General features: G+C 37.1%; 5 protein-coding genes across 11 annotated transcripts in view; 2 read left to right on the forward strand and 3 right to left on the reverse strand.

The window, feature by feature from the left end:
- Window positions 1–7304: 7304 nt before the first annotated feature.
- LOC126705411 (uncharacterized) lies at window positions 7305–11559 on the reverse strand. Of its 5 annotated transcripts, none has more exons than XM_050404409.1 (5): window positions 11269–11559; window positions 10081–10230; window positions 9569–9697; window positions 8451–8722; window positions 7305–8313 (listed from the first exon to the last, which is right to left on the reverse strand). In XM_050404409.1, exons 1-5 carry the CDS (start codon window positions 11327–11329, stop codon window positions 7462–7464), a joined length of 1464 nt encoding a protein of 487 aa, XP_050260366.1. In that variant the 5' UTR covers window positions 11330–11559; the 3' UTR covers window positions 7305–7461. The 5 variants fall into 5 exon arrangements, with proteins under 5 accessions (XP_050260366.1, XP_050260368.1, XP_050260369.1 ...); XM_050404411.1 differs by having other exon boundaries at window positions 11137–11270; XM_050404412.1 differs by lacking the exon at window positions 11269–11559 and adding an exon at window positions 11076–11237.
- A 39796-nt stretch (window positions 11560–51355) lies between these two features.
- Window positions 51356–54705, forward strand: LOC126707301 (transcription factor ABORTED MICROSPORES). The gene is made up of 8 exons (XM_050406895.1): window positions 51356–51461; window positions 51558–51737; window positions 51824–51905; window positions 52092–52160; window positions 52353–53081; window positions 53507–53815; window positions 53908–54084; window positions 54317–54705. The coding sequence occupies exons 1-8, from the start codon at window positions 51361–51363 to the stop codon at window positions 54515–54517; spliced, it is 1848 nt and encodes a 615-aa protein (XP_050262852.1). The 5' UTR covers window positions 51356–51360; the 3' UTR covers window positions 54518–54705.
- A 1512-nt stretch (window positions 54706–56217) lies between these two features.
- LOC126706942 (mavicyanin-like) lies at window positions 56218–57465 on the reverse strand. The gene is made up of 2 exons (XM_050406533.1): window positions 57167–57465; window positions 56218–56669 (listed from the first exon to the last, which is right to left on the reverse strand). The coding sequence occupies exons 1-2, from the start codon at window positions 57444–57446 to the stop codon at window positions 56332–56334; spliced, it is 618 nt and encodes a 205-aa protein (XP_050262490.1). The 5' UTR covers window positions 57447–57465; the 3' UTR covers window positions 56218–56331.
- Window positions 57466–60344: 2879 nt separating this feature from the next.
- Window positions 60345–61233, forward strand: LOC126706696 (uncharacterized). Its single transcript, XM_050406231.1, has one exon. The coding sequence runs from the start codon at window positions 60453–60455 to the stop codon at window positions 60900–60902; it is 450 nt and encodes a 149-aa protein (XP_050262188.1). The 5' UTR covers window positions 60345–60452; the 3' UTR covers window positions 60903–61233.
- Window positions 61234–66632: 5399 nt separating this feature from the next.
- Window positions 66633–71758, reverse strand: part of LOC126707252 (probable ubiquitin-conjugating enzyme E2 23) — an 8897-nt gene continuing 3771 nt past the window's right edge. Inside the window, exons 2-9 of one of the 3 annotated variants that reach the window (XM_050406840.1) lie at window positions 71312–71758; window positions 70533–70673; window positions 69795–70283; window positions 68896–68965; window positions 68651–68790; window positions 68186–68497; window positions 67227–67525; window positions 66633–67082 (exon numbers count right to left, since the gene is read on the reverse strand). The exon at window positions 71312–71758 is cut by the window's right edge and continues 1611 nt beyond it. In XM_050406840.1, coding sequence (XP_050262797.1) covers window positions 67274–67525; window positions 68186–68497; window positions 68651–68790; window positions 68896–68965; window positions 69795–70283; window positions 70533–70673; window positions 71312–71758 — 1851 coding nt within the window. In that variant the 3' untranslated portion in view covers window positions 66633–67082; window positions 67227–67273. Of the gene's footprint in view, window positions 67526–68185; window positions 68498–68650; window positions 68791–68895; window positions 68966–69794; window positions 70284–70532; window positions 70674–71311 lie in introns of all 3 variants that reach the window. The other 2 variants (XM_050406842.1, XM_050406839.1) reach the window with 2 other exon arrangements.

Here is a 71758-nt window from a genome sequence, read left to right on the forward strand (position 1 = left end):
CGATTGGATGCAGGCTCTGGGTGGCATCCCCTCCATGTCTTTTGTTGATTTTGTTGATCCTCTACCCTTTTGAGTTGTATTCTTTTAGCAGGGCTAGTTCACACACTTTGTCTTTCCATCTTTTTTCTAATAAAGTTTTACTTAATTTAAAAAAAAAAAAAAAAAAAAAAAAAAAAAAAAAAAAAAACCTTATTACACTAGACTTTGATGAGTATCTCTAATTGACCCTGATTACATGTCAAAATTCTCACATAAAGACAATTCTCAAAACGACAATTATTTGGGCAGAATCATTTTCTTGAAATTATAACAAAGTAAGTTTAACCTGTATAGCACATTCATAGCTTAGAACCAACAATTCCACTGCAAAGAGACCTATTACTCAAAAGAAGAAGAAGCGACTCAAGAAGCAACAGCGCTGTTCCTTATATCATTTCCCTAAGGTACATGGATTAATGAACTGAAAGATGATTACAGAAGAGACGAAAGTCTCAAGGGCACTATCACAGCCCTCATGGCTGGAGACAAAAGTCACAAAGTGTCCTCTATTATCCATGCAAAATGTCTTCAAATTGCATGAATTTCGAAGATACATAGTGAGTGACAAGGGATTCTACCTTCACTGGAGTTGTTCAAGCTACAGGTACTGTTCTTGCAATGTCTACTGCCTATCATCCACAAACAGATGGGCAAACTGAAATAATTAACAAGGGAGTGGTGCATTATCCAAGATGCTATGCTGGTGAACATTACTAGCAATGGTGAACAATGAACATGGCTGCCTTTTACAGAGTTTTGGTACAACACCAACTTCCACGCTTCAACTAAGACCAGTCCCTTTGAAGCTTAATATGGGTATCCTCCACCTAAGTTGACACAATATGTTCCTTTCAATTCAAACTTCAAAGCTTGAGGTTGTAGATGCTCACTTGAAAACCAGGGAGGCTAATCTCAATCATAATATTATAGCAGCATAGAGGGTGTGTTGCTGGTGATTGGGTGTTCCTTAGATTAGTGCCCTATAAGCAAAAATCACTAGCAACTAGAAGGAGAAGTGGCTTATAAGCTGTTCTTGCCATTTCACTCCAAAACTCATCCGGTATCTTCCTTAAAACCTAAGCTAGGTAGTCATGTTGTTCCACTACCTACTCTGCCTCTGGTGGAAAAGGATGATGAAATTTGGCCCAAGCCTAAAACTATTTTACAAAGGAGAATGAAGAAGTGCATGATTAACTACTTAATAAGTAACTCGTTAGTTGATAAGCTGTTAACTGATGGTTAGCCTATGCACAAAATGTGATCCCAGCAAATGCAGAAGTAATCAGCGTATTGTTGGGAATAATACACAGCAATAAAAGAAGAACAAAAGACAAACAAAATAGAATTTTTAGATAATATTTGTCCCCACACTCTTGTTACTAAAGGGTTATCGTAAATTTGTCCCTAAGATACAACCAAGTTGTTGGGTTCTATAGATAACAATTGTAAAGAATAACCACAAGATTTTTTGTGTTTCTCTAACTTCCTAGGTTCAAAATTTTGACGGAGTAGAAATTATTTTGTAATAATGGTAAGTGAGTAAAAAGGATTTTTGTACTTGTTAATAATTTGGCATTACTTGCAAGATTCTTGACTATTATTAAGTTGAATTGAACACATACATACATACATACATACATACATATATATATATATATATATATATACACACGCAATTACCAAGTAGCCAAACAATTGCTAACAGTGACTTGTTGAAAGCATTTCAAATTGTGACAATATGAGCTTGTTAAACATCAAGCACCGCCTCTCTCACTTTCTCTAGTATTCGATTATAAATTTATCTAACTTAAAAATATTAGTTATAGTATTATGAGTTAGCAATGTGGGCAAGTCTCCAATTTTATTTTGTTAAATTTGTGTGACATTTTTATTATATTATGTTTTTGTTTTTGTCTCTTTATCTCTGTCACTTATCCACTGCCCCAAACAAATGTATTATAGATTTACAAATCACAAACATTATAAAACATATGGAGTGGAGAGAGAAAAATCATATCAAATAAATGTTAGGTTTTAAGTTGAAGGAGAGAAAAAATACGTGATGGAGGCTGGAGGCAGCAGCGGCCGGTGTCAAAGGCGTGTGTGAACTCTCTCTCTCCAATTTGGTTTAGGTTGTAACCGTGGGGTGGGTTAATTGGGTTTTAAATTTTTTTGGGTTGGGCTATTATGGAGGGGACTAAAGTTTTGGAAGGGAGGGCCCAATCCTAAAAAATGTAAAATATACTTAATAAAAACAAATTGGGCCTTCTTCTCAAAAAAAATTTTGGGCTAGGGGGCCCGGGCCCCTTCTGGGTCCGTGATGTCTCCATAGTTGTCAAAGATAATGCAACCAAGGCTTTCTTTTACATGATACTTTCCAACAGATGCATGAATTAGAAATTACAGTAGAATGCACTCAATAACAAACATTTACTATATGCATTGTGGTTCTCTGAAATGATCAAGCATTTCAAAAGTCACCAATAAAGGTCCTTGCTAGACAAGAACACAAGTATGGAACATGTTTTTGACCAAGTTGACTGGCTCAGTATATTATAATAACTTGGGAGTCTTAAGTAATAACAAGTTTAGTAATCAATTGAGGAAAAAATCATGCACTGATCAAACTCCATAATGTCAAAGGCAAAACAAGTACAAGAAGATATTAGAGCCCAAAATAGTCATGATTTAAGAAGCATTCATGGCTCCAGATCCTAAGAAGTATCAAGCTATTTGGAAATTTACCTTATAGGGCCACAAAACCAAGAAAATAATCTTCACTTAACAAGCTCAGTTCTTCGAATTGATTTTGCACCTGTTGAAGTATCCAAATTAGCACTTCACTCAACAAGCTATAATGATATGAGAATATTTATGAATGAGATAAAAAAAATTCACTAGGTATTGTAATCAATAAAACCATGATTGTACACCAACTTATTAAATTGGCAGCCAATCAAAATATCTTAAGCATAATATTATAAAAGCATAGAGAGTGTGTTGCTGGTGATTGGGTGTTCCTTAGATTAGTGCCCTATAAGCAAAAATCACTAGCAACTAGAAGGAGAAGTGGCTTATAAGCTGTTCTTGCCATTTCACTCCAAAACTCATCCGGTATCTTCCTTAAAACCTAAGCTAGGCAGTCATGTTGTTCCCCTACCTAATCTGCCTCTGGTGGAAAAGGATGATGAATATTGGCCCAAGCCTAAAACTATTTTGCAAAGGAGAATGAAGAAGTGCATGATTAACTACTTAATAAGTAACTCGTTAGTTGATAAGCTGTTAACTGATAGTTAGCCTATGCCCAAAATGTGATCCCTGTAGATGCAGAAGTAATCAGCATATTGTTGGGAATAATACAGAAAGTAATAAAAGAAATAACAAGGATAATATAGAAGATAAACAAAAATAGATAACTTGGAGGTACAAAATTATTATCTTTAGACAATATTTGCCCCCACATTCTTGTTGTTAAAAGGTTATCGCAAATTTTTCCTCATGATACAACCAAGTTGTTGGGTTCTACAGATAGCAATTGTGGAGAATAACCATAAGATTTCTTATATTTCTCTCTAACTTGCTATCTTGTGGTTCAAAATTTTGATGAAGTAGTAATTATTTTGTAATAATGGTAAGTGAGTAAAAAGGATTTTTGTACTTGATAATAATTTGGCATTACTCGCAAGATTATTCTTGAAGATTCTTGAATATTACCAAGTAGCCAAACAATTGCTAACAGTGACTTGTTGAAGGCATTTCAAATTGTGACAATATGACATTGGGAGCTTTGTTAAACATCAAGCACCGCCTCTCTCTCTTTCTCTAGAAATTTCTAGAATTTCTCATGCAATCTTTGTCTCTGGAACTAAGGGTCTGTTTGGATGAGAGGATGGAAAAGTGGAAGAATAGAAAAGATTTTAGTTTCTCTTATTAGTGTTTGGTTGAGAGGGTAGAAAAGTGAAGAGATGAAAAACTTTTTTGCTTGGTTGAAAATAAAGTTTATATAAATTTATCATCATATCCCTATTAAATAAAACAAAAAGTAACACATTATATTTTAAAAAAATTGTGTATAGATGGATACTTCAGGAAAAAAAATAAAAATAAAAATAAAAACATAAGAAATTAACCCAAAACTGTTTTCTAAAAAAAAAAAAGAACAAAAACAAAAACCAACCAAAATTAATAAGAAAATAAACATATGAGCACCAAAAAAAGAAAAAGAAAAAGAAAGCTACACGTCCAGAAGAAAAATCAAAGAAAAGAAAAGAAGAAGAAAAGAAGCCAACATGTCCAAACAAAAGCAAGCAAGCAAAAAAAAAAAAAAAACTAACACATCGGGGACTTGGAGGTGAATTTCAAGAATATTTTTGGAAGCTCATTTCATGAGCTTTTTTCTTTCAGTTTTCTCTCTATTTTGGAATGAAAACTTTTTGATAGGTCCGAAAAAAAAACACTTAGGTTTCACTATATATTTTCCTTCATTCCCACCTAATCAAACACACTCTAAAAAAATTTTCATTCTCATTTTTCTCCAAAATTTTCCATCTACTTTATTTTACCTCCAAACAAATACAGAGATTCCTTTGCATAAGTTAATTTCAGCCAATAATTTATAAGATGTCTAAAAGGTAGAAAAATGCATTAATTTAATGCCAATAAAAAGGAAGAAGCTGGAAGCTTCAAACAAAGATTTCTTTGCATAAGTTAATTTCAGCCACTAATTTATAAGATGTCTAAAAGGTAGAAAAATGCATTAATTTAATGCCAATAAAAAGGAAGAAGCTGGAAGCTTCAAACAAAGATTCCTTTGCATAAGTTAATTTCAGCCACTAATTTATAAGAGGTCTAAAAGGTAGAAAAATGCATTAATTTAATGCCAATAAAAAGGAAGAAGCTGGAAGCTTCAAGTCGGTTTCTTTACCAACATACATCTAGTATAAATAGATGTAATGAGGTGTGTGAGAGACGTGTGAAATAAGGTGAAGTGTCAGTGAAGAGAAATACTTGTGTGAAGTGAGGTGGAGCCATGTGAAGTGAAGTGTGTGCCATAAAGCTCGGACCGTTGTAGAGTGTGAAGTAAATCAAAGTCAAAAAAAGTGTGCGAGTGTCAGTAGTGTCATAAAGTTGTGCGTGTCCTGTTGGGATTGTAAGAAGCCTTGCCGTGTGGTGTAATTTGAGTCTAGCATTTGTGTCATGCGTGGGAGCCCAAACAAGGCTTTCTATTAGTCAAATGCTTTCCATTAGTCAAAGTCTTGTAATTCAAAGAGGAAAGTTTTAAATAAAAACTCTTTCTTTAGTTTTTTGTTCAGGGTGTTTGATACACCCACTTAACCATATCTTTTTAGTTTTTAAATAACATTACATATATTTTTATACACTTTTTTATTAATATGTATTTTTATACATATTTTCAAACATCAAAATATATATTTTCAAACACATGTACCAATCACCCTCTAAGAATCAGAGCTTCCGCTAATTCAATATAACTTACTCCACAATGAATTAAAAGGGTAGGATTATTATTATTAAAGTAAAAGGTTGAGAGACCTAATTCATTGTGACGATCTTACCTAGACATTATCATAGAGTTATCCACTAAAAACCCAATACTTGAGGAGCCTAAATAGGTGCATATGTTTCTCTAAGTGAATTAAGATGTATGTTATAAACTATAACTTCAACCCCACCCAAGACATTAGTGATTTCAGGCAATGGTAGTGTCACGCCATTATCCTTAAAATATTCGAACACAACACTTATCACATACCAAGAACCCTATAACTACTTAACAACGACCCTTGAGTGGTAAAAGAGTAGCATTTTAGAAGGAACTCTTACTCATAAAGGCCCTGAAAAATCCTCCAATGTACAAAATACCTATAAATAAATAAATAGATAACAATGCTCTCAAACTGTCCAAGTGAGGAAGGAAGAAAGTACCATAAATAAATAAGGGGGGCATAATATTTTTCATGGAAGCATCCGTTGTGGTTGGTGTATAATAAAAATGGTATTAAGGGTAGATCTAACCCATGCTAATAGTTGTGTGTGTTCCAAACATTACTCAAATAATATAATAGAGAGAAAAATAAGAGATGAGTTCAATTTTCATCTGGTGTAATTTGTCAAGAGTTACACTTTTTTTAGATTGTGAATTTCTATAAAATTTAACGGTTAAAAAATGTCAATTATTTATGTTATCATCAAACATTTATTGTTTGCCACACTAGCTAACTAAATTGATTTTAGAGAATATTATATATTTTTTTTACTTTCTCTCTCTCTAATTAATGAATTTGTTTTGAGAGAGAGAGATGAGTTCAAGTTTATACTGATGTAACTAGAAAAATTTTTACACCCGCGGCCTCTAGTGAAACTGTGGCACCACCAATGACAGATGGAAAGCACTGGCCATGGAAGGCATTACCACATGAAAGAAAGCAACTTCTAATTATAAAATTGTTAAATTGTATATCCAACTAAGATCTAAGGGCAAATCGCTAGCTGTACAACAAGAAACACACAGTTGTCAGGCTAACCCCAAAGTTCAATGGATTTGTTTTATTTAGTAAATCAATCATCATGCCAACGATAAAGCTAAGACTATATATGCTACCTTTAAGAGCTTTTATCTAATTAAAATCAAATTTCAGATTTGTGATTCAAGGTCGAGATATGTTATATTAAATATTTTATAAGAACTGAAACCGAACAAGAGTCTTGTATCTATAAGAAAGGGGAGGAGGAAGGGAAGAACATATATAATATACTGATCAGCAAAAAATTTTGTCCCACTCCGTCATTGGTAGTGCAACATGGAAGCCAGGGTCCCATGAAAGAGCAGCTTCACTGTTGGCAGCAAATGAGCAAAACAATCAAACACTCCCACAATTTAAAAAAAAAAAAAAAAAAAAAATTCATTTGTTCTTGTACTCGGCCCATAATTTCTATTTTTGAAGGAGAAAGTACATAGAACATGAGACCATGTGAAAGGGGGAGAGAGGATGAAAGATGATGATGGAGAGTAGAAAGTTAACGCTATTTTTTTATTTTTTTATTTTTAATAAGAAGAGTTAATGACTTAATTACTAATTTTTAAGGAACAATTATGTCACTCTATTAAATGTTTTTTTCACACTTAAATCTTAATATAAATCAATAGTCCAAAAGAAATGTGACTCTTATGAAGTTACAACAGGTGTAACTTGAATCTTAAAAATAAATAAAGATGGATTGTTGAAAAATAAATAAGGATGGACTGCATTATGAGACTAAATTTTATTGAGCAAATAAAGTACAGCCTCAAATCCTATTATTTCACATTGCTTGTTCAACAAGCTAAAATATAATCACCTATTTTTTGGTGTTCTATTGCTTCACTTGTACACCATGAGAAAATAAAATGACTATAGAATGCTACAATTCACTTAACAAGGATCTGCCCTGAAAATTTTCAGTCTTGGACTTGATAGACAACATAGTCTCATTTAATTGTGAAGATTTGAGCTCAAGCTCACTCAATCGAGCTCTGGTATCAGCTACTTGTTCCAGTAGCGATTCTAGTTCTTCTCTTGTTGATTTTATATCATGATCACAGTCGGCCTTTGCCACCTCAATGGATCGATGATGATTAATGAGCTCAACATCTACTGTAATATCATTGATTATGCCTTGCAGCCAACTGATATCAATTTGAGAAGTTTCTACATCCTTAAGAATAGCTGATAGTTCTTTCACTTTGGACTTTGTCAGCTGCATAACTGAAATGGATTGTAACTCCTTAACCACAGTGCACACACACTCTAGATAATAAGAGCGTATGGCATTTGATTCTAAGTGACAACTTGCTGCTATGTCTCCATACTTGTCAAAGATAGACTGCAGAATGGAAGCAAGGCTTTCTTTTACATGATACTTTCCAACAGACACGCAAGAATCAGAAATTACAGAGTGGGCCTCTTCATCGTCGCTGCCTTCTAAAGCATCAGCAATACCAGAGAAACTAAAGCTTACGGACAGAGAAGCAGGACCGGTATCTGAAGCAGCACCACATTCTCCCACATTACTGATAATAGGATTAGGAACACTGTAAGATGGAGCATGGAGCTTTTCGTCATCATCTTCATCTCCCACATTACTGATAATAGGATTAGGAACACTGTGAGGTGGAGCATGGAGCTTTTCATCATCATCTTCATCGTTTGGTGTTTCTTTTGAAATGCGGGTACCATTTTCCTTTGAAGGGTCTTTGAATTTGAAAAGGTCCGGCTATCAATGCAAGAGAGTAGACAAATAGCTATAAGAACTGAAAATTGATAATATGTGCGCTACAAGAAATAAGAAACATTAGTGTATACGTGTGTGCATATATATATATATATATGTGAGAGAGAGAGAGTCTGCACCACTGAGAGATATCCAGATGCAGGCACTGACTGAATGGATTGGACTTGCTCCTTGTTGAAAGAAGGATCTTGGGCTTGAGTTGCTTTAGCATGTCGTTGAGAATGAGGAACATCCTTTCCATTTTCTGCTTCCACCTTTTTCTTAGAAGCATATTTATAAGGGTCGACTGTGTTTCGAAGAATTAAATTGTCAGGCACCTGAGGGGAATTTGGCCGGGAAACTTCCTTCTTTTTCCTGCCAAAACTTTTGGACACATCAAGGATGAGGGAGTCTGCAATTAAAAATAAATATAATTAGGAACCTATCATCATCACATGTGGATGTGGATGCGCCATGTGCAAGATGGGATGAATGAATCAGTTAATAACATACATTCTCAGGCCAATGGAATAATGAAATAGGCAATAGCAAGGCAGATTCCTAATTGCAATTCTACAGTTTAGTAGGGTTTAAGTGAAGAAGGAAATGTTTAATTGACTTGATCACTAGGTATATCAAAAGAGTTCAGTATCATGCCTCATCATGCTTCCAAACATACAGCATTGAATTCCTAACACATCAAAGTTGAAAGGGGGGGTAAATTTGGTGCCAACTAAATTAGATATACTAGATCAATTGAATTTTTAAGATCTTTAGAGGCAATTATTAGCGTTTCTCTTAGATCCAAGACATACCAGAGGAAGAAGAAAACTTTAGAAAAATAAATGGTGTTTCATCTGTAATTTAACGAACCTAAGAGAGCAAAGAAAGCAAGACCAAAGAAGAAAAAGTGAGGGAGAGGAAAGAGAGAGAGAACTGCTGATGGCTGAATGGTGGTGAGTGGCAGTCCAGTGAGTTCTGTGACAAGTTCAGAGAGCAATCTCTCCCTTTATCCACAGGCTGAGATACTTGCATTTTGGGTGTGTGGTGCGTGTGTATTCCCATCTCAACTGTATTTTCCAATGACCACGCAATTTTTATCCTCCAACCAGCAAACATTCTCTCTAATTAAAGGCAAAAGTACTTTCTTTTCTCTCCCCTGTTCTAATTTATTAGATTTGATTGACTTTTGTAATTCGTTCTTATTAATTTACTGAAGAGTTCATCAGAAAATACCATACAAGAAAAGGGGAACAACCTGATTCGTTCTTATCCCTCCGCACCTCAGCTCCAGCAACTCTTTTGGGGCATAATTCACCACATTCATGGTAAGGATTGGATGCCTTAGGGCAAGCTGGGTGTGTTCTTATTACTCCATTGCCATCATCTTAAAAAAAAAAAAAAAAAAAAAAAAATCCAAAATTTCCACCTATGTTCAAAAAGTTATCAAGGAAACCCTTATAAAATTAGAACACTCCCTTACTAAGTTTACTTATATTAATATTAACCTCATATCACAACACAATTCATGAATTTAACATTATAAAATGATTGCAATTGCTCAAAAGATAAAAAAAATGACAACTGTATATATTTCAATTTGTTAAGTACTTCACAAACAAAATTACTCTGCCAAATTCAAATTTAATAAATTATCAAGGGCAATTAAAACCCAAAGTGTAGCATCGGGAAAGCTTGCTAAAGCTGCAGGTGCAAAATTACAGTTGCTAAATTTGCATAGCTCAAAGCATATTTGGTATAAACAATTACTTGATTTCTTTTTCTCCTTGCGTGTCTGGCCTTCGGCAATCTTTTTGAGGCAAGATTGACTACATTCGTGGAAGGGATTATCTGCATGAACGCAATTCGGGAGTACTTTTACTTGCTCAGCCATCTCTTTGTTTAGCTCTGGCTGTACCCCTGAACATCCAATGAAAATAACATGTTAAAATTCAATAAATTTTCCTGCTCAATGAAACAGTAAGCTCTTAACTTAGCTTTCTTGTTTTCTTCCATTTGCAACTAAAAACAGATACAAGAAACCAAGGATTCAATTTTCCCTTTCGATTTCAATTCCTTTTAGATTGTGAAACAAAATTTTACCTTAAGAAGCCAATATAATTATACTTTGAAATATATTACTATACATAGGTTGATACAATTATTCAAAACGAAACAGTAACTAATTACAAAAACATGAGGGGTCAATTTTTCAGTCTCAATTAAATAAAATTTTCAAACAAACTCAAGCACACCCCAACACAAGTCAAGGTACTTGATTTTCGTAAAAGACTCTCCAAAACCAATCAGCAAAACTCCCACAATTGAATTAAAAACTGTTTCAGATATTTAAGCAGTTTGATTATAAAAACAATCATTAAAAATAAAAAAAATTAACACCCCCTTAAATATCTGTTTTGTTGCTGAGAACTTGTAGGCAAACTCTAGTTTTCATCTAGACTAAACATAACTCAATCACTTGGCATGGTTGAGGTTGAGTTCTTAATTTAATAGTAAAAAGAAAAACACAAAAAAGGATTTAAAACAAAATATTTCAGGAAAAATAAATTTTCATTTCTCTTCCCACCTTTTCAGACCAACCATACAAGAGTAACAGAAGACACAAATAATACACACCCACATATCAAGAACCAAACTTTTTTTCAGAGTAAAATCCACCCAGCATTAGTCAAGCTCAAAAAGCCAAAAGGACAAAAAAATTAGGTAAAGATCACAAAGTAAAGCAAACAAACTGTAGAGCATACCTTCAGCCTAACAACATAGAAAGAGAAAAGAGAGAGAGAGAGAGAGAGAGAGTTTATGTACCCATCAAATTATAGCTAAAACTGAACCTCAAAAGCCCAGAGAAGATAAAAAAAGAAAGAGTACTACATGGAATCAAAAGCCCAAACCCAAACCCAACAAAAGCTTTATAGTCTGAAACAAAGAAAGACAAACCTTTCAAGTTCAATGCTTTGTTGTTAAACTCCTGTTTGTTTGCGGGAAATTTCCTGTACATACGCGTGCAGATTGCAGAAGTCAAATTTTTTCCATTTCTTTTTATGCTATATTTTTGTTTGCTTCTTACAAACAAAAAGAAAAAGAAAAAAAAAAACACATAAAGTGAGCTTCGAAATTGTTCACGTTGCTGTTTCTTATTGACCACTTTTATTTTTATTTTTTTGAGAAAATTCTTATTGACCACTTTAAGGTGTGAGTTTGTGACTATTCTAGAAAAAACAGAAAGCAAAAAAAGCGGTTTGAAGTTTTGGTCCTTGACACCTGACAGCATTTGTCAAACGGTTTGATTTTCCAAAGCTTTGAAAACAAAATTAAAGAAGCCAGCTTTGGTTTTAAGAGTGGCAGCTTTGCGGTTGATGATGAAGTCTACGGCAGAAAATTTACGTTAATGGGACCAGACTTTGTGCAATAAATTTCCTCAAGACTTTGAGGTATTCCTTTCTCATTGTTTGGGTTGGGCCTAGAATTTGTGGAGGTTGTTGGGGATCTCTAAGTCTATCACAACTAGATCTCCAATCGAAGTAGAGGACACACCATGCTTTCATCATCATCTACGTCACATGTTATGAATTGAGTACATGTGCAGTGTTACCGGTATTTTTATGTGAAAATGATCGTGCTTCCATTTGGTTTTCGGCTATTTAATTGCGTCAGTTTAGTTTATGAAATGTCAATTATTTCAAATCACGTACGTTTCAAATTTAAATGGAGAGAAAACCAAAGGATGACATTGACTAAATTGATGCAAGTAATAGTCGAGGGACCAAATTAAAAATTGAACAACCAAAAAAATATCTTCCTAATAAATTATAAATTATTATATTAGTTTTTGCTTTGAAATGATTAAATGTTTAGTTTAATAAACTTATAAGTAACGCGTTAAAGGTTTTGTAGTTGAATTGGTACATTCACATGCACAAAGTGCTTAGAGGTCTAGGGGGGAAAAGATTCAAACTGCGGGGTTAGCAGCATGTTGTAATTTTTTCTCAAAAAAAAAAAAAAAAAAACTTATAAATAACGCAACCATAAATCTCATGGAGAGTTTGATCAAGATAAACACTACCGACATGCTTAACACTGAAAAATTAGAGGAAAAGTGGTATATCCAATCCCCATTTGCAATTGAAGTAATTGTTGAAATCATATATTTATCAAACTATTTTGTAATGAATTAATTAATATTAATTGCACTTTTTTTTTATACTTCAATAGTTGAGGGAGAGAGGTTTGAACCTTAAACATCTCTGTTAAAAACACTAAAGATTTTAAGTTGAGTTACAAGTTGAAACACTTAATTTGTAAAAGTAATTTCATAAAAATCACTTGATTGTTAAATAGGGATGACAAAAATTCCTTACCTCGTTTTTCCCATCCTACTCTGTTTTGTCTTTATGTTGGTTTTCCTTGCCCTAAAGGAGTGATGGGACAGGAATAGGTTTTGCTCACGTCGCCCCATATTGGTTTTCCTTGCCCTGAAGGAGTGATGGGACGGGAATAGGTTTTGCTCACCCCACCCAATCTTGCGCCGAATGTGTGTGTGTGTGTGTATTACACCAAGAGTTACACTCTTTTTAAACCATTAATTCTTATTAAATTTAACTATTATGTAACTCATGCTTACGCATGGGAATTGTCAATTGTAACACGTGCTTCGCATGTGTGAAGATGCTCTTTTTTTTGTTAATGTAATTTTTTAATTTGAATTTTTCTATTGTTAGTGAGGTACACGTGAAAGGATTTTAAAAAAGATAAAATTTAGGATTTTGAAAAAGAGTAAATTGTAGGGTTTAGTGTGTACTAGTTTTTAAGAAAAAGTTTATCTAGTATTTTTTTTTTTGTTGTTAAATTACAATTTAACCCTTTTTTTTTAGGAATAAGGATTATCTTATTAGATTATGGGTATTGTTGACATTTTTCGAAACCATAACTAACTTTCTGAATTCTCTTAATATATAGAGATTAAATCTAGCTAGTATGTAACTCGTGCTTACGCATAGGAATGATCAATTATAATGATGCTATTAATGTTAATCTTGGGTTATTAAACAATTTTATTTTCATGATATTGTTTATGTCAAGATTCTCATTATTATACATATTTCCCTCTGTAGCCATATTCCTTTTCTCATTTTATCACATGGAATGGGCAAGCCATGTTTTTTTTTTTTTTTTTTTTTTTTTTTTTTTTTTTTTTTTTTTATGGGCAAGCCATGTTACTGGTCACATATGTAGTTGGTTAATATTGTGCTTTTTACAAATTAATAAATTTGATATAGTATTATTTTAGCAATTCAAATATTTTTTTTGACACATAAGTGTTAGGTTCTAAATGTTTAGAACAATTGGCAAATCGTGAAAACAAACTTGTCTAGATATAGATCTTAGAGTCTATAGGTATTATTAGACAATGCTCAAGATGATTCAAGTCAAGATTCAAGAACATACAAGCTGCAGGAAGAAGATTTCATAATCTGTCTGGTTCGATCGATCGAAAGACAGGCTCGATCGATCGAAAGTCGTATCTGCAGAATTTTAATTAAGCCCAAACAGCAGTTCAAGCCCATTTAGGATTAGAGTTTCTAATCTATTTCTCCCAGTATATAAAGGAAACCTTAAGCAGAGAGAAAAGAGTGTGCCTCTTTTGTATTTAGGGTTTTGTTCCTAAAAAGCTCTCTTATATCTTCTACCGGTGCTATTCTTTGAAGAATCCCAAGATCCGGTATTGTAGAAGTTGTTGCCTTCTCTAGTCATCAAAGGTGTTGATGATTTAAACTTTCAAGGGTGGTCTTGGAGTCACAAACAGGAGAGTTTGTGTTGCTAAACCTTTGAGTGGGATCTCAAAGTCACAAACGGGGGTGTTTGTGTTTTGCAAAGGTCAAAGAAAGAAGGAGTCCGTGGATTTGGAGCTTACACGTGGTCGTGTCAGTAAGTTCTACTGGTGGGTAGCAATAAGAAGTCAAGCATGGGGGCTTGTAAGTCTTATTGTATGAATTTCGATTCTTTCTAGTGGATTTGCTTTTTACCTTGAGGATAGCTAGGTTAAATCCTCCTCAAGTTTTTTACCGGTTTGGTTTTCCTGGGTTATCATATCGTATTGTTATTTATTTTCCGCTGCTTTGCATGATATGATTGTTTGATTGTGATAACCTAGATTTGGAATTTGGACTAAGTAACAACTTGGCTAATTACCTAGGTTAATCCAATTGTGTTTTAAGGGGTCTAAAAACTATCAATAAGCATTATAGAGTTTTTTTGTCAATAATGTATTGGATTGCATCTATAATTCATTGTAGCTATGTGTGTTTTTCTTAATATTTGTGGGTAATTTGATTTTTTTTTCAAATAATTTATAAAAACTCAATTATTAAATACACCTTAACTTATACCTTTTTAACACATGTTAACAAAAAAACATAATTTAAAATATGCTAGTGTAGAAATTCAACCTATCTAAACTCGCCATAATACCATTGTTAAGAGGTTGAACATATAGATTTGAACGACTAAAGAAAGGCGCTCATAGGTTAATATGTAGCTTATTTAACAGATTAATTATTAAAAAGGTTTTGAGGATTAAACATTATAAAAGAATGCAATGGTAATCATTAAAATATTTAGTAAAACTATTAAACTTTTGAAAACCAGGTAAGATGCTTGAGTGAGTTTATAATTTATCTATATTTTTTAGGAATAAATGAATACTTCTGTGACAATCTCAATTCTTAAATCTTTCAAATTTCCTGCAGTTAATATAGTAGAACCATGATGAATGACATCAGCAGATTTATGTGTCATTATATACGAATAAAAAAATTAATTGTAAATTTGTTTGGCTATTTAAGGATAATAACTTTGAGAAACTATATGTATAATCCATTTTCATCGAAAAGCAAAATGGAAGCTGATAAATTTGGCTTTCTCCACATAATTATGCATCGTTTTGGTTGGTTGACAATATTATGAGATGCAACTACATTTGGAAAAAAAATAAAAAAAAAATCAACATTTGATGTACAACTTAAAGGTTAGGGACTATAATTGTAATTTACTTTATATATTTTCACTTTTGAAAAATTAAAATTGATATAGATAAGATTAATCACCTTTGACTTACAAGGAAACAATGAATTTTATGGAATCCCCACCAAGTTAAATTGACACGATAGAGGATATTCTAAATTAGTGAAAGACTACTAATGGGGATTTAATTAGGGTCACTTTCTCTTTTCTATTGTTGGCGAGGAAGAAATTTGAACCCTCATTAAATATCAAGAGGTGACAATTAAACTACAATGCCCTCGGCAGTGAATTATCATTTCTTGGTGAGCTTGAGAGATTAAATAATGCTACTTCCATGAAATTGTGCAAAACTTTATGACTTTATGTACCTCAACTAGAAGTAGCACTCCTTTGTACTTCAAACTTATACTATAAACCCATCTCACTACCTCCTTCAATGTTAATCGCACCATTAAAAGCATAACATTACTTAGTTATGAATCTTGTGACCCTTCTAGCTAGGACCATGCCCTTAAAACAAAGCACATGGTTATTCATTTCTTCGTATAGTAATTGGTTGGAGGTTTTCTAGGCTATGGGAAAAGTCTATTCGTTTTTTGCACAAATTAATAAAAGTTAAATTGGATAGGTGGCATAAAATTAGACATCTAATTTAGAAAGGATAATTATCGTGTGATCATCTCATAAATTTAGACATATGACACAAATTTAGACTCTAATTTGAAATTCTAATTGAACTTTTTTAGAAACATTTTTTTGGGAGAATGATAAAACAATAAATGTTGTTGACAGCTTTTTATATTTCCCATAAAAGTAGTGTCAAAACTTTTCTATTATGGTTTATTAACAATTACCTTAAGGGCATCCATTAACATGACCCATTATTATATACTAGCATATAATCCATGCAAATGCATAGATGCATTTAAAATTAAACATAATTTTTTTTATAAAAACATAAATAATTAGTCAATTTATATAAAACAAAAATAGTATGTAACATATGCATACATATGAATAAAATTAAAATTAAACACAATTTCTATCATAAAAATATAAATAATTAGTCAATTATTTTTTTTTTAAGTAAATGTAATTAGTTATGTGGGTACCTGCCCCACATTAATCGGTGTTTGTCCGCTTTGGGGAGCCAGTCCCTCACGGTTTTGTCACGAAGGGGTGGGAGCTAAGGATTTTTGCCATGAAGTGATTGACACCTAGGCTCACCCCAGTCCCACATCGCCTAAGTAACCCTCCCACTCATGGTCGCTCCAGAAGCTTATAAACCATGAGTGGGAGGGTTACTTAGGCGATGTGGGACTGGGGTGAGCCTAGGTGTCAATCACTTCATGGAAAAAATCCTTAGCTCCCACCCCTTCGTGACAAAACCGTGAGGGACTGGCTCCCCAAAGCGGACAAACACCGATTAATGTGGGGCAGGTACCCACAAGTTACATACATAAATTCTTATCCAAATTTAAAACTACTAATGATCATTTTTTTTTCTAAATTTTGAAAAGATAGAATTTGTGGTGATTTTTATTGAGTATATGTGATTAATTTTTATTTTTAAATAATTTTATAGTTCATTAATATTAGATTCTTAATATTTTGCACTCATTAACTCACTTAGCACAAAGATTAAAAAATTTAAATGGACACATGGCACAAACTTAAGTGGATAATTATGGTGTGGTCCCTACATAAATTTAGACACATTATGGTGTAAAAAATTGGATTTTAATTGAATTTTCTCTGAGATTTGTCTATTAATATGTACTAACTTGTAACCCCATGCATATGCATGAATATACTTAAAAGATATACATTAAAATGCATAGTATAATTCTTATATATATATATATATATATAATTTAAATATTATTGATAGTCATTTTTTTTAATATTAAAAAGTCTTGTAAGAATATTATTAGGTAGAAAATGTAAATTGTCCATTTTTTTATGTTCAGTAATTTTAGGCTCTTTGGTTTTTGTACGTAATAACTCACTTGAATGGATATTTATGATGTAGTCCTACATTTGACTCCAAAATTAAGAAATAAAACTCTCTCTAAAAATAAATAATTTAAGACACATGGAGCAAATCTAAAGGAATGGGTAATTGTCCCACATTGATTAAGAGAGTGTGTTGTGTGTAGTATAACTTGCCCCATCTTCCCTTAAAAGTTACCATGGCTTTTGAGTGGAGTTGTAGTGTGCCTTTGTGTTAGAATCCCTTTCCCTCTCCCTTATGTGTGTGTGTTTGTTTCTCAAAAAAATAATTTGATTTTCTCTAAACTTTACCTATTAATATATATATATATATATATATATATGATCTAGAATCTAATTGGATCTAGACTTTTCGGTTTCTACATCCAATAATTTTATTGCCTCAAAAATTAAAAAACTAGATGGGACACATGGTGCAAAATTGAACCCCAATTAAAATTTAATTTAGAATCTAATTAAATTTAGACTCTTTGATTTTTGCATCTAATTAATTCACTTGACATACAAATTTAAAAATTAGATGAGACATGTGGTGTAAAATTAGACACCAATTTAGAATTTAAGTGGATTTTCTCTTAACTTTGTCTATATATATGTAGGGACACGATTATTTAACGGCCCAAAAATGGCGTTGGGCTCGTAAGTTAAGGGCCCTAACAATATGATTTGTAGAGAGTGGGCTTGAAAGGCAGGACCTTAGTCACAAGTTAGCGGTTTGATCGGGGTTTCTATGGAAGCTTCTCTATGGGTGGACTTGGCTTGACTAGCGAAGCCTTCCATCAGTGCGGGTTGCAGGGTTTTAAGTCCTCGGACAGAGTCCGAGGAGTATTGTGCCCTTCCCTTTTCTCCCATTTGCAGGATTTTTCCTCCCTCTGTGGGATCCTTTTCCCCTTTGCTTTCTTTCCCTTTTATACTAGTGTTCCTTTCCCCCTTTAGGGTCCACGTGTAAATTTTACTTTTGGGGTGCAGACCTGTCCTATCAACCCATACCTAGAGTGGTTGGGGGTCGTTGGAAAAGTTAAATGGCATGGTTTAGAGTATGGGCTTGTCAGATACAGGGTTCTGTATTATGATTTTGGCAGCTTTCTCTCTTGTCCTGCCCTTATACTGAGTTTGCCCCTTTCTTCAGGCATTTTGTGAGGTGATGAGCATGAGGTCGTCCTCGGCAATATCCTTATGCTCCTTTTGAGATTACATTATGCCTCCTCGACAATAGCTCTCCTTGGCTTAGGCCTTGGGCCCTAGTGTAGAATGGGCCTGGGCCATGAATTCTCTGGCCCCACAATATATATATATAATTTAGAATTTAATTGGATTTATAAAATTTGGTTATTTTCACCCAATAATTCACTTGCCATAAAAAAATATGGACACGTGCTAGAAAATTAGACTCTAATTGAAATCCAATTGAAAATCTAATCAGATCTTCGATTTTTACATTCAATAATTTACTTTGCAAAAAATTAAAAATTAAATAGGACATATGGCTCAAAATTGATAATCTAATTAAAATCTAATTAGATTTTCTCTGAGTTTTGGTTATTAATATATACTAGCATATAACCCATACAAACGCATAGATGCATTTATAATTAAACACAATTTTTTTTTATTTTATAAAAATATATATAATTACTCAAATTATTAAAAAAAAAATAGCATATGACACATGCATACATATAGATACATTTAAAATTAAACAAAAATTTTATCATAAAAATTTAAATTATTAGTGAAATTAATTTTTTTTAAAGTAAACGTAATTAGTCACATATTAAAATTCATACCTAAATTTAATACTACTTGTAGGAACACGATTTTAGTGGACCCGATCCTTGTAGGTCAGATCTTGGCCCAAAAGGTCTCACACAATGAGTTTTTTTTTGTAGAGTATGGGCTAAAGAACTTGGATTCAGTTAGCTTAAACGGTTTGCTGCATGGGTTCAGGGGATACAGAGACAAGAACAAAAGGAGGTAGTAGTGAAGAAAGATCCTTCTCAAATGATCAGGTCCCCAACTTGATTAATGGGCACAGATTCATGCAAATAAAATTTCTCTACAGTGTTCCCCCCTCCCTTTTTCTCTCTTTTCCGTCCCTCTCTCTTGGGGGACCTTTACATATTATATAAACTCTCTCCTATCATCTGGGCTTTACACTTGTTGATCATCCAAAACCCCTACTTGAGCACCTGTCCCATCAGATACCCTTATTAGTTCTTTGTGAGTTGCAGTGGCCAATGTAGCACTGTTCAGGGGTTTTCTCTTTATTAATGCGGCCAGGAGAGTAGTTGTGGTGCATTTAATGTGATGGAGGCAGCTTTAGCTGAGATATTTTGGGTTTCCTTTCTTTTTACGTGCTTGGAGGGAGGACTACAGTAGCCAGGACGCACCCTTGACTCGGATTTTGGAATGTCCGAGGAGGAATTACTCCTCGGACGTGTTCTCTTTGCCCCAGTGGGCCTAAGTAAGGATTTTGGGCCATGACGTCTCCTCAGACGGACCGTTCCTCGGACGGGCCCAGGGCCCAGCCAACCTATTATTCTGGGCCGATTCCCACAATAGCCCCTCAAAACTCCGATTTTTGATCTCCTTCCGAGGAGGAAAGCGGGGTTTTGACATTTACAAAAGATGGAATTAATGAGATCTTGGTTCGCGCGTGCGGGTAGTTACTTTTAATGCGCTACAATTTACGAGGCGCGGTCATTTACTCCAGGTAGCTTTATGTCTCCTTCATCCAACGACGATGCGTGGATCGGACGGCCGGCATTTTTCCTCGAATTCTTGAGTGGGAGTGGTTTTCTCTTTCTCTCTCTTGCTATATAAAGCGCTAGAGAGGCTCATCTTTTCTTTTTTATCTGCATATCAGAAGTCCAGAGAACTCCAGCGCCCAAAAGTCTACAAGCACTTCCGTTCTTCAAATTTCCTTCACCATTTCTGCGAAGCGTCCTTCCTAGAAGAGATTTTCAAGCATGTTACTAGTCATTTGTGAAGATACTCGTAAGTTCCGTTCGTTTCGTTGCTTCGAATTTCTCCTCGGATTTCACTTTTCTCCTCGGTTTTTATTTCCGTCCCTCCAGTTTAACTTAGATGGGTAGATTCAAAGACCTAGTAAACACTCCGGCTGCCATGGAGGCTTTTAGGGCAAAATACCACATCCCGCAGGGGGTGGTTCTGCAGTACTGTCCCCCAAAAGGAGTATTGATAGATAGAGACGTGGGTGAAGTGGTCATTCCTATGATTGCCTTTATAGAAGGAGGAATGACACTTCCCATGCATAGGATTACCCGGGACTACTTGTTCCACCATAGGTTGACACCGCATTAGTGCGCTCCAAACATGTTCAGGGTATTAGGCTGCATAGATGTCTTGAACGAGCAGATGGGTCTAGGCTTGACCTGCCATGATGTGGTTCACATGTACGAGTGCCATTACCTCGAGAAGGGAGGGTATTACCTTAAATCTCCATCCGAGGTGGTTAGGCTAATCTCCTGTCTCCCCATATCCAATAAGACTATGAAGGATGACTTCCTCATTGCCTCAGGAGAGTGGAGCGATGGTTTTCATTGTCCAACTCGGGCAGGAATTCCAAGTGCGGCGCCTTTAGGGCCAGTCCTTTAGGGAGAGGGCTTAACTCTTCGGACTCACTCTTTTTTATTTTTGCTTAAGTCATAAATTTTATAGTTTAATTCTAACTTCCTTCTCGGCTGTATTGCAGATAGAGTTCTGGTTGCCCCCAAGCTGAGCCACGTGAACGTTCCGGCCTTGAACTATCTTCTAAGGTCTGAAATCTACGTTACCGAGGACGGGCAGCTACACGCGTGTCATTTGGTATTGGGCTACTGACCACTAACCCGCTCTTTCTAAGCCATTGGCCACGCCATAAGAGCTGGTAGTCCAAGGTTGGCTAGGATTGACGTATCCAAGCCCAAGTTTCTGGCCCGACAAGATCTTAAGCCAGTTGTGTTACCTGGCGCTCGGAATCCTCCACCAATCGTGCAACTGCCCCCGCCAGACAACCTTGACGTTGGTGCACCAATTGAAGGAGAGACCGAATCATCTCGTCTTTCTCTTGAGGAGGAGATAGACGAGTTCTATTTTGAAGAGGAGGCTTATCAAGCCCCTTTAATTGAGCTTTCAGACCCTGAAGGGGAGTAGGATCGAAACTCCGTGGTCGGTGCTCCGATTATTATAGCCTGCTCGGACGACTCATCAGACGAGGAGGTAGACAATATGGATGGCAAAGGAAAAACCTTACAAGAATTAATGTCCTCCCGAGGAAAAGGCCAATCTTCGAAGGCGCTTGCTCAGTCGCAGACCCAGGACCTTCCTCCAGTTGCTCCTCAGGTTCCTTCTGACCTGGGCCTTAAGGTTAACCCGGACCTAAAATAGAAAAGGCCGGCTGAAATCCCCGAGGAGGGCGAGGTGGTGCCCCGCCAAGGCAAGTAGCAAAAAACCACCCGGGGGCAAAGGAGTAAAAGGGCTTCCTCTGTAGAGAGCCGAGAGGAGGAGAACCGGGCTGAAGTGCGTGTTCAACCGGGCACTTGGAGCCCAAAGATGGAGCTGGATGGGGTTGCTATCCCTTACACTGCATCGGTCCGAGAATACAACAAGGGCCGAGCAGGATACATAGTTGAGGCCCTGGAGCAGCCAGTACTCCTTCCTCGGGACATGGAGGCTTACAGGCGATTCTCCCAGCCCGAACTCTTTCTGTCCCTCAAGAGGGACCTTGCAATGGTAAGTGACTCTTCTATCCTTCCATTAAATCATTAGACCTTGTTGCGTTCTAAGACGTTGTCTTCTTGTTTCGTGGGCAGATCACTCAGCAGGTGTTCGTGGCCGAGGAATACTGCCGCGATAACCACAAATTAGCTGAAGCTGAGGCTCAGTCTTATATCGAGGTTGAGAAGTCTGTAGAGTCCCTTAAGCAGGAGAACCTTGAACTTGCGGAGAAGTTCAAAGAGTCGGAGAAAGCCCGCAAGAGCACTTTAGCAAGGCTAAAGAACGCCGAAACTCAAGCTGAGGACCAGCGCCAAAAGTTATTTGTGACCGAGACCAGTCTTGCAACTAAAAAGCAGACAGTGCTGGATCTCAAGGCCACACTATAAAAAGCTGAGGAGGAAGTCCGGCGGGCTAAAGAAGAGGCTCAACTGATTCGAGAGGCTGCTAAGGCTGAAAAGAAAGTTGCTTATCAGCTCGGGGTTGGAGAAACTGAAGCCAGGCTCTCCAAGGAAATTCCGGAGGTGTGTAGGGCTTATTGCAGCATCTCATGGGCTCATGCCCTTGATGCTGCAGGAATTCCTGCAGACTCGGCGCTGAGGTTGCCCGGGAATGTCTTCTTTCGGCCGGAGATCCGAGAGACTCCTGATGGCACTCCTGAAGCTTCTGGGCAAGCCATGGCTATTCCTAATGCCATCCCTCTGCTTGATAAAGCCAAGGATCCTGCCAAGGAGCCTATCTCCGAGGTTCCTCCTCCTCAGCCAGAGCAGAAAGAGAATCCTCCTGCTGAGGCTTAGATTTTAGGTTTTTAATTATTGTATTTTTTTTTAATGAGAGTTGTCTTATTTTTGTTCTTTTGTAAAGACCTCTCTTTGTATGGACTTCGGCTTATTAATATAGAATGTTCTCTTCTTTCTTCCCTTTTTTTTTTATTCTCTCCTGATGTTTACTAACACTGTTCCTCTATTTAACGTTTGCAACAATATAAACGAATATAAACGAATAAGAAAGAGGAATTTCGTGCAGCGAATTTGAATGATAGTTGTAATAATACTAAACTACGCACGTACCTTGAAATTGCACAAAAGTTCCAAGTTATTAATTTCCCCTAAGTCTGTGGTCCGAGGAGCCATGCAGGACTTAGGTTCTGTTTAAAACTTGGATAGATGCCATAAGTTATTAATTTCCCCAAAGTCTGTGGTCCGTGGAGCCATGCAGGACTTAGGTTCTGTTTAAAACTTGTGGAGATGCCGTAAGTTATTAATTTCCCCTAAGTCTGTGGTCCGAGGAGCCATGTAGGACTTAGGTTCTGTTTAAAACTTGGATAGATGCCATAAGTTATTAATTTCCCTTAAGTCTGTGGTCCGTGGAGCCATGCAGGACTTAGGTTCTGTTTAAAACTTGTGGAGATGCCGTAAGTTATTAATTTCCCCTAAGTCTGTGGTCCAAGGAGCCACGCAGGATTTAGGTTCTGTTTAAAACTTGGATAGATACCATAAGTTATTAATTTCCCCTAAGTCTGTGGTCTGAGGAGCCATGCAGGACTTAGGTTCTGTTTAAAACTTGTATAGATGTCATAAGTTATTAATTTCTCCTAAGTTTGTGGTCCAAGGAGCCATGCAGGACTTAGATTCTGTTTAAAACTTGTATAGATGCCATAAGTTATTAATTTCCCCTAAGTCTGTGGTCCGAAGAGCCATGCAGGACTTAGGTTCTGTTTAAAACTTGTGGAGATGCCGTAAGTTATTAATTTCCCCTAAGTTTGTGGTCCGAGGAGCCATGCAGGACTTAGGTTTTGTTTAAAACTTGTGGAGATGTCGTAAGTTATTAATTTCCCCTAAGTCTGTGGTTTGAGGAGCCATGCAGGACTTAGGTTCTGTTTAAAACTTGTCAAGATGCAACTAGACTAATGGGTGTGCGATGATCGTGGAATAAAACTTAGGCAGAGCTACTTTCATTAATAATAATATCTTCTTAGATTATTTACATTCCATGGGCGAGGTACAGTTTTTTCATCTAAGTCTTCTACGTAATAAGCACCTATTCCGGCCACGGATGTGATGCGGTATGGTCTTTCCCAGGTTGGTCCCAGCTTGCCCCAGGAAGGGTTTTTAGCACTACCGAGAATCTTTCTCATCACGAGGTCACCTGGACGCAAAGGTCGCAGCCTTACATTAACGTCATATCCCTACTTTAGCTTCTGGTGATAGCAGGCCATATGGATCATCGCCCTTTCCCTTTTTTCCTCGGCCAAATCTAGATTTCTCTCCAATAACTCGTCATTATTGTCTGAGGTGAAGGCGTTAGACTTCAAGGTGGGGAAACTGTTCTCAATTGGGAGTACGGCCTCGGCCCCATAAGTCATTGAAAAGGGAGTTTCACCCGTTGACCGCCGCGGCGTCGTCCGATAGGTCCATAAAACATGTGGGAGCTCTTCCACCCATCTCCCCTTTGCCTCATCCAACCTCTTTTTCAGCCCACTCACTATGACTTTGTTCACGGCCTCGGCCTGTCCATTTCCCTAAGGGTAGGCAGGAGTGGAATACCGGTTAATGATCCCAAACTCGCAGTAGTACTCCCTGAAGTTCTTACTATCAAATTGGAGACCGTTTTCCGAGATGAGTGTGTGCGGAGTTCCGAAGCGTGTAATAATGTTTTTCCAAATGACTTTCTTGGCGTCCATGTCCCTGATGTTGGCCAAAGGCTCAGACTCCACCCATTTGGTGAAATAATCAGTTCCGACTATTATGTATCGCTTATTCCCTGCTGCTTTGGGGAAAGGACCGACAATATCAAGACCCTACTGAGCAAACGGCCAGGGGCTGGAGAGAGGGTTAAGGACTCCTCCGGGTTGGTGGATATTTGGGACGAATCTCTGGCACTGATCACACTTCTTTGCAAATTATTGGGCCTCTCTTTGCATGTTCGGCCACCGGTATCCTTGGGTAAGTGTCCTGTGCGCCAACGATCTCCCTCCGGTGTGACTTCCACAAATCCCCTCATGTAACTCTTCAAGCAAGGACTCGGATTCTTTTGGGTGTATACATAATAGGTACGGCCCAAAATAGGAGCGCCGGTATAGTTTGTGGTCTTTCGATAACCAGAACCGAGGAGCATTCCTCCGTATCTTCTCGGCTTCCAGTTTTCCTACTGGTAATGTATCGTCCTTGAGGAAGTTCACTATAGGATCCATCCAACTAGGACTCTTTCTAACCTGATGGACCTGAGCTTTCTTTCCTCTAATGGAACTTGCCTGGCATAAATCCTCAACAAGGATCGTCCTGGGCAGGTCATGTGCAGAGGATGTGGCTAGAGTGGCTAGGGAATCTGCATGTGTGTTCTCGCTTCTCGGAACATGTGTTAGGTTAAAGGATTCAAAGTCTGACTGTAGGCGTTTGACCCGGTCGAGATATTCCTGCATTCTAGCATCTCTAGCTTCTAACTCACCCATCACTTAGCCAACAACCAATTTGGAGTCCGAGAACACTTCCATTGCCCTTCCACCCAATTTTTGAACCATCATCATCCCTTGAAGTAAGGCTTCGTACTTGGCCTCGTTGTTCGTAGCCGAGAACCCGAATCTTAGCGATTTCTCAATGGCAATGCCTTCGGGCGATATTAAAACTAGCCCAATTCCAGATCCTCTTTGGTTGGCCGCGCCATCCACGTAGACTTTCCAGCGCAAGGTCTCCCGTGTTGAGATTGTGTCAACCGATTTTCCATCCATGTCTTTCTTCTCGGTTATTGTTTCTATAGAGGGTTCAGCGAATTCTGTGACTAAATCCGCAAGGACTTGACCCTTGATAGAAGACCTAGGCATGTATTTAATGTCAAAAGCACCCAACAGCGCACTCCACATGGCGATCCTTCCTGTGTAATCGGTGCTTCGGAGCACCGATCGAAGGGGAAGCTGTGTTAAAACAATAACCGTATGTGCCTGAAAGTAATGAGGGAGCTTCCGTGTGGCGTGCACTACCGCTAGAATTGCTTTCTCCAATGGTAAGTATCGCACTTCGGCCTCATGTAATGATTTACTCACGTAGTACAATGGTCGCTGTACCCCGTTGTCGTCCCGTATCAGTACCAGGCTTACAGCGTGAGGGGCTACAGCTATGTATGCATACAGTACCTCGTCTGCCTCAGGGCTAGACATGATGGGTGGTCGCGACAAGTATTCCTTAAGTTGCTGGAAGGCCCGGACACAATCCTCCGACCACTCAAACCCTTTCCATTTATTTATCAAGAGATAGAAAGGTCGACATCGGTCTGCAGATCGTGATATGAACTGGTTTAATGCTGCGATCATGCCAGTAAGTTTTTGTACTTCTTTCGGATTCCGAGGAGCCTGTAGGCTATTAATCGCTTTGATTTGATCTAGGCTTACCTCTATCCCTCTGTGGGTTACCATATAGCCTAGGAATTTCCTAGACCCGACCCCGAATGAACATTTGGAAGCATTGAGCCGCAACTTGTGCTCCCTTAAGATGTCAAAGACAATCTCCAGGTCCTTTACGTGCTCGGACACTATTTTGCTTTTTATGGCCATATCGTCTATGTAGACTTCAATAATTTTGCCCAGCTGTGGTTTGAACATTCTGGTCATCATTCTTTGGTAAGTTGACCCTGCGTTCTTCAGTCTGAAGGGCATTACCTTGTAGTGATAGTTCCCGACGGGTGTCATGAACGCCGTTTTCTCCTGATCCTCTAATGCAAGGGGTATCTGATGATAGCCCTGGAAGGCATCCAGGAAGCACATTCGAGGGTGGCCTACAGTTGCATCCACCAGTCAGTCAATTCGAGGTAAAGGGAATGGGTCTTTTGGGCATGCCTTATTCAAGTCTGTGAAGTCTACGCAGACTCGCCACTTCCCCATTTTCTTTCTAACCACCACCGTATTTGCCAGCCATTCAGGGTAAAAAACTTCTTTAATGGCTCCTGCCTTTTTGAGCTTTATCACTTCGTCTCTAACAGCATTGGCATGTTCCTTCGAGGGACGTTGGGGTGGTTGCTTCTTTGGAATGGAAGATGGGTTAACATTCAAGTGGTGACAAATAAGGCTAGGGTCAACCCCCAGGACGTCGTAAGCGTCCCATGCAAACACATTGACATTTCTTCTCAGAAATCCGACCAGTTCCTCTTTTTCTTGAGGAGGCAACTCGGAGCCGACCTGGAAAAATCTCTCCGGGTCATTGTCAACGATAAACTTTTCTAAACCTTCACACCTCATCTCCTCGGCTGACTCATCGACTTGCCCTGCCGAGGTGGCTGGTTGCTATAAGTTCTTAGAGGCCGAGGACTCTGCATGGGACCTACGTGAGATGGCGGCCACCATACATTGCCTGGCCATGGCCTGATCTCCACGAATCTCTTCAACTTGGCCTCTGGAAGGGTATTTTACCTTTTGGTGAAGTGTGGAGGATACAGCTTCTAGGGCATGGATCCATGGCTTGGCTACTATTGTTGTGTAGGGCGAGTAGGCATCGACCACGATAAAGTTCACCTCCACCACCTCTGACCCAGTCTATATGGGTAGTTTGATCTACCCTTTTGGCGTAACAGTCTTCCCTTCGAAACTGATAAGGGGAGAGTCATAAGCCGTCAAATCCTCCGGCCTCAAGTTCAGCCCCTTGTATAGATCAGGGTACATTACCTCTACTGTGCTACCCGAGTCTACCAGCACCCTTCTCACATTGAAGCCTCCGATTCTCAGCGTAACCACTAAGGCATTGTCGTGAGATTGGATAGTTCCCCTCTTACCCTCGTCCGAGAATCCTAATATTAACGAGCTTCCCTTTTTAGGCCTTTTAAATTCTCTTCCCCCGTCCCCGACAGAAAGCCGAGCCACAGACAGCACCCTGGAAGGAAATGACCCGATTCTTCCTGGAGCGGCGAGGATAAAATGAATCGTTCCTATGGGGGGTCTTAAGGATACATCTTTTTGAGGCTCTTGCATTGCCTGGCCTGGATGACCGCTCGAGGGGTGTAAAAGGTGACGTAACTTTCCTTCTCAGACCAACTGATCTAGGTGATTCCATTGATTCCTGCAATCCTCAGTGATATGTCCATGGTCTTGATGATAGTGGCAATACAGGTTCTGGTTACGTTTTGAAAGGTCTCCAGCCATCTTTCCCGGCCATCTGAAGAAGGGTTCGTTCCTCACTTTCTCCAGCACTTGTTGTACTGGCTCTCTAAACACGGCATTTACCGTTTACGTGTTACTTTGTCCAGCCTGTCTCGAAAAATCTCTCCTCAGCTGGTTATGGTTATATCGTTCCGACCTGAAATCATTCGCTTTGGGGGGAATGATCTTCTCCTTTCCCTTTCCTTGTAGCTGATCTTCTTCCACCCTTTTGTACTTGTCAATCCTATCCATCAACTGATGAAAATTGGCAATTGGTTTACCAGTGAGAGATTTTCTTAAGCCATGCTCGGTGGGGAGACCGCTTTTGAATGTGCTAATAGCGACTTTATCATGGTTCTCATCCAACTCGTTATACATCTCTTCATATCTATCCGAATACGCCTTTAGGGTCTCTCTTTCGTGCATGGATAAGGACAACAACAAACTTAGGGGTCGAGGGACTCTGCTATTTGTAATAAAGCGAGAGTAGAAAGCCTGAGCAAGCTGCTTATATGAGCCTAGGAATTTGTCTCCAGGCTGTTGAATCATCTCATCGCCATTAGTCCCAAGCTGGATGGGAAGACTTTGCACATTAGGGCTTCATTTTACGAGTAGATAGCCATTTTTTGGTTAAACTGACTCACGTGCTCCACCGGGTCTGCTCGGCCGTTGTAGATGGTGAACGTCGGTTGATTAAAGCGTCGAGGCAACTTAGCCCCTTCAATTCTGTACATGAAGGGTGATCTTGAAATCTGGTCTAGTGCCCTATTCATAGCATCGTTTCCCAAATCCTTGCTGGATGGGCTCTCATACTTTCGTACAGGGCGAGATTCCTTCTTGCAAGAAAAAGTTTCAGTTGGAGGTGTTCTCGATCTCCGTCGATAACTCACGTCCTCTTCGTTAGAGGACGCATTTGAGCTGGAAGGAGATCGCTTTCGCTGCGCACGTTGCAACTTCCTTTTCAGGTCATCTATTTCTCGCTGCATGGCCTGATGACTGTTTCGCCTTTGGGATACGTGACTACCTATCTGGGTATGACTCTGGCTTGTCTGGGTAGTATGTACGCTTCCCTCACGATTCCTTCTGTTGCCTGGGTCGGTAGGGTTATTTTGCCGCTGGGACTCAATAGGTTCTGTCTGTTGAGGGTTAGCCTGGTGAGAATTCTCTTGGTGTGGGCCTGGTTCTGCCATGCTCAACCATTGTGCTTACTGATACTCTAGTTCTTCCCACAGACGGCGCCAATTGTAGGAACACGATTTTAGTGGACCCGATCCTTGTAGGTCAGATCTTGGCTCAAAAGGTCCCACACAATGAGTTTTTTTTGTAGAGTATGGGCTAAAGAACTTGGATTCAGTTAGCTTAAACGGTTTGCTGCATGGGTTCAGGAGATACAGAGACAAGAACAAAAGGAGGTAGCATTGAAGAAAGATCCTTCTCAAATGATCAGGTCCCCAACTTGATTAATGGGCACAGATTTATGCAAATAAAATTTCTCTACAGTGTTCCCACTTCCCTTTTTCTCTCTTTTCCGTCCCTCTCTCTTGGGGGACCTTTACATATTATATAGACCCTCTCCTATCATCTGGACTTTACACTTGTTGATCATCCAAAACCCCTACTTGAGCACCTGTCCCATCAGACACCCTTATCAGTTTTTTGTGAGTTGCAGTGGTCAATGTAGCACTGTTCAGGGGTATTCTCTTCATTAATGCGGCCAGGAGAGTAGTTGTGGTGCATTTAATGTGGTGGAGGCAGCTTTAGCTGAGATATTTTGGGTTTCCTTTCTTTTTACGTGCTTGGAGGGAGGACTACAGTAGCCATGACGCACCCTTGACTCGGATTTTGGAATGTCCGAGGAAGAATTACTCCTCGGACGTGTTCTCTTTGCCCCAGTGAGCCTAAGTAAGGATTCTGGGCCACGACGTCTCCTCGGACGGACCGTTCCTCGGACGGGCCTAGGGCCTAGCCAACCTATAATTCTGGGCCGGTCCCCACACTACTAATGATCATTTTTTTTTCTTCTTCTAATTCTTAATAAGATAGAATGTGTGGTGATTTTTATTGGGTATATGTGATTGGTTTTTTTTTTTAATTTAAATTTTATAGTTTATTAATATTAAATTCTTAGTATATTTTGCACTCATTAACTTACTTGGAACAAAAATTAAAAAACTTAAGTGGACATATGACACAAACTTAAGTGGATAATTATAGCGTGATCTTCACATAAATTTAGATACATGTCACAAAATTGGATTCTAATTTTAAATTCTAATTATGGTGTGGTCCTCACATAAATTGTCTATTAGTATATACTAGCTTGCAGCCTCATGCATATGCATGGATATATTTAAAAATATACAATAAGATGCATAATATAATTTATATATATATATATATATATATATATTGTGGGGCCAGAGAATTTATGGTCCCGGCCCAATTCCCATTAGGGCCCAAGGCCCGCACCAAGGACAAGTAATGAAAGACCAAGTAGCTTAGAGATGCAGCCGAGGATGACCCTGTCCTCGGCATCCCAAGGCTTAAAAGGGAAGAACGACATGTCATCAAAGGCAGCCTCCAAAGCGCTCCCAGAAGAAAAGACGAGTAGAATGGGACTTGCATGGGGGTACGGAGTGGGAGTGGTCCAAGGAAAAGACGTCACCTCCGCATTGAATACGCCAACAAACGTCCTAGCCATATTGATGGGAAAAGACTCCTGAATAGTGTGGCTTCGGTTATTGCAACTAATAGAAAGTAGGAGGAGGCGGCTGATGGGACAGGTACTCAAGTAGTTACCTGCCTAATCAACAGATGGAAGGTCAAGATCAACCGAGAAGGGCTATATAATGTACAGGCTTATGCGCCAAAAAAGGGGGGCCAAAAAACCAGGGCCAAAAAACCAGGGTACCCAAAAATGTAAAAAAAGAGAGAGCAAAAATAAGGACATGAAGTTTCATGGACAAGATCCATGGACAAGCTTAGTTCACCTCTGCGCATCCACCATGGACACCATGACTAACTACTGTCCAGTGACCCAGGCCTAGCCTTTCAAGCCCACGCTCTACAAATTTTATTGTTTGGGCCTTAAATGTGCGAACCCAATACCATTTTGGGGTCGTTACAAATTGAGTCCTTACAATTGGCGTCGTCTGTGGGAAAGGCTTGAGCGTTGGCACAGGTGGTGGATCGAGCACCTGTCAAATAAGGGCCTGCGAAAGCCCCTCCATCACTTCCAGCAACCCGTCGTTTTTACCCTAATATAAAGTTCCACTAGGGGCTACGCTTCAACGCGCCAGTGGCGTGGACAGTTCTAAGGGCTTCCAATATCAGTTCAATGCCCCACACCTTGGCCGAGGGGCTAATCCCCCGAATTTAAAGAAAATTTAAGCTTTGGATAGAACTAAGGTATTGCATGGTTCTCGGACTCAAGCCTATGGGGAAACCAACTACTTAAAGAAAATCTAAGTTTTGGATAGAACCAAGGTATTACATGGTCTTCGGACTCAAGCTTATGGGGAAACCAACTACTTAAAGCAAATCTAAGTTTTGGACAGAACCAAGGTATTGCATGGTTCTCGGACTCAAGCCTATGGGGAAACCAACTACTTAAAGAAAATCTAAGTTTTGGACAGAACCAAGGTATTGCATGGTCCTCGGACTCAAGCCTATGGGGAAACCAACTACTTAAAGAAAATCTAAGTTTTGGACAAAACCAAGGTATTGCATGGTCCTCGGACTCAAGCCTATGGGGAAACCAACTACTTAAAAAAAATCTAAGTTTTGAACAGAATCAAGGTATTGCATGGTCCTCGGACTCAAGTCTATTGGGAAACCAACTACTTAAAAAAAATCTAAGTTTTGAACAGAACCAAGGTATTGCATGGTCCTCGGACTCAAACTTATGGGGAAACCAACTACTTAAAGAAAGTCTAGATACCAGGCTCGACCTAACAACACACTTGGCATCTCGGATGATGCCTTTATCTCCCCAGAAGTATGTTCAGACACAAGTTCAACGCCCCATGGGCACGGGTACGTTAGAATTTCGGGATGTGATCCCAAATATATCATATGCACAACCATTCATACAAGTTAAGATAACTAGTTCGAAAATCATGAGATTCGCAACAATAGTAAATATCAGCAAGGGCAACTAACATGTAATTTAAAGGAAAAAGGAAGAAAAGAATTTCATATTTGTGGTCAATGAGTTCAACTACAAGCAAACTCTAAAGTTTTCAAAACAAAAGGGAAACTAGTTAACGGTTAGACTAGAAACAAATACAAAAGTTGGCTAGGGCTTCTACTTCTTAGATTTCATTTTTGGCCACGTTTTGTGAAGGCCAAGCAAGTATAGCCTTGGGGCCCTGGGAGATATCCCCTTCTTGGGAAGGCTGAGCAAGATTAGTCTCGGTGCTTTGGGGAACATCAGTAAGGGGAATGGCCTGTAAGGGTTGAACAAAGATGGCTGGCTCTTCGGCACCAGAGATCTGAGCGCTGACCGTAGGCTCGGCAGCCTCTTTAGGCATCTCGGGATTCAGACCTCCAGGTGTTTCTATCGCAGCATGCGGCTCTCCTCCTTCAGTTGACTCGCCAGGAGTGACGATGATCTGAGCAGCTTCTGACTCAGCAGCCTCAGCTTTCTGTGGAGCGCTTATAGCCTCGGAGCGGGTGGGTGCGGTCTCAAGGATGGCTGAAGGATAAAATACGCTCTCCGCCTTCCACAAGACGGACGAAGCTTCCACCCCAACTCGTTTGAGGGCCTCTTCCTAAACCTGGGAGCAGTATAGCCTGCAAACTCCAGGGATTTAAGCTTTAAGGGGTGCCTGGGTATCAGCCACCCCCGCTTCATAACCCTCCTCCTTAGTCTTGTCCTTAGCAGTTTCGGCCTCAGTTCTGGCAAACTCAGCCTCCTGCTTGGCCCTCACGGCTTCATCCCTGGCAAATTCCGCCACGCCCTTAGCATTGTCTGCCATGATCAGTTTTTTCTTCAAATCATTGATCTGCTCTTTAGTAATTTGCAATTGCTCCTCGGCAGAGAGTAGGCGCTTTGTCTGTTTCTCGACCTGTTTTTGGGCACTAGTCAAACCTGCCACGACACTATCCCTGTCTCGGGCAGCCTCTTTTAAGTCCTCCCTAGCCTTCGCGAGGTCAGCCTTGGACTTTTTAAGGGTTCGCGCAGCATCAATACGTTTATCACGCTCAAGCTCTACGATCTTACTCTGCCCCTTAACTTCTTCCTCCATCCTATAGGTGGCCTGAATAGCCTGCCAATTGAGACAAGTATATTATGAATGAAAATCTGGGAGCAAAAATTGATAGAGTCTTAGGTTTCAAGAGTCTTACCATATCCAAATACCTCTTCGCGTTGAGGAAAACCTCCTGCATCCTCATATCTTTCAACTCCGTCATATCAGTAGGAAGCAGTATGGTCCTCCCTAACGCATTGGCCACATAACCGCCTACGCCGTCTCCAAGGTTCCTTAGGGATGCGTTCTCCAGCAATGGCTCCCCATGAAGCATTGGGGTGGGAAGCCAAGCACTCGGCGCGAATTGGGTTTCGATCCCTTTCTCCTGGCTTTGGTGCCGATCTTTAACTGTTTTTGAGCTCGCAGGGCTTCATCCCTCTCCTGAGAAGATTGGGATTTTCCCCCATCCATGGGTTCCTTACCCATGGGACTCCTCTTTCTCTTTGAGTCAGTGGGCACCGGCCGAGGAGGTAGAGCTGATTGAGGAGGAGCAGGAAGTTTGGGACAGGGAGATTGTGGCTGCGGCTTAGTAGAGGAAGACCTAGTCTGGACGGGCTGGGGCTGGGGCTGAGGTGGGGGAGTTGGAGCACTGGATTGCGGTTTTCCCTGTGCACCCTTCCCCGACTGACCCTCAATGAGGTCGAACAAGTTGGTCGGGGGCTTTCTCTTAAGACCCATCTCGGCTCGGGAGGATGTTCCCACTGACAACAATTCCGCTTCGGATAAGTCAGGGTCACCTAGATCACCAGAAGGATCCTCGGATGGGTCGGCTTGGTCAAATACCCCAAATCCTTCCTCGAACGGACCGAAATCACCTTCGTCCTCCGCTGCCTGATGAGACGGGGAGGAGTCCACCAGTGGAATGCCTTCTGGGACAGGAGATCCTTCAGAGATCAAAAACCCTTGTTCGACTACGGTGATTTTCGGAAGCCGAGGATTGTTAGCGCTGATCACGTGCTTTGGGTCGGCAAATGACTTTTGGATGGGATCGTACCCTAAGATTTTGTGAGCGGCTCTGACTTGACCATCCTCGTCATTTACAAAAACCGCCGCCAGAAGAATTGTCTCCAAATCAACCCGGTTAACCAGATGAAAGTGTCAGTGAAAGGTGTTTGGATCTGCAAAAAGAGGCATGTACATGGTTAGTAACCGAACCACACCAAATTAAAACGGCGCAAAGGATTGACATCCTTCTACTCTCTATACCTCACCTGGTTCTCCCTTCACCATTGGGCAAGGAAGGCCATCATGCCACTCCCCAGATATGATAAGAAAGTCCTTGCTCAACCCTTTGTTGGAGTCGGGGAGGCACTAGATTAGCCGAACCCTATCGTCTCTCGTCTTCATGTAGTAGGATTTGCCCTTCAAAGTTTGGAGATTGTAGCACCAATTTAGGCCATGATGGGTTTGTCTTAGCCCTATTTTTTTATTTAAGGCATCCACACAACCCAGAATCCTAAACATATTAGCAGGGCACTAGGTGGGAGCTAATCGGAAGTGCCTAAGGTAATTCCTCATTACCGGCCCTATGGGGATTCTTATACCCCCATCTACGAAGGCGAGAATGGGAATTACCACTTCGCCTGTCCTTCTCTCAAGATGCCATTCCCCCACCTTGCAGTACCTCAAACTTACGTTAGAGGGAATCCTATAGTCGGCGATGAACTTTTCTATCGCCTCTTCAGTCTCAACCAATTTTCTCAATTTAACCATCTCTAAGAACTACTGAACCAACTCAGAGGATGACGGGAGAAGGAGAGGAACAAGAGAAAATAAACCCAGAAAAGACAAAGCACGAGTTAGTGAAGGCAGAGAACTTACAGAAAAGAGGAAAGGTTCCTCGGACAGGCTTTTTGTGCTGGAGATAGACTTGAATTTGGATGAAAGTTTGGATGAACCCAGGATATATGTGCTAGAATTCTTAAGTGCAAAAGTAAAGAGACAAATCAGTTCCAAAAATCATTTTTACCTCCCATCGAAAGTAACTGCACGAATTTTCCCGCCCATAAAGGTAAGAAAATCTCCACCGTTAGATCACCATTGCGCCATTGAACGTGGGAAGCACAGAGTTGCCCGCATTTAATGAAGACACGTTTCACCTTCCAAGGCTCTAAGAATGTGTCTCGGGCAGACGAAGAGTCTCTGGAACTGATAAATGACAAGGACTGACAAGCTTTGACAGAGACCTGATGTCATCAAAACTCTCCTCTCCGTCTGAGGATCCAGACAGTAGGATTTTGAGGGGCTATTATGGGGCCAGAGAATTTGTGGTCCCGGCTCACTTCCCATTAGGGCCCAAGGCCCGCGCCGAGGAGAATAGTTGCCGAGGACAAGTAATGAAAGACTAAGTAGCTTAGAGATGCAGTCGAGGATGACCCTGTCCTCGGCATCCTAAGGCTTAAAAGGGAAGAACGACATGTCATCAAAGGCAGCCTCCAAAGCCCTCCCAAAAGAAAAGGCGAGTAGAATGGGACTCGCATGGGGGTACAGGGTGGGAGTGGTCCAAGGAAAAGACGTCACCTCCACATTGAATGCGCTAACAAACGTCCTAGCCATATTGATGGGAAAGACTCCTGAACAGTGTGGCTTCGGTTATTGCAACTAATAGAAAGTAGGGGGAGGAGGCTGATGGGACAGGTACTCGAGTAGTTACCTGCCTGATCAACAGATGGAAGGTCAGGATCAATCGAGAAGGGCTATATAATGTACAGGCTTATGCGCCAAAAAAGGGGGGCCAAAAAACCAGGGTACCCAAAAATGTAAAAAAAGAAGAAGAAGAAAAATAAGGACATGAAGTTTCATGGACAAGATCCATGGATAAGCTTAGTTCACCTCTGCGCGTCCACCATGGACACCATGACTAACCACTATCCGGTGACCAAGGCCTAGCCTTTCAAGCCCACGCTCTACAAATTTTATTGTTTGGGCCTTAAATGTGCGAACCCAATACCATTTTGGGGTCGTTACAAATTGAGTCCTTACAATTGGCGCCATCTGTGGGAAAGGCTTAAGCGTTGGCACAGGCGGTGGATCGAGCACCTGTCAAATAAGGGCCTGCGAAAGCCCCTCCATCACTTCCAACAGCCCGTCGTTTTTGCCTTAATATAAAGTTCCACTAAGGGCTACGCTTCGAAGCGCCAGTGGCGCGGACAGTTCTAGGGGCTTCCAACATCAGTTCAACGCCCCATACCAATCTAAATTTTGGACAAAACTAAGGTATTGCATGGTCCTCGGACTCAAGCCTATGGGGAAACCAACTACTTAAAGAAAATCTAAGTTTTGGATAGAACCAAGGTATTGCATGGTCCTCGGACTCAAGCCTATGGGGAAACCAACTACTTAAAGCAAATCTAAGTTTTGGACAGAACCAAGGTATTGTATGGTCCTTGGACTCAAGCCTATGGGGAAACCAACTACTTAAAGAAAATCTAAATTTTGAACAGAACCAAGGTATTGCATGGTCCTCGGATTCAAGCCTATGGGGAAACCAACTACTTAAAGAAAATTTAAGTTTTGGACAGAACCGAGGTATTGCATGGTCCTCAGACTCAAATCTATGGGGAAACCAACTACTTAAAGAAAGTCTAGATACCAGGCTCGGCCTAACAACATACATGGCATCTCGGATGATGCCTTTATCTCCCCAGAAGTATGTTCAGACACAAATTCAACGCCCCATGGGCGCGGGTACGTTAGAATTCCGGGATGTGATCCCAAATATATCATATGCACAACCATTCATACAAGTTAAGATAACTAGTTTGAAAATCATGAGATTCGTAACAATAGTAAATATCAGCAAGGGCAACTAACATGTAATTTAAAGGAAAAAGGAAGAAAAGAATTTCATATCTGTGGTCAATGAGTTCAACTACAAGCAAACTCTAAAGTTTTCAAAACAAAAGGGAAACTAGTTAATAGTTAGACTAGAAACAAATACAAAAGTTGGCTAGGGCTTCTACTTCTTAGATTTCATTTTGGCCACGTCCTGGGAAGGCCGAGCAGGTATAGCCTTGGGGCCCTGGGAGATATCCCCTTCTTGGGAAGGCTGAGTAGGATTAGTCTCGGTGCTTTGGGGAACATCAGTAAGGGGAATGGCCTGTAAGGGTTGAACAAAGATGGTTGGCTCCTCGGCACCAGAGATCTGAGCGCTGACCGTAGGCTCGGCAACCTCTTTAGGCATCTCGGGATTCAGACCTCCAGGTGTTTCTATCGCAGCATGCGGCTCTCCTTCTTCAGTTGACTCGCCAGGAGTGATGATGATCTGAGCACCTTCTGACTCAGCAGCCTCAGCTTTCTGTGGAGCGCTTATAGCCTCGGAGCGGGTGGAGGCGGTCTCATGGATGGCTGGAGGATAAAATACGCTCTCCGCCTTCCACAAGTTGGACGAAGCTTCCACCCCAGCTCGTTTGAGGGCCTCTTCCCAAACCTGGGAGCAGTATAGCCTGCACACTCCAAGGATTTGAGTTTTAAGGGAGGCCTGGGTATCAGCCACCCCCGTTTCATAACCCTCCTCCTCAGCCTTGTCCTTAGCAGTTTCGGCCTCAGTTCTGGCAAACTCAGCCTCCTGCTTGGCCCTCATGGCTTCATCCCTGGCAAATTCCGCCACGCCCTTAGCATTGCCTGCCATGATCAGTTTTTTCTTTAAATCACTGATCTGCTCCTTAGCAATTTGCAATTGCTCCTCGGTAGAGAGTAGGCGCTTTGTCTGTTCCTCGGCCTGTTTTTAGGCACCAGTCAAACCTGCCACGGTACTATCCCTGTCTCAGGCAGCCTCTTTTAAGTCCTCCCTAGCCTTCGCGAGGTCAGCCTTGGACTTTTTAAGGGTTCACGCAGCATCAATACATTTATCGCGCTCAAGCTCTACGGTCTTACTCTACCCCTTAACTTCTTCCTCCATCCTATAGATGGCCTGGATAACCTGCCAATTGAGACAAGTATATTATGAATGAAAATCTGGGAGCAAGAATTGATAGAGTCTTAGGTTTCAAGTCTTACCATATCCAAGTACCTTTTTGCGCTGAGGAAAACCTCCTGCATCCTCTTATCTTTAAACTCCGCCCTATCCGTAGGAATCAACATGGTCCTCCCTAACGCGTTAGCCACGTAACTGCCTACGCTGTCTCCAACGTTTCTCAGGGATGCGTTCTCCAGCAATGGCTCCCCGTGGAGCATTGGGGTGGGAAGCCAAGCACTCGGCGCAGATTGGGCTTCGATCCTTTTCTATCGCGGGCTTTCTCTTAAGAACCATCTCGGCTAGGGAGGATGTTCCCACTGACAACAATTCTGATTCGGACAAGTCAGGGTCACCTAGATCACCAGAAGGATCCTCGGATGGGTCGGCTTGGTCAAATGCCCCAGATCCCTCCTCGAATGGACCCAAATCACCTTTGTCCTTCGCTGCCTAATGAGACAGGGAGGAGTCCACCAGTGGAATGTCCTCTGGGACAGGAGATCCTTCAGAGATCAAAAACCCTTGTTCGACTACGGTGATTTTCGGAAGCCGAGGATTGTTAGCGCTGATCACGTGCTTTGGGTCAGCAAATGACTTTTGGATGGGATCGTACCCTAAGATTTTGTAAGCGGCTCTGACTTAACCATCCTCGTCATTTACAAAAACCGTCGCCTGAAGAACTGTCTCCAAATCAACCCGGTTAACCAGATGAAAGTGTCGGTGAAAGGCGTTTGGATCTGCAAAAAGAGGCATGTACATGGTTAGTAACCGAACCACACCAAATTAAAACGGCGCAAAAGATTGGCATCCTCCTACTCTCTATACCCCACCTGGTTCTCCCTCCACCATTGGCCAAGGAATGCCATCATGCCACTCCCCAGATACGATAAGAAATCCTTATTCAACCCTTTGTTGGAGTCGAGGAGGCACCGGATTAGTCGAACCCTATCGTCTCTCGTCTTCATGTAGTAGGATTTGCCCTTCAAATTTTGGAGATTGTAGCACCAATTTACGTCATGATGGGTTAGTCTTAGCCCCATTTTTTTGTTTAAGGCATCCACATAACCCAGAATCCTAAACATATTAGCAGGGTACTAGGTGGGAGCTAATCGGAAATACCTAAGGTAATTCCTCATTACCGGCCCCATGGGAATTCTCATACCCCCCCTCTACGAAGGCGAGAATGGGAATTAACACTTCGCCCGTCCTTCTCTCAAGATGCCATTCCCCCACCTTGCAGTGCTTCAAACTTACGTTAGGGGGAATTCTATAGTCGGCGATGAACTTTTCAATCGCCTCTTTAGTCTCAACCAATTTTCTCAATTTAACCATCTCTAAGAACTACTAAACCAACTCAGAGGATGACGGGAGAAGGAGAGGAACAAGAGAAAAATAAATCCAGAAAAGAAAAAGCACGAGTTAGTGAAGGTAGAGAACTTACAGAAAAGAGGAAAGGTTCCTCGGACAGGCTTTTTGTGCTGGAGATAGACTTGAATTTGGATGAAAGTTTGGATGAACCTAGGATATATGCGCTAGAACTCTTAAGTGCAAAAGTAAAGAGACAAATCAGTTCCAAAAATCATTTATACCTCCCATCGAAAGTAACTGCACGATTTTTCCCGCCCATAAAGGTAAGAAAATCTCCACCGTTAGTTCACCATCGCGCCGTTGAACGTGGGAAGCACAGAGACGCCCGCATTTAATGAAGACACGTTTCACCTTCCAAGGCTCCAAGAATGTGTCTCGGGCAGACGAAAAGTCTCTGGAACTGATAGATGACAAGGATTGACAAGCTTTGACAGAGACTTGATGTCATCAAAACCCTCCTCTCCGTCCACGGATCTGAACAGTAGGATTTTGAGGGGCTATTGTGGGGCCAGAGAATTTGTGGTCCCGGCCCACTTCCCATTAGGGCCCAAGGCCCACGCCGAGGAGAATAGTTGCTGAAGACAAGTAATGAAAGACCAAGTAGCTTAGAGATGCAGCCGAGGATGACCCTGTCCTCGGCATCCCAAGGCTTAAAAGGGAAGAACGACATGTCATCAAAGGCAGCCTCCAAAGCGCTCCCAGAAGAAAAGGCAAGTAGAATGGGACTCGCATGAGGGTACGGAGTGGGAGTGGTCCAAGGAAAAGACGTCACCTCCGCATTGAATGCGCCAACAAATGTCCTAGCCATATTGATGGGAAAAGACTCCTGAACAGTGTGGTTTCGGTTATTGCAACTAACAGAAAGTAGGGGGAGGCAGCTGATGGGACAGGTACTTGAGTAGTTACCTGCCTGATCAACAAATGGAAGGTCAGGATCAACCGAGAAGGGCTATATAATGTAAAGGCTTATGCGCCAAAAAAGGGGGGCCAAAAAACCAGGGTACCCAAAAATGTAAAAAAAAAGAGAGGAAAAGTAAGGACATGAAGCTTCATGGACAAGATCCATGGACAAGCTTAGTTCACCTCTGCGCGTCCACCATGGACACCATGACTAACCACTGTCCGGTGACCAAGGCCTAGCCTTTCAAGCCCACGTTCTACAAATTTTATTGTTTGGGCCTTAAACGTGCGAACCTAATACCATTTTGGGGTCGTTACAAATTGAGTCCTTACAATATATATATTAACTTGTAACCTCATGCATATGTATGAATATACTTAAAAGATATACATTAAAATCTATAGTATAATAATCTTACATATATAATTTAAAAATTATTGATAGTTATTCTTATATATTTTTTTTAATTCTTTAAAAAGTCTTGTAAGAATGTTATTAGGCAGAAAATGTAAATTGTTCATTTTTTAAATATTTTTATGTTCATTAATTCTGGACTCTTTGGTTTTTGTACACAATAACTCACTTGAATGGATATTTATAATATGGTCCCACATTTGATTCCAAAATTAAAAAAATAAAACTCTCTCTAAAAATAAATAATTTAGGACACATGGCATAAAATTGGACTTGAATTGTAGAATCTAATTGGATTTTCTTTAAGTTTTACCTATTAATATACATAGATGACTTATAAATTTGAATTGTTTTTAGTTATAAAAAAAAAAAAAAAAGACTCATAAATATAAAATCATTCAAACTTTCTCTTCCTCTAATTTTATATATAGTGTTAGATATATGATTATGTTTTTTATGATTTATTTATATTAGACTCCTCGTTTTCTACTCTAAATTAACTCATTTAGCACAAAAATTCAAAAAAAATTCGATTGGATGGAACACATGTTGTAAAATTAAACTCTAATTGAAATCCAATTTTTACACTAAACTAACTAACTTGGTTCAAAATTTTAAAATTTTTTATTAGATGGGACATATGGAGCAAAATTATACTCTAATTGAATTCCAGTTTAAAATCTAATTGGATTTTGTCTCAGTTTTACCTATTAATATATATATATATATATATATATATATTTATATGACTTATAAATTTGAATTGTTTTTAGTTCTACAAAAAAAAAAAAAAAAGGCTCATAAATATAAAATCATTCAAAAATTATGTTTTTTATGGTTTACTTATATTGGACTCCTCACTTTTTACACTAAATTAACTCATTTGGTACAAAAATTAAAAAACTTAGATTAGATGGGACACATGTCGCAAAATTAAACTCTAATTGAAATCCAATTTTTACATTGAATTAACTCACTTGCCACAAAAATTTAAAAACTTAGATTAGATGGGACACGTGGTACAAAATTATACTCTAGTTGAATTCTAATTTGAAATCTAATTGAATTTTCTCTCAGTTTTACTTATTATTATATATATAGATATATGAGTTCAAATTAAACTTGGTGTAAGAATTACAACTTACACATTTTTTAAGTTATGAATTTCTAAAATATGTAATTGTTTCTCATTATATATATGACTAACACAATTAATTTGTGAAAAACAATAGGGCGAGAATTCCATAATGGGATATCCAAACAACTAATTGAAAGAATGATAAAGAACAAATGGGCTGTTATTGAAATAAGGCACTGATTTCCCGAGGTACCAAGGGTAGGATTGAAGACTAAAAACTTTAAGTCTTATTATGCTATTACAATTTTCTCTCTCTTTTTCTTTTCTAAGTCTTCTCTCTCAATTTTTTTGAACCCCTTTTCCTGCTGCACCTCCCCTCCTTTTATAGGCACCTTTCCCTTCCTTCTCTCCTCAGCTGGTTTGCTTCCAGCTAGATTTAGGGGATACTTGTCCCATCACCCCTCTGCTCTACTATCATTTCATTATGAAATAAGACTTTTGGGGCCTCGTTACTATTTAGGCTAGTTAGTAAGCGTTTAATGTGGAAGAAATTAGGTAGAGAATATCTCATTAATGCGGAGGTCACTGCCTCTGTGGTCCTTGTCTCTTCATGGCGTTTCCTGATGCAAGTTACAGCTGGTGTAACTACTGTAACTCTAAGTAATGTCACATCATCCAATAACTTGTTATTGGATTCATATTTTGAAAATCATACCATTGAATTACATGTTCTATATATTCTTAACATGCATTCCAATTTTTATGCCAATTGAATGTAATTTACCATTTGATCCATAAGCTCATCTTTTATACATTATTTTAAACTACAAAAACTTGCATTTAAAAATTTGATTGATGACATAACTATTGATCTTTGATTACCTTGAAACTTTGCAAGCATGGAGAATATATGAAGATAATGTAATCCGACAATGGATTTATCAAAATTCACATTTAATTAAAAAAATATTAGGTGGTGTAACATTGTTTAGAGATATAACTGATTTAGTGATATATGCCAAAAGCGTTTCCCATCATGTTCACGTACTTTTCTAACCAATGAATATTTATAATGGGGAGAAACCCAACATCAGAATCAGTACAGAGAAATTATAATCAACGTTAACATTCAAACTCTTTCATGTTCCTCCAATCAAACAATAAAAAAAGATAGAATTCTTAAGATAATTAAGAACAATATACAATGAAAGAAATAATGAAAAGTCCCTTCCTATACAAAACAAAGCCAAGCAAATCAAACAAAAGCAAAAACAAGAAACTAAATAAATAAACAACAAAGCAAAGCAAAGTGAGAGGAATAGCAAAATCAAAAACAAAACCCAAAACACCGCATTGGAAACAAAAAACAAAAAACTTCTTTCAAAGAAAAGAGAGAGGAAAATCAAGGGTACCTCAAAGAATGAAGTAATTGTAGCATAATACAATGTTTTGAGTGTGATATCAATAGAAAAGGGGGAAAAAAGAATTCACAAAGCAATTTTGACACAAATCCACTAAAAACAATGAAAAAAAATGAGAAATAAAAAACTCACCTTGGGTTTAATAGAAGAGAGAGTGGAAGTCCTGCAACAGAGGTAGCTTTAGGGTAAGGATGTAAGGTTTGGTTAAAGGGTTGGAGAGGGGGCAGGCTCAGATGAGTTAGCGTGCGTTTGAGAGATATGAGAAGAGGAGAGAGGAGTTTTTTGGGAAGGAGAAGTATTGGGTTTTGTTTTGGGGGAAATAGTTTTTTTTTAAATTTTTTATTTTAACATGACTGATGTGGAAAAATATGAGAGCTACAAATCCTATGTGGCAAGCTCTAAAAAAGTCAAACAAAAGTCAAATATTAGTAAGAGAGTTCGGTTTTATAGTATACTAGAATTATGCCCGTACGATGCATAGCTTAATCAAGAATAATGTGTAAACTAAAGAGATTTTTTATTAATTTAATTAAAATTAAATAATAAAAATAAAGTAATCTTTTACGTTGGGTTATATAATGAATGCATATTGTGTATGACAAAGGATTTTATATAATACATTCTAAAAAAAAAGGATTTTATATAATAATAATAATAAATCAAATATAAGTCTAGTAATGGAAGACGATAGATAACTATATAACTCCTTTTCTTTTCTTTTCTTTTCTTTATTTTTTTCTGAGAAAAAAAAGTATTCAGGGAGTTTGCATAATGTATATTAAGCTTTAAAGCTAAAGTACTCACCATTGCATATATAAATGCAAAAACCTTCAATCCAATAATTATAAACAATCCAAAAATAATAATTGAAAGCATATTTAGGTGGTAACCTTAATTCAATAGTCAAGAACAATCCGAATTACTAAACTTTAAAAAATGAAAATGGAGAAACTCTCATAATAATTTAATTTTTGTCTTTGAAAGATGGGGAGGAGACACCAAAACTTGGGTGAGTTTCACCCTAAAAAAGAAAAAAGAGGGTTTATATATACACAAAAACTTCAATATTTTTTTTAATAAAAAAAAAAACTAAAAGTTGAAACCTTGGCAATAAGTTTGCATTGATAATTGAAAAAAACTTTTAAGATATGATGAGAATTGAGAAGTAAATAACTCCGTTAGCATTGAGATATGATGAGAATTGAGAAGTAAAACATGTTATAATAATTAAACAAAAACCTATTCAATTTGATTATAATAAAAAAAAAAAATCATAGTATACAAATACATACCTTTGTAGGTGCTGTAGATAGAAGAATGGAAGACTAAACCAAAAAACCATACAATAGGTTGGAGAATGAAAAAAACACCTAATAATCGTGTGTGTATATATACACTCCACCTAAAAGGAAACCAAGTAAAAATCAAATACCCTAAAACTTCTTGAAGTCTATGTTAATATAGAGTTTTTAAGAAACCAATTTGCAAAAAATTGGAGATAACAGCAAAAAATTAAATATTACACTCGATAGATATCTCCATATGCTACATACCATTATGCATGCTATTCAAACTCATTAATTTAATTACGTGGTATCAAAAAAAAAAAAAAAATCATTCATTTATGTGGGACTCTAATTCCATTGTTTAAACTTTTTTTTTTATGGGACATTTAAAATTTTTATAAGAAAAAAAAAAAAAACTTAATTTTATATCATATGTATCAAACTTTTCTTCTACATGTCAAATTTGTATCTTCACCAACAATGTTTTTTTTTTTGGGGGGGGGGGGGGGGGGGGGGGGATATATACGGTTTTTTGGAGAAAAAAAAAGTTTGATACCGATTAAGATAATTTACAATGATTAGGTCTCCCTTAAGTATAGTGGTTGTGTGACACCAACCAACTAAATTAATTTTTTTTTAAAGAAATTTAATGAATTTTCTACAATTTGGATAAAATTCTGGATATCAATTAAAGCATATCATATTGTAATGGTGTTCCAATAAAAATTTTTACATAAAAAAACAGAGAATGTATAAAATCTTCTATCTCGGAATTTTAAGAGAATGATAATTAATGGTGGAGAGAAAGAGTTGATGTGAAGATACAAAGGTAGAGTTTAAAGTTTATATATATTAAAAGAAAGTTGTGTGTCTATCCAAATTGTTTTTTTCCCTTAAGAGAAGTATATTTCTATTCAAAGAAGAGATTGATATATTATTAAATTATTAAGTTTTTGTGTTCATCAAAATCTTTCCTTCTTTTTAGCACTATGTGTCCAATATTGCTGGGTTTACTTGAGTGTCCAATATCTACTTAGAAATTATAGGAGAAGAAAAATTATATATATTTTTTAAAAATATTTAAAAATCAAAGAAAATTTCTGTAATTTGGTGAAGCCACTTGGTGCAATTACGATTTCTAAACTCAACTTTTATTATATAGTATATGATATAGATGAAGTTTTAAATAAATAATAAATAAGGAGAGAGAAATAAAAGTGTTATTAATTAGGTGAAAAAAGTATAAAGTAGTTAGCATTTAATGTCTTTTAAAACTATTAGATCTAAATCTTTTTTTTTTTTTAAGATAGAATTCTATTCTAGCATAATCTAAGTGTATGTGTGTGAATCTCCTTCCTAGAAACTTGAACCCCGATACTTACCCACCACACCCTACAAACACTTATACTTGTGGAATGACCATCACATCAAAAGTGTGCGATGGTAACTATTAGATTTAAATCTATTTTTTTTTAAAATGTGTAACTCTTATCAAGTTTTACTGGCATGTTTAGTAGACTATAACGATAATTACAGAGAAATAAAAATAGGTATTACAAAGAACACAAAATGTTATAATATAATATTTATTACTATTCATTTGTTTGGTGACAACACAATAATGAAGCACTGAAAAGTGAAGACAATGGAATGAAAACATTTTATATCAAACTTAAGATATATTTTAGGAAATATCTTACTCATATAATTATACTTCCTAAAAAAAATATTTTTTAAATTTAAACGAGAAATTAGTTATTTTTTTGTGATTTTTTATTTTAATAACTGTTATATAGATATGGGAAGTTTGTTTATTTGGAATTATATTAATTTTAGAAATTAATACACCTACTAAGGATAGCTATTACAACCCTTTTAGAGATGAATAGTTATTCCTCAATTTAAAGAATATTTATTCATAAAGAATGACTATTTCTTGTAATAAAAACATAACCAAACTACTAATAATTAAATCATATGAATAACTATTACATTACAGTACCTATTACAGTCTACCAAACGTACCCTAGGTGTAATTCGAACTCATCTCTCTCTCTTACACACACACATATATTACACATAACATATTAATTATTATTATTTTTTTGTACATTTTTATTACCACATTAAAAAACACTTGCCTTTTCTTTCTCTTATCACCCTAATGACTACTTCTTCATTTTATATTTTATCTCTACCTTATTAATGTTGAACCCACCTTATAGGTAATAAAAAATACCTCTAGAATTGTCCCTAACATGATCTGCCCTACTCCTACACCGCCTAAAAAGGAGACAAAGACTAGAACATGGCACCCTTGATCTAATCCCGCTCCTCCCCGTTGTCATCCCTAAAAACAAAGTGAGAGAGGGATAACATTTGAACTATATAGTTTATGGAATGAAAATGAACTCTTAACACATAGTTGAGAAGCTAGAATCATTGTTTGTACAAAATTAAGTCAATTCATGTCATAATATGATAACAAGATACAAAGTGAGATTATGGATTCAAATTCATTAGATAGAGGTGTAATTACTAATAAAAATAATATAGTGATTTGAAAATGTACCCAATGTGAAGGACGATTACTAATTGGGTAAATTTTGTCAATTAATTTGTAGTAAATTTTTTTATCATATTAACTGTTATTTTGTTGTTTGATTACAAAAAAAGAAAAGAAAAAAAGAATTGGTCTAATGTGAAGTGTTCAACTGAATAAATTAATTTTTTTTTTTTTTTGGATAGGTGAGTAAATTAGGATTGAGTAACAGTAGTGAGATTCATTGTATGATAAAACTAATTAATTTGGATTGTAAAAGGATTATTCTGTAGCTGTACATGATGAAATGGATATATTTAATTGTGGGTATATTGAATTTCAAGCTGTATCATATATTATTTTTCAATCAAGAGAGATCTCATGGCAATATTATTATAGTGCTTTGATTATTATCTATGATAATTTGAAATGATAATTCTATTTTGTATATATAATTTGTTATAACTTATAAGTGGAAAAGTGAAATGTGAAAGGAAGATAAAGTAAATAACAAACAATTCCGGAAAGGGAGAGCTAGCTTACGCTAATTAGGAAATCAGTCAGACCCATCAGTAGCAAGAATTGATGGAAGCATGCTTAGGCTTAATTGGACTCTAATAGCTCATGTTTGTAATCAAAATGTCACTTTTTATTCCCCTGCATCAATCAATGGGTATTTCTAACTTTTGATAAACTAGCTTATAATCTCTGCGCGCGCGCGCACACACACACACACATATATATATATATATATATATATATATATTAATTATTGTAATTCCTTGTATATGCATAGGTGCAATATTTAATAATAATCACAATTACATACATAATATATATGAAATGTTTTCTAATTAAGTCATTTTTATATTTTCTAAATCTAGATGCATGAATTTAAATGTAAAGAAGCTTGACATAAAATTAGAATGTAATTCTTTTTTAATAATTTGATAGTCGGGACTAAGTGGGAGGATTTGAAATTTGGAGATCTTCATTGGAAACACTTAGAGGTGCTAATTAGTTGTGCTATAAAAGTTTGAAAAATTATTGAATACTTTGAGAGTACCATAAATGCATACTTCCCCCTTTTCACATGTATTATGGGTTCTACTATAAATTTAATTAGTGGGACCTACAGTTATGTGAAAGGGGAGTACGTATTTATGGTACTCTGAGAGTACTCAATAATCTATATATATATATAAAACCGAAACTTTTGAAGTTCCCACAATTTTCCACGTCAGCACAATATTAAAAAAAAAAAAAAAAACTTTTTAAGACTAAAAAAAAAACCGGCATTATCAAAAAGGAAAAAAAAAAACACCCAAAAATTTCAAACCAGCATTATCAAAAAGGAAAAAAAAAAACACCCAAAAATTTCAAACTAACATTATCAAAAAGGAAAAAAAAAAAAAACACCCAAAAATTTCAAACCGGCATTATCAAAAAGGAAAAAAAAAAAACACCCAAAAATAATATATTTGCCTTGAATCCTAACTAAAGCTATAAGACAGTTTAAATATTTTTTGACACAGCTTACATAAATAAATATAGTATTTAATTTTTGTACAGAGAAATTGGGCATGATTTTTTTTTTTTTTTTTGAGAAGGAAATTGGGCATGATTTGATTGTAGTAGTATTGTGTTTATTGTTCACTACGTCCTGCTACTGCCTATTTAATATATTCATTTTATTCTTGATTTTGGTATAAACATATTAATTGAAGAAGATGGTGATTGTACAAAATTTCAAAAACTTATCAATTGAAGAAGATGGTGATTGTACAAAATTTCAAAAACTTGATGTTCAAACCAATGTGTAACTTATACCAACATCTGTACTTAAGGAAAACAAAATGGCATATTCAGGGACTACTACAAACCAACAAAGGAAGAAGATACAAAAAACACTTTAAAGTTGTCTTTCAATCTCTAAGATTTTCTATGCACAATTTGGTTTTAATGAATTTGTGATTTTAATACTAAAGACGTATTGGAACAAAGGAAATTTTTTTGCTTTTATGCACAATTTGGTTTTAAATTGAAACAAAGAGGAATTAAACTCTTATATTTAGTTATTTGAGGATTTTTTTTTTTTTTTTACTATAGCGTTAATTGTTTGTCTATATACATTTAATTTCTAAATATTGTAGTGTTCAATATTGTTTGAATTGTAACTTATCATGTATAAATAATTTATTTTGAATTTTAAGTAATTAATATTTGCATTGGTATGTTGTTGAGATTCAATAGTTGTGTCTTTAAAATCAAGAGGAACTGAAAAACAATATCTAAACTTCAACGTTTTTTAAATATAATGAATGCATTGAATATTTAATAGAAGGCAGGAAATAAATGAAATTAAAAAATAAGAACGTGCTACTAGAGAATTAATGTTCAATTCCAACAGCTAATGTCAAATCATTTGGAAAAAATTGGTAGTTTTCCCGTGCATCGCACGGGTTAGCGACTAGTTATTCTAAAAGTCTTGGCAAAATATAATTGAAATGACACTTGGCACACAATATGAATGCATTTAAAATCTATAAACACTTGGGATCAAATTAGAATGCAATTACAAAAAATACTTGACATAAAATTAAATCTAAATTGAATTATTGATTGAATTTTTCACATTTTAATATATTATAAAGATTTGATCAAGACATATCACTAGTTTATAAGGTGATATCATGGCAAACACAACACATCCATAGCAGATACGTAATACGCAATGGTAACTTCTTTGAACCACGAAAAGATCCTATCAAGTACATTTGAGAGTATACACTAGTTGTCTAAATTAGGGTAAGCCACCCAAGCTAGTAGGAGAGTAAAACAAATATCATCCACAATTAAGTGTGGGAGATAACAATGAAATGTGACCACTTTATATTCTTACACTTTGAAAAATGTTAACTTAATTTTCATCACAATGGGGGACAACCTAGCCTGATATTCCATATATTTGGCTTAAAGTTGTGGAATTGCTGATGTAGACCTTTCATATTTGGCTCAAACTTGTAGAGTAGTTGAAACATGAAAGAAGATACCAAACCAAAACGAATGAAAAACTTAGAAAGGTAGTTAGGGTATTGTACGCAATCTTAGGTCATGCAAAATGCTCCTCCCATCATTACAAACTCACGTATATATTATATCTTTTTCTATAATCCCTTCTTTCCTTTTAATTTGCTTCTCTCTTTCTTAACAAAATTAAATAATAATAAAAAAGATTTCATCCATGTAATAAGCTAATAATATAACTAAATATGATATAAAAAAAAGTAGAATTTGAATTACGTGGCATTTACTCATTGGCTTGTTACTCGAGTAATTTTTTATGCCTGTCACAAAAGATATTTTCTCCTCTCATGCATGGATTATAGTTCACCTACCAATGTAACAGCTCCAAAGATAAAAAAAGAAACATTTGTTGAATGTGGGGGTATTTATTGTTGTATACTTTGTTTCTTCTTCATTCAAAAGATAAGATTTTTTTGGCTTTTCAATTTGCTGAGATGGGTGTTTTGGGATGAGTTGAATGTTGTCTAAGCTTGGATGATGCTGCAGTTAACTATTGCTATCAACTGAAGTTTGTATGGATCTTTGCTTTTGTCTTTTCTTATCTTTTGTTGGTTGTTCCATTTTTCTTTTGTTTTCCTTACTTTGTTCAGTCAAAAGAGGTCTTGGAAGTAAGAGGAAGTACTGTTATCTGCCAGGTCTCTTTCTGTCTCTCTCAAAGTGTTTGATTCAATTGTATTCTGCATACACAGGCAAACGCAACACACACACAAACAAACACCAGAAAAAACTTTATGATAAAACTTTGTGTTACCTTTTTTATTTGCTGACATACTGTAACAGATACTGGGGATTCTAAATTACATTTTTACAAGTCCATTTTTCCCCACTTGAGCTTTTTTTTATGATTGCAGGAAATATGAACATAATCATGCAAAACCTAATGGAGAGGCTAAGACCCCTTGTCAGTCTGAAAGGTTGGGACTATTGTGTTCTGTGGAAATTGAGTGAAGACCAAAGGTAAAAGAGAAACTATACCTATTCTGTATGTCAGTATGTGTATGCATGTGTGTGTCAGTGTGTGCGTGTGTGAGTGACTGCTACGATTTGTTTCAGGTTCATTGAGTGGATGGATTGCTGTTGTGCTGGGACTGACAACACACAAAATGCTGGAGAAGAACTTCTTTTTCCTGTTTCTACAGTCCTTCCATGCAGGGATACCATGTTTCAGCATCCAAGAACCAAAGCTTGTGACCTTCTAGCTCAACTGCCTTCTTCCATGCCCCTAGACTCTGGGTATATATGTAGTCAATTATTTATTTCAACCTCTTTTCTTTTATGTATGAATGTTTAATCTGACTGATAGTGTGAACTTTGGACAGAATTTATGCACAGGCCTTGATATCAAACCAACCCAGTTGGTTAAATTTCTCAAATAACACAGAATCAGCTGGTGCTATAGAAGTGAGTACTACACTTTCACCTTACATAAATTTGGGTCCCATATTAGGATCCATATGTAGGGTCCACTTTTATTTAAGAAAGTATAGTATACTGAGTATACTGAATAATTTCAACCCTCTTCTCCCCTGCCTTTTCTTAAAGAAAACCCAGGTTCTAAATGAGTTATTAATACTCATATTTTTGCAGGAAACTGTTGGTACTAAGGTTTTGATTCCATTGCCAGGAGGAGTTATTGAGCTGTTTGCTTCAAAGCAAGTATGATTAATTAATACTTTCCTTATGTTTCTTCCAATATGAACTTAACAAAGAGAAAATTAATATTTGTCATCCCCACATTTGGCATGAGCAATATGGTGTAGCTTTTTCTTTATTTATATAAAGAAAATGATCTTTTCATGATGACTATTATATTTAGAAAGTATATGTATATAACTCTTTCTATTACAGGTTGCTGAAGATCAGAATGTCATTGATCTTATCACAGCCCAATGCAACATATCACTGCAGCAGCAGGAGGACCTCATCAATTCGAGCAACGTGAGCAACAGCTTCAGCAGTAATGTAAATGCCATGAGAACTGAATTCCATTCAAAGCATATTTTAGTTGATGATCAATATCAAAAGGATCCAAACAGTCATTTCCAGCCATCAGTTTCACCAGCAACACCATTAGAAAATATTAGTGTACAATATGACATCTCTGTTGACAGAATTCGCCAATGTGATTCTTCAATGAACTTCCTCCAGCAATTTAATTACACACCAGAAGACAGAACAAAGAGTGATGTCTACTATGAAGGAGCTGTTCACAACTCATTCATTTCTGACAAACCAACGAACCCAATTAAGTCTTCTGCTGAGAATGGACACCAAGAGATTGATGTATTACAGCAGTCCATGATGAACAATTCTTCAAACATGCATGTGCAGTTTATGGAGCCATTGTCCAACAAGGAGCAGCAAGGGAATGACAAGGATTCGATCAAGCCTGAGACAGGACGAACAGATTCAATATCGGATTGCAGTGATCAGTTTGATGACGAGGATGATGCAAAGTATAGGCGAAGGACTGGAAAAGGACCTCAATCAAAAAACCTTGTTGCTGAAAGGAGGAGAAGAAAGAAGCTGAATGATAGGCTCTATGCCCTCAGGTCTTTGGTTCCTAAGATTTCAAAGGTAATCATAATCTAGTATATCATGAAGTTTTGAAAAATACTAAAGTTCTCAATTTTACTAAAAGAAACTTACAAATTTACATGGTGATAATGAATGTGATTGATATTATATCAACAACATTCCAAAGAATGAAAAATGCTAAATCTAATACAAATTTTACTACAAAGGTTATAAATATAATTAGTGTCACTTCAACAACTATTAAATAAATATCTAAATTACCTGTATGTGATTGCTTACACATAATTTGTAAACCTTATGTTCTTTTTTCCTTTATGTTCAAATGTTGACATGTTAGTTTGTATGGTTCATGTATTACAGATTGTAGTAGTTTTTGCAACACTCTTTAAGTTTTTATTCATGCCCACTCTTATGAAAACTTCCCATTAAAGATACTGAAAAGTCTAATGCTACTTCTTGTTCAGTTGGATAGGGCTTCTATCTTGGGGGATGCAATTGAATTTGTAAAGGAGTTGCAGAAGCAAGCAAAAGAACTCCAAGATGAGCTTGAAGAACATTCAGATGATGAAGTAGGTAGAAACACAGTTCCTAATAATGGCAACCACCAAAATGTTCAACCCGAAGTTCTAACAACAAATGGAATGATCCATGGGCCTAAAACTGAACATGAAAAACCTTCAAATGGCATTCATGAAGGGGGATCAGGCAATGGCAATGCCTTGAAACAAAACCAGGACTCAGATAGTATTAGTGATAAGGCACAACAGATGGAGGTAGACTAATTAATTATGTTCTTCTATTCTTTTAATTTTGGATACTATTTTCATTGATTTCTTCATGAGAAAAGAATTGGGACAAATTACAGGTACAAGTGGAAGTGGCTCAGATAGATGGGAATGAGTTTTTTGTGAAGGTATTCTGTGAGCACAAGCCTGGGGGTTTTGTGAGATTGATGGAGGCATTGAATTCTCTGGGACTGGAAGTAACAAATGCAAATGTAACTAGCTTCAGAGGTCTTGTTTCCAATGTTTTCAAAGTACAAGTAAGTTGCTTCTAACACTTTGGCTTTTACTTCTAATTTATCAACAACATAAAAGCCTTAAAAGGTGCATAATGAAAGTGGTGTCAAACTGTGAAAGTGATTGTTGCTCTAATTATAACTTATCTCCTTAATAAGTTATGCAAAAGGTTGTATCTAACTGTCTATTGGTCATAAACTAGCCAAAAAAATGTAATTGGGTTTCTTATTTATGTATTTTCTGGATGGTACGTAGAAAAGGGACAGTGAAATAGTTCAAGCTGATCATGTGAGGGACTCCTTGCTTGAGCTGACGAGAAACCCATCAAGAGGGTGGCCCGAGATGGCTAAAGCATCAGAGAATGGCGGCGGCACAGATTATCATCATAACCATCACCACCTGCACAACCACCATGCTAGTTCCTACCACCACCACCTACACCATCTTCATAACTGAGCATATATTTCTGAGTTTCAAATGAGAAATGAGAAGCACTTCAACTTTTTTTTTTCTACAAGCTCTGTAATAGATATATGCATACTTTAACGTTGTGTTTTACCTTAATAAATCTACTTCACTGTGTCGTTTCAACATTTGCCAAGTTGTGTGGTCCATATAATTAAACAATTTAGACTTGGTTTAAATTAATAAAGGTAGGCCCATTGGATATGAGAATCGTGTACTACTTGGCTACTTGCAACCCCTTTAGTTATGGTCCGATGGAATCTTTTAGACAAGTTGCTAAAGGAATGAAAATGATGTTGGCTTTAAAGCACCTAAACTAGCTTGAAAGTCATAGTATTCTCTTTAAGGTAAACTTGTGACTTCTACCTATAAATCTTCCATCCCTTTCTCACTTTGAATCAATTAATTAGCATGGAGTCTATTAGATGATTGAGAAGTAAGAGCATCCACAGCAGTGGAGCTAAATTGCTAAATTTAGCTCCACAAAAAGTTACTTTATCTATTTTACCTACACACATGCTGCAGCAGTGGATCTATTTTAGCTTTTAACATAATAAAATAATATAAACATCACAATAAAATATTATAACCACTACAATAAAATAATATATTCCACTACCAAAAAAATATTACACCACCAATCTCATCCACCTATACCGTCAACCACAGGCACAACCACCACCACCACCACCGGTAGTCCTCAGCAAAAAAAAAAAAAAAAAAACCCACAACGAGCACAAGCCCACTGCCACAAACACAAACACAAGCCCACTTGCCCACAACAGATCGGAAAACACCAACAACACCACCACCACCACCACCACCACCACTACCGACAATCCACAGCAAAAAAAAAAAAAAAAAACCCACAACGAGCACAAGCCCACTGCCACAAACACAAACACAAGCCCACTTGCCCACAACAGATCGGAAAACACCAACACCACCACCACCACCACCACCACTACTACCGGCAGTCCACAGCAAAAAAAAAAAAAATCCACAACGAGCACAAAAGGAATGGGCTTCGGTCGGCACAAAAGGAATGAGCACAACGAGTACAAAAATCCACCGAAGCTCAGCCCAGCCCAGTGTGAGGAGTGACCGGCGAGCTGAGGATGAGGGAGACCGGCAAGATGGAGAGACCGGCGAGCTGGAGAGACCGGCGAGCTAAGGGATGAGGGAGATGAGAGACCAGTGAGCTAGAGAGAAAACAAAATTTGAGGAAGAAAGAAGAAAGAGGAGAGAAGCCGGAGTGAGAGAGACAGAGAAAATGAATTGAATATTTTAATGAGAGAGAGGAGAGAGAGTGTAATAAAAAAATATTTTTTTTTTTTTTTAGCTTTGAGCTACAGTGCACATCTAAAGATAGATGTGCACTGTAGTTGAGGAGCTAAATTTTTTAGATTTAGCTCCTCTGCTGCGTGAAGGATTTTTTATATTTGGAGCTAAAAAATAGCATTATACCTATATAGCACCACTGCTGTGAGTGCTCTAAAAACTATAAGTTTCGGCATACCTAATTAGTATGCGCTCTTTATAAAAGACATCCAACCTTTTTTATGTCTAATCAAATCACATATCACTTAGCTTAAAATGGCAATCCCAACATGTACTTAACTCCTTCCCTATAATTAATAAATGTATGTGCCTTAGCCAACAAAGAAAGAAATCTTAATTTTAAAAAATAATAATAAAAAACCATATTTGATCCAATAAAAGCCCACCTATTACAAACAGTGAAATAACTAAGAGAAAAAATGGAGGAAAATAGTAATAGACATTCTCATGTAACAAGGTTTCCCTCAAAAATACAATCTTACTAAGATTCCAAATGCCATTAGGTTAATCCCCATGCTCCACCTAACAGGGGCATAACTTTTACAAGAATTGAGTGGTGAAGATGATTCCATTGGTGGAGTTATTGTTTCACTTGTGCTATTAACATCTATGCTAAACCTCATTCCCCCAAGGCAATGTCCAGGGACATTGCAAATGAACCAATACTTCTTTGCTTGTTTGAGTTTAATTTGATCATTTCCACTCTCATATTTTGCTAACACTCCAGAGCTCACATTACATGATCTATATGTGTCTTCTGTTACTTCATAAGCATTATGTTGCCCCTTCACATATGTAAAACCTGCACCATAACATCCATATGTTAAAAATTCAATTTTACAAATCATGATCATGTATTTATACTGGTTGATTATGTATGTTGTATAGAATTTGTGATACCCTATTAGAATATGATTGAATATAAATGTGATTATGCGGACGCGTGTTGTGTCATATATATATATATATATATATATATATATATTTCACCATATTGGGATTGTAGTATCCCGAAGTATGACTTGGATTATATTGTATTAGTGTGTGACATGTGAGTCTATATATTGAATCTTACATTAAGTGTGTATATATTAGGTAAAATTGAGTTATATTGGGTAATGAAGAAATATTTCTAGCAATAGGTTGGTGAATCTCAATTGGACATTTGTTCATTCAAACATGAAACAACCAAATTAAACAGCAAATCCAATTGAATAAATTATACAGTCCTTGACAAGAAAAAAGAGAGAAAAGAACAGATATTACCAAGCATAATAATATTAAAGGAAAAGTACATACGAAGAACATCACCAACGCTAAATTTGTATTTCTGTGCCCAAGAGACGAAGTCTGCATCAGCATTCCACTCTTCCTCATCACCAACCGTATAAACCTCAGATCTTGCGCCATTCAAAAACAAAAAATTGATCATAAGGATTATTAAGAGTCTACAATATTTGAAGAACTTGGTTTCTTTCATAGCTTTAAAATGTATGGAAGTAATAATGGAATGGTTGAAGAATAATGGTTTTTTACTTTTTAGAGGGTTCTCTATGAAGCACGAATGCAACAAAGACATTCGGTCATGATGGGTGTAATGAATGCTCTTTTGCTTTGGACCACTTTCTTGAGGTTTTGATGCTTATTTCATAATCATAGTAACGTGTATCCAACTAGATACAAATCATATATGTAGAATTAGATAATAGAACATTATGCATGCGCAAGGTGGACCCAAATTTTGCATCTTAATTATTAGGGAAGTAAAGGAGCTAGGCTGGTGCAGTGGAGCCTGGCCAGTTCTTGGACACTTATTATTTGAACAATAAAACCAAAAACTCAATTTTTAATATTTTATATATATATATATATATATATAATTGTTGACATGATAGGTGGTAATTTGTGCATAAACGATTTTTTCAGATCACTACCTGTTACTTTAAAAAATTGCAAAAAATTTGTATTTCCAACATTATTTATGAAACTAATTCTACTAACAAGTAAAATAAATTAATATAAGACATCAAGTGAGATTTGAGTTTATGCGAAAAGATATCTTGTACATGTTGTATACAACGAGTCCTCTCAAAACATGTGGATCTTACACATTAGTGGGACTCACATGTTGTAAGAGACCTGCTATATTAAATGGGTACAAAATATACTTTCTCCTAGTTACACCTTAAATTTAGAAAAGGTTAAGACTTTAGAAGCACTAAGAAGTACTTGCTGGGTGCAGAGTCCTTGCCTCATTATGCATACTAAATCATCACACAAGCTAATAAATCTGCCCATTTTGCCTAGAAGTCTCCTAGAGGAGAAGCAGCAAATTGATCAGCTGATCAGCATGTAAAAAATAAACATAGCTCTGAAGGGCATATGAAAGGAGGTGGCCCACCAATCAAGTGATGGGATTCATGTTACATTTTTGGCAATGGAAAATTGGACTTTCCTCCCAGCTAGCCCCATCGCAACAATTGACGGAAGGACACACTGTCCCAGTAATGATGATAGAAGAAACTTCACATGAAAGATACATGGTATACCCATACTGGCAGCAGAGAAATTGATTTTTGATTTGTTTTGTTTTGTTTTTTAATTTCCCATTCATGATGAGGATTACTTTTTATCATAAGACAAAATAGGGTGTTATTTAGACTTTAGTACATCCTTTAATTGAAAAGTTTTACATTGGTCATCGATCCATCATAATTCTTCTATTGACAATGAGTAAAAGGCATACTATTCAAAAACTGACGGGCGAAATTTAGAGTTGAATTAGGACTTTTCACTTTGACATTGTGAACAGGGAACCCCAAGAAGGGACTAACGTAGAAGTTCCCATTCATAGTTTTCAAAAGCTGTGAATAGAGGATCTTCTATGCTAGTCCTCGGCCCAATTACAGGTCGCCTATGGCTTATGGCCCATTTATAAAACCAAGAACCAAGCTTCAAGTCCATTCCTAGTACTAGTTTTTAGTGATGGCCCAGAACGTAGGCCCAAAAATAAGCTTCTGAGTTGACCCAATCTTTTTTTTTTTAATGAAAAAAAAAAAGTCAGATTTTTTTTTTTTTTTGAGAAATGAATCACACATACACACAATGGAGAGGAAATTGTGTTTTAATACAAATATACACCACAAATGTTACTCAAAAGCCATTGTAATCAAATCTTAAAAATAGTACTAATTTTACAACAATTAAATCACATGGTAGCTTTTTGTTTGGTATCCAAGTGCAAGATATAATGCAGGTACTCTCTTTGTTTGGAATGAGTTTTAGAGTTCACTTCATTATTTGTATATAAAAAAAAATAAAAAAAAAAAGTGTATCTTTCGTTTCTCTGCTTTCTATAATCCCAAACCTTCCCCCTCCTCCCCCCTCTTAACTCGAATTTTTTTTTCTTCCTATTTTTGTTATGTAGCAAGAACAAAAGATACCGCCTCCCCCAACCCATCTATCTCAACCGAAATCATTTCCCCCCTTTTTGTAATTCTATACTTAACAAAGTTTGATACCATCCCTCTCTATAGTGGCACCAAAATATGATTTCCTTTCTTTTTTTGGTTAGTGGTAACACATATTGGCTATTTTTCGTTTTGTGTTAGCTAGAGCCTAATATCATTACAATTCAAATATTATTATAATTGAACCTACACAAGAAAACTCACACCATTAATAATTATTTTTTACGCATGAAATATATACCGCATATCTTTTCCAATTTATTGACTTGAATCCATTGATTAATCATTATAAAGCTCTGGTGCCCATTGTGCTCATGCCTTTTGCCTTCTTGCCTCAGCACCTTAACTGGCACTCTTATATGACCCAACTTAATTTAACTAAGAGTTCTGAATCGAAAAAATAAACTTAACTTGACTTAAGTCTCTTGATTTTTTTAAGTGCATATAATATAATAATAATAATAATAATACCAAAATAATAATAATAATAATAATGTATCATTTTTTTTCCTGAATAATAAATAAATACTAAGATAACATAAAACTTTCCCAAGTAAAATCTAAGGGGAAAATGGGCTTTTGTCCTTATTTTTAAAAAATATCTAGCACAATGTCCATGTTTTAAAATATCTAGCAAAATGTTTCTGTTTTTAAAACTCAATTTTAATAAAATCGAGTTCCGTATAAAACTCGGTATTCTCAAAATCAAGTTATATGTATATTTTTAAGTGAAACTCGACATTAGTAATGTCAAGTTTCATTTAAATTTTCAAAAAAAAAAAAAAAAGTGGCAAAAATATATGTATAAAACTTCACATTATTAATGTCAAGTTTCAAAACAGTGACACGACCATTAATAATTTCAAAACAAAAATATTATGTTAGATATTTTAAAAAATAAGGGGGAAAATCAAAAAACCCATTTTCTCCAAAATATAAAACCCACCCTTTATTTTGTTCTAAATTCTAAACTATTCAAAAAAATAAATAAAATAAAATAAAATAAAAGCTTTATCAAAAAATGATGCAGAGTAAGTAAAGGTCTTAAAGCCCAAAAGGTCAAAACCCCTAACCAAAACCCTAGCCTCCATTAGCGACAACTCTCACCCACAACAATGGCATTCCGTGAGCTCATAAAGAAGTACGGCAAGGTAGCTCTAGGTGTCCACTTCACCGTCTCCGCCGCCTCCGTCTCCGGCCTCTACATCGCCATCAAGAACAACCTCGACGTCGAGTCCTTCCTCCAAAACTTTCACATAAACCCATCACCGCCACAACCGCCATCAGAACCAAACCCACAAGCCCAAACCTCTTCGTCTTCTTCTTCTCCAGATGGGTTTGTGATGGAAGAGACAAATGGGTCACCGAATCAACCGACGGTGGTGGTTGAAGAGAAGAAGCTGAATCGGACGGCTGAGCTCGCTGCTTCGACCGGTGGAGCTTTGGCACTCGCTGTGCTTTGTAACAAAGCTCTGTTCCCTATTAGAGTTCCGATCACCATCGCTCTTACCCCTCCGATTGCGAGGTTCTTGGCTCGGAGGAAAATTACCAAGACCAGTGTATGAATTTTTCTTGTTCTTTTTAAAAATTTTAGAAAAAAAAAAAAAAGGAACTTTTTTTTTGTGGGCATGTCATGATATTCAATAAAGTTTATTTCTTTGTTGTTGTTTTTTTATGTGTCTATGTTGACTAGAGAAATGAGAAATGGATAATAGTATACATGGGTTTTTTTTTAAGATGTGGTATTGGTTTCAAATTTTAAGGATTTGGTTGGGATTTTATGTGGGATGTGACTATTGGGTGGAGATTGGAATTAGAAATGTGGGTGTTGTTGCTTAGGAAATAAAAGGGTGAGAATACGGCAAAGAATAAAGTTGATTATTGAGTTGAATTTCACTACTTGTTTCTCCTTTAAAGTATCAAGCAGCTTTGTAGTTTGCTGAGTTAATTGCACTGTTGTTTTGAGTTTGTAAGATGTTTACTTTACTATGGATGTTTTTGGTTTTGTTTTTAAATTTGGTATTGGTTCTAACTTTTAAGCATTTGATTGAAATTTTCTGTGGGTTGGGACTCTTGGGTAGGAATTGGAATTAGAGATATGGATCAATCAAATTTCACTGTGAATATGGGAAGAAATCAAGTTGGAGTAATATCAAATATTGTTGTTTCATTTGACTTAGTTGATGTCAATTTCACTTCTTGAGAAACAAAAAGAACTTCCAGAGTAATCAAATTTCTATTATGTAGAGTGGTTTAGTCTTGATAGAGATAGAGTTGAGTAAATGTTGGTTATTTTCTGTTTCTTTAGTAAATACTTAAGCATGCATTTGGATTAGCTATTTAGCTTCATTGCTTATGCGCAACTTTTTGAAACCTTGTTTTTTTCCTTGATAACTGTACTTTTACCCACTTTCAGCAAACCAACAAAAAGCTTAGTATCAAAGAGTTGTTTATCCTTTAAAGAATTAATGAGCTTGGTAGTTTTTTATGTCCAACTACACTGGTTTCTATTTTGTAGGATGTTTACTTTTAAGTCGGTCCTTGTAATACAGAAATAAATTTGGTTTGGTTGTTGAGGTAAAGCATAAAATATTATCAAGGTGTATAATTTATAGATGACATCAATTTGTTTTACTTATCTCTTTTAGATTTGAAGACTTTAGTTTTTGGAAGTATTTAAATTGAGTGCACTTGAAACAAGGGAAGAATAGGATAGCTTTGTGACCTTTTGAAAAAGAAGAAACAAGCATCTGAAACTATAGGTGCTATAAAGAAAGGTGTCAATTATCTCTAGTTCAAATTACCTTTCATTTCTCTGTAAGTACAACATGGAGGATGAGGTCATGGGTTGAAGATCTAATGGGTGTATGTACTGGCTTATCAAAAAGAGTACTATAATGAATGGACTACTTCAAATTGGTTCAAGTGTCTACGTAGAAAACAACTCAAATTTGATGCCATCATACCAATGATAAATCTTCTATTGCTTAAGTTGAAAGCATTAGAAGATAAATTGAATACTTGCATGTTGATGTTAATGGCACAAGGGATTTAAATTTTAAATAATTACTCAAAGACATTGGATTATTGCTATTGGTGCAATATCCTTGCTTTTTTTCTTCAGCTGTTGGGTTTGATAGTGAATAGGGATATTTTAGACTCGGTGGTTTTTATTTTTTCACCATTTGCTGGTTTTAGTATGTTGTTTTGGTCTTTCTGGATAACTGGTAGAGTAGCCTAACATTTGCTGAGTTATTTCTCTGTATTTGCGATAAATATCTTATGCATTAGTATAGCCAAAACTTCATCATCTTAGATATCTTTGATACTTTTAGGATGTATGCTTCATCCGGTTGTGTTGTTAACCTGGTCATCCTTAAAGACAAAATGGAAATATGAAAATAAAAGTCAAAGAAATTTCATAAACTTAGACACCAGCATTATGAATGCCATTCTATCTTTGCTGTAGTGGTTTGTTTTTGTAGTGTGTTTTAATGAACTTTTTTCATCATTCTATTTTATTTATTGTGCAAAAGGATTGCCATAACTTGAAAAAAGTTGATGCTTTATAAAGCTGTACATTTTGTGCAAAAATGAAAATAAGTCAAGGCCAATTAGCAAGCATTTCTGTTTCTCTCATGTTTTGCCCCGTTGCTATGACCAGAAGAGAGAATCAATTGCATCCTTTTTGAAACTCTTAGCAACCGGAAGAGAGAATCTATTACATCCTTTTTGAAACTCAAAGAACTCGATGTTGGCTTACTGGGAATGGAAAGGAATTAATGCATTTTTGGACATTCTGGCATAAAGTAAGCTTGAATTGTTTAATGGAAATCGGGATACCTCTGATGCTAATAGTATCATGTAATCGTAAAATTGATCTACATATACATTGAAAGTAGGCAAAACACAACGCTGAGGAAGAATAAATTAGTTGAAAACAATAGTTACCTACCTCACTACCTCTGTTAAATGGCTGACACTGGAAATGTTTGGAACAAAACACCAGTTTTTACTTTCTAGCAGATATATTTATATTTTGATAGGATGATAGGATTCCAATTTTTTTTTGATAATCAACTCAATTAAACTTTCATTAATTTGAACTCTGATTCAATAGGATTACATCACTATGCACTTGGCATTGAATAATGGGTGGAGTGTCCTCCACCCACACCACACAATCAGAAACAAGTTTGGCATTCCGAGCCATAAGATGGGCTGCAAGGTTCCCTGTTCTACGGACATGACTGATTTTCCAGTCTTGGACCTTCTGCCTCCAAAGCTTAGTTCCTATTACAATCATTTGGATTGAATTTGGAGGAATACATTTTCCCGACAGCGCATTGGTCACCACTTGAGCATCACCTTCCAGAATCACATTTTTGAGCCTGAGGTCCCCTGCAAGCAGTAATCCTTCCTCAAATGCTTTAGCTTCCACTTCCATAGCCCCTAAAGGAAATTCTAGCTTCTTACTCATTGCTCCCATAAGTTGGCCTTCCGCATTCCTGATTACAACCCCAATCCCACAGCTACCCGATTCTTTGAACACCGCTCCATCCACATTTACTCTGTACCACCCCTCACACGGAGGTGTCCATTTTACATTTCTCGTAGACGTTGTATGTGGCAAGGCTATATTCATCGAGCTGAACTCCTCTACCAACAGTTTGGCTTCCTTAGCAACTATCTTCCCCGCCTTGCCACGGCCTTCAAACTTTGTGGCATTCCTATTTTTCCAAATGCACCAAGCTATGGTTGCAAAGGTCTCCCAGCTGATATCCCTTTTGTCTTCCCAAATCTTCCACACAACATTCATGAAATCTTGTAAAGGGCTTCGAAACTTAGGGAAGGTAAGCTTTGACTCCCTCCAAACAGCCTCACCCACCTCACAATCCCAAAGAGCATGCCCCGAAGACTCGACCTCTCCACACACCCCACACACATCCTCCATGGGAATTCTTTTGAGCTTGAGGCCGTAGTTCGTGGGGAGGATGTTCTTGCACGCCCTCCACATAAACTGCTTTACTTTGCTTGGGCAGTTCAATCTCCAAATCAAGTTCCAGAACTCATTCCACTTCTTCGAGTTTGCTTTACTTTGCTTGTGCACTCCATGATTGTTCTTATTAGCAAGCTAAGACATTAAGACACAAAGAAGGCGGGATTCAAATGATGCATCTCTTATTTGATGATAAAAAACTTTATTAATTGAACTAATTGGAACTCACATTTTTAACAAATATTTAGTTAGGTGCTCTGATGGTGGAGCAAAGACCATTTGCATCATTATGGTTGTTGTTGGGACTCTTGTGTGCTATATTATCCACGAGCCTTCTTGAATACTTGTTCAAAAAAAAAATATTAAATGAAGGGCAAAGGCATGGATAAAATCTATATGTATATTTAGATAATAACTGTAGCGAGTTATAAAATTTGAACAATGGTAAATAATCTAGTGTGAGATTCTTTCGTGAATTTTAGTTACAAGATTGGCTATTAGAGAGAATTGTATTTAAGAAATTGGGTGCAAATGCTCTAACAGAGGGTTTTTTTTTTTTTTTTTTTTTTTAAATTTTATTTATTTATTTATCTTTCTATCTTGCATTCATTGGGAAATTTTGCTAATGGATTTGGGCTTTTTGCTAAGCCTATGAACCTATAAATTGTGCATTGTGTATATCAAATAGTCGCAGATGCTTTGCATTTGTTAACCCAATTACCATTTTCAAAGCCCATAGAAAAGTTTTTGTGTTTGACAACCTCAAAGCCTCAATAAATGCTAGCCCAATTACCATTATGCAGGCAGACATGATCTCACAAATTGAGCGCTTCAAAAGGCATCAATTCCCTTAAAGCAACAAACTAAATTGATCTAGGCCAATCAAATCAAATTGCATTATTTAGTGTAAAATCAAATCAAACCTAACCTCCTATGAAGTTATTATTGGATACTTCGAGAGTATACTTCTCTCCTCTCACATAAGGATGACTCCCATATGAGAGGTAAAGAGTATACTTTTAGAGTATCTAATAAATTTATCCTCCCATGTCCCATAAATCCCATTAATGAAAAAGTTCCGATTGTGTCAATATTAGAGGACCAAGGATTTAAACAAATAATAAATTAAGAAAAATTATTATAGATAATTATCCGATTTATAATGTGTCTCACAATCTTTAAAATTGAGAATTTAATCCCCTAACTTTACTTGCTATTGCAAATAGCCCTTAACCGTTATGAGTATTTGTCAAATTATGGATGAATTCAGTCAAATTGCCCCCTAACTCTCATCCAAAACATTCAAAATGCACTTACAAGCCATAGACGCTCACAATTAGAAATTCATACAATGTCATTGAATATTTTTGGTTTGATAAAAAATAAATAATGGTTGGGAGCTATTTGTAATTTTGAATGAATTCGGAGTTAATTGCTTAAATTCAGACTTTAGGGAGCACATTATGAATGGGGTAATTGTTTAAACTTGAAAGTGTTTTTTAACATGTGGCCCTGGCCTCAAATAAATCTAGCCTTTGCCATGAATGAAAGGTTAAGGAGAAATACTCGACCTACCTTCTTTTATGTCACCCATCAGCAATAATAAATTCTAACATTATCGAAAGGAGGTGACAAAATCAATATATCAATCATATCTTGGATATCCATTTGTATTTTTTGTGTAATGATTCTGATGTTGGTATTCCGCCCAATACATTTCAGGATTTTTTCCCCCTTCCATTTGTATTTGTACAAAATATTTCCATCACACATTATTTTATGTTATTTTTTCTTAGTATCTCCCAAAATATGATATTTCTCAATTTTTTTGGGGGGACAATATTTAAGATACCATACTATCGTACCAAAGTATGGTGATATGTCAAGTTGTCAACAATATTTTTTTTTTTTGATAAGTAACGTAAGAATATTATTAATAATAGAAAAAGTGCCAAGCCGAGTACATTGGGGATGTACTATGGGGGCACAAATTAAAGTTGTCAACAATATTTAAAACCAAGAAATCTCCTATAAAGCCAGAGAAAGAGCCGTGTATATATTTTGTGCATTCACACCACAGAGCTGTGTTTTTTAGGATCAAAACACATGCAATCTCCCATCCTACAATTCCTAAGTACTTTGGTATGATGGTACGGTAGCTTACAGCTTACCTTTGAAATGGGAGGAATCCATGCTTTCATGGCAATTCATACTTGAAGAATGTGCTTTCACTGATGACCCGTTGGATTGAACAGGTGACCTAGTGACTCAAGTTGCACGAAAGATTACCACATACTTAAAAAGTTAAAACAATTAGTTTCATTCTTTGAGTCCCATAAACAAACAAAAGCTCTGGCAAAGAAGATTTTTTTTTGCTGCAATTGTTACAACACATGGGGTTTTGGGGAGGTGGGGTGGGGGTGGGGGTGGGGGGATTTGGATAATGGTTATACTTATAAAGAAGGACCAGACAATACCACTAACTTACAAGGAGATTGGCCTAGGATAAATCTTTCTCAATTCATTGATTTTCAACACAAGACCAAAAATGAAAAGGTTTATGGAAAGTCCGACTGCCTTCGCAATCTGGGAGAATTCTCCCAAAAAAATAAGTGTCCACACAACAAGTTAGGAGCCAAATCCAAACGAATGCAATCATTCCCAGTATACTGTGTTAGCCGATGAAAAGTTTCATTTTTTAAAGCAATTGGAGATCCAGCCATTTTGCTCCAAATATCCCTTGCTCCTAAAAATAGACAAGGCTTTCAAACAAGATAGAAAAGGTTTCTGATGATGAGTCATGTAAATGAAACATTCATAAAGCATGGAAGTCCTTTACATTGATGGTATCTGGAAATCTGAAGTAGCAGCAATGAATCAAATGACTGACCTTGTTTGCTTTATAAATTTGTTGGGAGGTTGACCCTCCAAATTGACTTAAGACTGTTGCAGATGCCTAAACTCATGACAATCAACTCCAACTTCGCTGAGTGCCAAGAAAAGTCTTGGCACTATCTTTGCCAACATCAGCTTGAAACCAACGGAAGTTGAATTGGCATTGCTCTTATCGCTTACAGAGGCATCCTCAGTGAGGGAGCCTATTAAATAACCTTTCATATATGCATCACAGGCCTTAAGGATGTAATAACCACGCTTCCTGAAATGGTCTTTGACAAGCTCTTCAAAGTCCTAGACAATACATTAAGTTGGTGAGCTGATTGCAAAGGCGAGTGTCATCAAATAAAGTACTTCTTTACTGATACAGTTTGGGAAGCATCTAAATGTTCATTTAAAACTATCTTTCATGAGAAGGAATTAAAGATACCATAACCATTTGACTATATAATACCTTGTGACCTAATTTTATATAATCCCTTTATCATGTGTAAGGTTTACATATTGAATATACAGCTGATTGTCAGCAATATAATTGTAGAGTTCACAAAACTCAACAATGGATTCTGACCCAAATCAGGGAGCTTGCCAATCACACTCCCATGTTGATCAACACCACCATGAATGCACAGAATATCATGCCTAATGCATACTTTGCATAAAAGGCTGCTGTGCATTGAGGTAAGCAAGACTGAGACTAAAACTGCCATTTGGTGCAAAGGTGGAAAGCCAATTTAAGTGAAATGAAACCCCCACCTTGGTTAGCAAGAAAACAAAAAGGAGAAAAAAATGAAGCTAAGTGGTGCAAGTGTGAAGTGTGGCTTGAAGGGAAGGTGGAGATCAAACTTTGGACAAAATTTTGGGCAAATAGCATATAACCGTGATAATTAACTAGAAAGAAGGCAATTCAAACCGATGAAAAGTAAAACAGAATATTGAAATGTGATGTACTACCTTGGGTGGCTTCCTTAAAAGATACATCATTGTCTTGCAGTTCAGCAAGAAAGTATTCTCATTGTATGACAATGAATTTTTCTCTCCTTCAGCTGTCCCAATCTGCTTATCATACCCAGCTTCATTAAAATATGGCTTAGAATTTAGCACTAACCCTTGGAGTGAAACTAGCACTTGTAAGATACTAGAAGACTTTGGATCCCAGACTTCATTTCCTTTGCCAGTCCATGTATTTAAAAGGCTAAGGCACACCTTGCCTTCCTCATATAAATTTGGATTTATCCGCCAGCCACCAGAATGATAGTATGCTGACTGCATATCACAGACTAAGTCAGAAAATAGATAGATTCACCCCAATTTAGTGTTAAAAGTCAACAAAAATGTCTTGAGATTGGCTCAAGCAATCAGTTCGAAAAGCTTCTAGACCAAAGATAGAATTTAGATATTAACATCAGGATATCTTACTGGTGGAACATCAGGGTACTCTGGTGGAAGGTGAAAATCAAAGAAGAAGAGGCCATCCTGGTAAGGCGTCCCATATGCCCCAACTATAACTGCCCTTAAGAGATCCATTCGATCTTCATAAACTCGTACATAGATTGTACCTGTTAAGAATTTTGATGCTTTAAAACCTAAAGTTGCTAAAATAGGACCTGATTGTCAAAATCTCTCATCAAGCATATGATTTGATATACAAAAGTATTTCTTACCAGGGAGGTTATTCTGTAGTATGCTCCAATCTTGTTGAACCTTCTTAAACCACCTCCTTCCATTGTTATTCTGCAAGTGAAATTCATTGGAAAAAATGTTAAAACACAAAAGTAATCCTTGTGTGCATGAGAGTGATAACTGAAAAAATATGAAGGGCATTAGAAGATAATAAGTTACATATTACAGATTATAAAATAAAAATGCTTAAATTAATTCATATTGCAAGAATACAGTGATTCACTTTAAACAAAAACTTTGTTGTTGAATGCTTTTTAAAATGTCAAAGGGTAAACATTGAGAAATTAAGCAAAATAATACAACAAAAAAATGAAAATACGAACATAAAAATAAGCATAACCACACAATTTTTTTCCTTCTCTATGATAAACATTCATTCTCTAAGTTCAAAATTTTCATTCCTCCTAAAAAGATTGCAGCTTCCTAGTTACTGCTCTCAATATTTTTATGTAACCTTCCTATCTATTTTTAATAATACATCCACAAACATAAGAAGATTTGGTCTCTGGTCCTTATTTGGAGTTTCTTGTGTAATGCCAAACTCAGTGAAGGATCTTTTAGCTTGTTGGAGAGGAGGCTATAAGAGTCATCAAATTTTGGTGTGTGGAATGCTATCCCATTGTTCAATGTGGTGCATTTGGAGGGATCTTAATTCTAGGACATTTGACAGGATCGAAGCCTCATTGCTTCAATTGAAACCCATGAGTTTTAGATCTTTGTTTGACTGGCTAAGGAATTTGGGGGTTTTAGTTTTGCCACTTTTTTTCTTTTTTTTGAATCGCTTATTCTTTGTAATTTTAGATATCAATATGTTGTGTTGCTTAGCCCCTTTTTTTTCTTCAATAAAATTTTATTACTTAAAAAAACAAAAGGCATTTACCTGTCCATATGCGCCAAGGAAATAATGGTCCAAGGGATCTTTAGCTGTATCAAAGTGTTTGAAACTGCAAGTATTATCATCATCAGAACATGCTGGAGGATATGATTCTTCAGCAGAATCAGCACTTAAGCCACATAAAGCTTCTGCTGCTTCAAACACTTCTTGGGCCTCTGGGGTGACCTCGTCTTTAATTTCCATACCACATTGATCAATTACATTTAATTTCTGAGAGCTAGACTCATCACTAGGATCTTTTACCTCAGAAATCTTTATTGTCTTCTCGGATTCAAGCTCACTTTCAACTTTGGAATCCAAACAGCTTGGATCTAAATTCTTTTGTCCCCGTGAGAAAATTCCAGTGGCCAGTTTTGTTACATATCGTAGTGCAGCTAAGGGAACTGAAAATGCTGAATTTTTGCCAGAATTCTCTCCACTTTCTTCAAGGTCAGAGTTGATGTCAATGTCGGTGGCATTATGCTGCCCATCTTCCTGAACATAGTTGACTTGCATCATACACTTATTCAAAAAAAAAAAGACATGTAATATTGGGAAAATCACAGGTCTTGTACTAGCAAATTACAAGCATGCCATAAGAATAGAATATAAATTAAGTACATGTGGTAGGACAATTTGGCCATCGGACATTCCCAACACCAAATAAAAAAGAGTATATATTTGTTTCCCAATCCTAATATCGAGAAAAAAAAAATCCTAATATTGAAAAAAAACCAAACAAACCTCTTGAGCATTCTCAAGGGTGTCCATCTCATCATCATTTACCGTTTCCCAACTAGCAGCATCATCACTAACTTCACTCCCAGCAGCCATTGACTCATCATCATCATCTCGACCAACAACATATATTGCTTGAGGTCCAACCTAACAGCGTAAGAAAGAAGAAATAATCAAATCAACCACCATTAAAACTCTATCAAAGAAAGAAAAAGAAAAAGATACTACAAAATGATTCTCCCTTAAGCTGCCTTTTAGAGTCAAACAAATAAAACAAAGAAAGAAAATAAAGTTAAAATATCACAACAATTTTATCCCAGACCCACATTATGAGATTTCATGTTCCATTGTCTTCTCCATCTATTGAGCAACAAAACAGACAATTTGAGTAACCATCAGACACCTCCCATGAGGTTTCTACACTTATCTTTGACACTTTCTTTTTGATGACGAGGAACCCTAGAGACCATGCAGAGTATCGTGTCTTTCTTATCTCCAATACTCTCTTGATGTTTAGGTGACCTATTAGTTCTCCATTTGTTCAAATTTAGCCACTTCATGTAGCTACCAAATTTTTTTACCTCTAATTTACATGAAATATCATTGAAATTTGGAATAAAACAGCTTTCATCCTTTTCCACCAAAGAGGTAAAATGTGTTGGAAATATATTATAAATTTATATCAGAAGAACAGTTTTAGATACAAGACTAAGGGAAACAGAATATGTAAGTTTCTGTTCACAAAGGTAATAAAAAGTGCAGAATATTATTAGGAAAGTATATACCGTTGAAACCATCCCATCTGCCCATGTGACTTCAATATCACCATTCTTGAGACCAGTTATATTCCCAACCCAAGAGAGATCTGTGAAGTTATTAGAAGCTTTACTTCCAGATGCATCATCAACTTTCTTACTTCCTGAGCGCTTTTTCATATCCCGTTTAACCTCATTTGGTCCATTTTGATGCTTTGGTTCCTCAGCAGTGTCCACACCAGAAGCTGTTTCTGCAGGAACAGAAACGGGAGACAATCGAACAACTACATCCCCATAGCAGTAATCATAATCTGGATGCCCTTCCAATTCATAGACGCTTACAACTTCCTCCTTGTCAAACTCTCGAGGATCTTCTGCTCGGTCAACTGGCTTTAACCACCTCACACAGGCAGTTCGCTCCTTCGCGTTGACACTTTTCACAACCCCAACACGCCTGGCTTCACCAACATCATCACC

This window comes from Quercus robur, chromosome 11, assembly GCF_932294415.1.
Source record: "Quercus robur chromosome 11, dhQueRobu3.1, whole genome shotgun sequence".
Taxonomy (NCBI): Eukaryota; Viridiplantae; Streptophyta; class Magnoliopsida; order Fagales; family Fagaceae; genus Quercus; species Quercus robur.

Bases quoted from the DNA above. Each gene is read 5' to 3' on its own strand.
- LOC126707301 (XM_050406895.1), top strand. From the start codon at position 51,361: ATGAACATAATCATGCAAAACCTAATGGAGAGGCTAAGACCCCTTGTC. The intron at 51,906-52,091 runs GTGAGTACTACA...ATATTTTTGCAG, and splicing joins AATCAGCTGGTGCTATAGAA to GAAACTGTTGGTACTAAGGT. The intron at 54,085-54,316 runs GTAAGTTGCTTC...GATGGTACGTAG, and splicing joins CCAATGTTTTCAAAGTACAA to AAAAGGGACAGTGAAATAGT.
- LOC126706696 (XM_050406231.1), top strand. From the start codon at position 60,453: ATGGCATTCCGTGAGCTCATAAAGAAGTACGGCAAGGTAGCTCTAGGT.
- LOC126705411 (XM_050404409.1), bottom strand. From the start codon at position 11,329: ATGTACAGGAAATTTCCCGCAAACAAACAGGAGTTTAACAACAAAGCA. The intron at 9,698-10,080 runs GTAATTGTTTAT...TTTTTTTTTAAG, and splicing joins CAAGGAGAAAAAGAAATCAA to ATGATGGCAATGGAGTAATA. The intron at 8,723-9,568 runs GTTGTTCCCCTT...TTTTAATTGCAG, and splicing joins GAGGGATAAGAACGAATCAG to ACTCCCTCATCCTTGATGTG.
- LOC126706942 (XM_050406533.1), bottom strand. From the start codon at position 57,446: ATGTCTTTGTTGCATTCGTGCTTCATAGAGAACCCTCTAAAAAGTAAA. The intron at 56,670-57,166 runs GTATGTACTTTT...GTTATGGTGCAG, and splicing joins TAGCGTTGGTGATGTTCTTC to GTTTTACATATGTGAAGGGG.